This window comes from Ruditapes philippinarum, unplaced genomic scaffold, assembly GCF_026571515.1.
Source record: "Ruditapes philippinarum isolate M1 unplaced genomic scaffold, ASM2657151v2 ctg5345_1_1_1_1, whole genome shotgun sequence".
NCBI lineage: Eukaryota > Metazoa > Mollusca > Bivalvia > Venerida > Veneridae > Ruditapes > Ruditapes philippinarum.
Window position 1 is genome coordinate 1 of NW_026862857.1, and position 61,630 is coordinate 61,630.

The following is a 61,630-nucleotide window of genomic DNA, read 5'->3' on the forward strand; positions in this document are numbered from 1 at the left end:
TGAACGCGATGGTTATCCACAGCGCTTGTACGAAGATTGTGCGGCGTCTTTACCGCGCTTATACTGCGTGTGCACGGCACTTTTACGAAACTTTACGATTTCAGCCACAAAGGCGCACTTGAAGCGCAAAGACCGCTGTAGAAGCGCAGTCCGAACGTAGACAATCGCCAATTAAAACGCCATGGAAGCTCCGTAGCATCGCCATGATATAGCCGCGAGGACGCCGTGAAGACGCCGTGAACTCTTCATGTCATAAAAAATGTCATATTTTTAATGCGATCTCGCGGCGCTTTGTTAAATTTAACAACGCCTTGCAAACGCAGTGAAAGTGCAGGTCTAGTGTGACTTAACCACAAATCAAAAGTTCTTTACAGAAATTACGTTTTTATTCAAATTAAGGTGCAACATTTGAAAATATTTAACTTTTTATAGGTAAGATATATCTGAATAAATCATTTTCCATCAAAAAGCTTCTTCCGCTTAAAACATTCTTTGAAAACAAAGGAACACTAATAAACCATATTAATTGTTTTTGATTGCTTTTTCCCCTCTTTACGATGATATAGTAGAGACCTTACTTAAACGACAGACTTCCTTGTCACGTGCAAACTAACAACTGCTTAATAGTCGCGTTATAATGAGTTAACAAGACAACTAGTGACCTTGATATATTGCTATATAAAGCTTTGGAACAGCACTGATTTGTCGAATCAAATAAGTATTTGATAACGAATATATTTGTGTGCCTGCAAAATTCTTGTTCGTTACGATAGAATTTTAAGATATTTAATTAACAATCAATTTTGTGCAAATTTAAGATGTGTCTTTTGAAGTTAACGAGCGCTGGTATAATTTCGTTGTTTGTCTTTAATCTATGTACGCTTTCTCTTGGATTAAAGCCTCGTGACCATGGAAGACTCGGTATGTGTGGCATGCAACAAGCAATCTACCCGGGCAATTTGATGCAATGCAATGTCAATAACGGACAATTTCTTGACTATCGTGACATCAGAAACTGGTCTGGAAAGGAGAATAGTAAAAAGTATTCAGTACGAATTTACTGCGCTGGTGGTACAGTTTATTTGCCTTGGCCCTTTAAAGCCAGGAATGTCGTTAGTCTAGAAATATATAACTGCAAAGTTCTTGGATTTCTGTCGGAGATGACAAATGAGTTGAATATTGCCGACGAACTTAAAACTCTGATATTGTCTGACGTGTCTGTGGAAATCCCCCTTCGTAAGATGCTTCAGCTTGGGGACCGAATGAATAAAGTTTCTAGAAGCGCCGACTGTGGTCAATTAACTTTAGAGAAATTAGTTTTTAAAGATATACATTACGAATTAAAAATGACCCCAGAAGAGAGGGACGGTGTTAAACAAAACAGTTTCCTGGGAAACATGAAACACAGCCATTCTCAGCAAACACATCCTTGCGTTTATAAAAGTTTGAAATACCTTGACGAAAGTGGAAGCAGGAAGAGCGGACAATATCATTTAAAACTGATTCCGGAATATTCCAAATTTCCATCTCTTGAAGTTTACAATATGTCTCGAAATGAGGTAGGTCACGTGCCAAGCGCGTTCAGAAATCTTCATTCAGGAAAGTTTCCAGCGCTACGGCACATTGACTTCTCTAATAATTTTCTAAGGGCATTTGAGTTTGACCTTCCGACTGACCCTAAAAAGTGCAAACTAGAAATCATAGATCTTCATAACAATCAAATAAGATCCGTATCTCCAGTCATTACACACAAGCTGAAAGATATGGGCAAAATTTTAGTAGACCTGAGGCAAAACCCAATGAAATGTGGCTGCCATCTGGCGATATTCAAGCAGTATTTAGAAAGACTGTATCGCAACACTAGTGATATTGAATATAAGCAGATATTAACAGATATTGCATGTCTTACTGATTCTACTCGTCATGGAAAACGGAAAAATGTCAGCATTCTAAAGGCAACGTTTGATAAAAAATGCAAAAGATGAACACCGTGATGTTTTATTCGGAGTAAAATATCTCCTGATTTTAAATATTGTCGCCAAAATTCACTCTGTAAGGGGAAGCGTGAAAATTCACCCAGATGAGGGTAATTTGAAGTATACGTACTCGTACGTAGAACGCATAACATTGTTGTGAGGCTTGATAAATATACACATATTATATGACTACGCTACTCATACTTAATTTGACAGTCTACAATGTTTTGTTTTTATTGAGCGAAAAGATTTGTTTTTATTGAGGGAAGAGATTTGTTTTTATTGAGCGAAAAGATTTGTTTTTATTGAGCGAAAAGATTTTGTTTTTATTGAGCAAAAAGATTTGTTCTGCATTAAGCAAAATAAATTTATACATTGAGTAGAAAGATTGAGCAGAAATTTGTGTTTTATATTAGACAATAAGATTGTTTTATATTGAGTAGAAATAGTTTTTTAATATTGAATTGAAAGATTTGTTTTATTTTGAACCGAAATATTTGTTATAATTATATTGAATACATTGAGCAAAATGTTTTGTTAATATTGAAAAAAAAATGTTTTATTGAGCAAAAATGTTTGTTTTGAACTTAGCAAAACACAGGATTATAACATATTAAGCAGAATTAATTGTTTAATAATAAGCACAACATGAGAAATATTTTTAAATTTAGAAAAAATATCAGTAAATAATTGTATTATATGAAGCAGAAATGTCAGGAATAATTGTTTTACATTGAGCCAAAATAATATCACGAATAATTGTTTAACATTGAGTAGAATATCGGACATAATTGTTTTATATTGAGCAGAAATATCAAGAATAATTGTTTTATATTGAGCCGAAACATCAGAAATTGTTGTTTTATATTGAGCAGAAATATCAGAAATAATTGTTTTATATTGAACAGATGTATCAGAAATAAATGTTTTATATTGAGCAGAAATATATAGAATAATTGTTTTATATTGAGCAGAAAATTCAAGAATAAAATTGTTTTATATTGAGCAAATATATCAGAAAAAAATGTTTATATTGAGCAAAAATATCAAAAATACTTGTTTTATATTGAGCAGATATATCAGAAATAGTTGTTTTTTATTGAGCAGAAATATCAAGAATAATTGTTTCATGTTGAGCAGAAAAATATTGTTCTATATGTATTGGGCAGAATATAAAGATGTGTTTCTAGTGGAGAAGACATGTATTATGTTAAACAGTTATATTTAGCAAAAAGATATGGTTTCTATAAGAAGAAATATTTGTTTTTTTTTATTTAGCTAAAAAAGATCTAACAAAAGATAACACTAACATGTGAAATTAGCCGTTTCCGTCGATATGAACTGCCTTTTTATATCGAGGAAGAAGTTATGGTCGGTCTGAAGCAACAAACTGTGTCATGGAATGTTTTTTTCTCTCAAATTTAAAGGAACTCCACTGAGGCCCAAAAGCCTACAAACACAAATTTTTATATTTCTTTAACTCAGAACAGCTGGAGCAATAAAAACAGAAAGATATACATGTATAATTATCATGTAAAAGATAGTTAAGAAATTTACTCAGAAATTATTACAAATCGTACTTTTGTGCTATTTTTCGCCCGATTCGAGTGACGCTTTTCCATTTTGGGTAGTTTTCACAATAAGAATAATCAAAAACCGTTCAGTGGAGTCCCTTTAAACAGGCGTAAGAATAGTGTAAGTATGTTTTATAAGTAAAATTTTAACGTAAACTTTACATATGACAAATGCACAATGAAAAACATATGCATGTTTTTTTGAATTTGAGTTACATACAGACCTTTGTTTTCTCTACTCTAATGTTAGTTTAAAATTGCGTAATTAAATGCAGCGAATGTTTACAGTTTTGAATCCATGCATATGTGAATTATGACAAGAAATGGCCACTAGCCGATTTATTTTAACTATGCTCAATACCACACAATGCCAGAGAGAAATATCAGAAATTATAATGCATTAATTAGCTTTTTTTTCTGGCATGTGTTCAAAACCAATTAAAAAGAGGCATTTAGAACCTGTTTTCGCCTCCTTATATTCCATATGCAAATTATTAAAGATTACATTACGATTTATCTTGATAGGCAATTAAGTTCATTAAATGACAAAGGCTGATAGGTTAAAGAGCCCGTTAACTTCCCCATTTAACATTTTCTTTAATCAAATGCTAAAGTTGACGTATATATGTGATATAGCAAATTAAATCTGTCAAATGTAACAACCTTGTTACGACATAATTGACAGAGATAGTCATAAACGATATTATATGTTACAAGGTACACAGTTTTGAAAAAAAACATCAAGAAGCGCCACAATGCGACGAAAACCAGGTTTTCAATCACCAAGTATTGATATGACAGGAATTAGGAATGAAAAATGGCGGTGAAGTAAAACTGATGCTGCTATTTGTACCAACACAGAAAGTTGGTTTCAGTAGTTCAAAATAAAAATATAACAGATACCTAAGTAGCAATACCAGGCTTTATTTTTATGAAAGCTACACACATGCCAAGTTAAGTATCAATACGTCAAAGTGTACTGAAGTTATTGAGTAGAAGCTGATATTGTAAGCAAATGACATTGACTTTGATTCCAGATATATGGGTAGAATCCAAAGCTGCATCTTAATATAAGCCACCCACACAGAAAGGTTGTTGTTAATAGGCCAAAGCAAACTCAAGTTATTGAGCGGAAACTGAATTTCTATTTTTGACAACAATGACATTGACCTTGATCACAGACATCTTGATACCAATCCCAAGCAGCTTCTTGATATAAGCTACCAATTGTCAATAGGTCTAAGTAAACTCAAGTTATTAAGTGGAAACTAAATTTCTAAGTTTTAGCAACAAGTGACATTGGCCTTGATCACAGACACCTTGGTAGCAATCCAAGCTGCCTCTGATAAAAGCTACAATATACCAAGTTTGGTGTCAATAGGCCAAAGCAAACTCAAGTTATTTGAGAAGAAATGAATTTCTTTTTTAAGTAACAGTAACATTGACATTAATTACAGACACCTGGGTGGCAATTTAGCTTAAGCTGCCTCTTGATATAAGCTACCTACACACCAAGTTTGCGGTTCAATAGGCCTAAGCAAAATAAGTTATTAAGCGGAAACCAAAAGTTGACACCCAAAAGCCCGCCGACTTCGGCAATACAATAACCGATGTTCGTTGAAAACCTGGTTTAAAAAACAAATTAAAATGTGAGCAAAATATGCTTGCGATTTTTTTGTATCCAAATTTACAATCGTTAATTAAATAAAAATTACCTTACAATAATAATCCCAATAAATAATAACATAAATGACTTATCTGATTCAAATGTTTTCTATCGTGGGCCCCAAATATTTCCATTTTTACTCATTGAGAAACAGTTGTCATTGTTTGAACCCGAATTAAAATGTTTTTAAACGAAATTAAATTTCCTTGTATCCATACAGGTAAATTTATAATATATTAAATAATACAGCCATTGAATTTTACAGTTGTTAAGTCAAAATTACTGTTAAAACTTCCATTTTAAATTACTGTTTCCAAATTTCCTCAAACCAAATGGCATTATACAATATGTATAAGAATAAAGTTGTAGTCAATCCGTAAGGCCAATTTTAAAAATGTAACTTACAAAATGTATATATTAAATATTTACAAATATATTAATATACATTAATAAATATATGTAGACCAAAAAAAAAGGTCCCATTTTCTTTTTAATATAAACACATTAAAAAGCAAAATGCGCCCCCCCCTCCCCCCTTCCCCCTCCGGAAAATTTTCCGCATTTTTCTTTTACCAAATTTTTGCCCCAAACATCAAGATATATTTTTGAAGTATAAGAATTTTAATTCGGATCAAAAAATTTTTATTTAATTTTAGCAACTTTATCATTTTTTTTGTTGGGGGTTTACGTTTTCCCTTTTTGAAAAACTATATAAAAAATTTTAGTACCGAAAAAATTTTTTAAAAATCAGCAGGGGAAAATTTTGAAAGGAAAAATTAAACAATAATTTTCTGTGTTCCATTTTGTCAATATACTGTATTTTAACAGATATATCATGTATTTCCATAACCCGGGGATCGATTTTTAAAATTTTTTTAAATTAAAATATTTAAACATCTACTGTTAATGTTAAGATTATATAAATTAAACAGATATTGATTTTTAGCTGGTCTAAAGAGAAATCAATGTAATTTATCAGCAAGCTCGTTACCGCCCAATGGGCGTTTTCAATATTCGTAAAATTCAGTCATATGGTTAGGATAAGGAACCAAACGTACAGATTAGAGAAATTTAAAAAAAACAAACTACAATTTGATTTGAGCAGTAGTAACAGGAGGAGTTAACTGAAGAAACTAGGTAGTCTGTAGTTAAACTCCCTTATATTTGAGCTGTACCTGGCCAGAATTTAGTTTCTCTCGTGTAAGTTATCTCGTGCAAAGCTAAAATATTAAACGTGAAACTGTCGGATAGTGATTTGATGAACAAACCGTAAAATAAAGACAGAATAATGATAATAAAATCGTATAGATGTATAAAAACAATGTAATATACATGTATTTGTATCATAGTTTGGGACCTTTCTGTTGAAAAAGTGTCAGAGTTAAATCGTATACATATGTATACATGCACAGTGCGGTAACTGGAGTGCAGGTATCAGTTACCCGCACTCCAGACCATGCCCTTGATTGGCTCATTTTTGCTGGGTTTACATATTCTGACGGCAGAGAAAGAAAAAGCGGCAGAATATCATATTCAGATGCTCGATCATTGGTTACATTTTTCCCGGGGATTAAAATTGTGACAACAGGGAACGTGTTTTTATGTTTGACTAGTAATAGAAAGAGCACCGAAACACGAGGGCTATCTGATTTGTACGAGGGGGCGTAGCCCCGAGTATAAATCAGATTGCCGAGTGTTTTGGTGTTCTTTCTCTTTTGTATTCATAGTCAAACATAAAAACACGTTCCCTGTTGTCACAATTTTAAACCCGGGAAAAAGTAACCAATGATCGAGCATCTGAATATGATATTTCTGTCGCTTTCTCTTTCTCTGCCTCACAATATGTAAACCCCAGCAAAATGAGCCAATCAACGGCATGATCTGGAGTGCGGGTAACTGATACCTGCACTCCAGTTACCGCACTGTGCATGTATATGTATACGATTTAACTCTGACAATTTTTCAACAGAAAGGTCCCCAAACTATGATACAATAATACAAAACACTCGGCAATCTGATTTATACTCGGGGGCTACGCCCCCTCGTACAAATCAGATAGCCTCGTGTTTCGGTGCTCTTTCTATTACATATAACAATTCCACTGTTAGAATGGTCCGCTAAAATATCAATGAAACATTTAGGTAAGAACAGTTTTCAGAAAATGATCAAATACGCATATCAGACATTGACAGCGTGATTTTTGACATATCTATATCAGGAAAATAAATTATCTAATGTTATAGATAATTTTCCCTGTTTAGATAATTAAATAAAAAAAGATCGTGCGTATCTAGGCCTAAATAACTTATCTTATCAACAACATTTTTTGTTTATTCTGCCAGTGCAGTGTGTTTAAAATAATTCAATTTATATACGTGACGTGACAGTTTGTAGATACTTCATTTCGTACATGCCAAACATTATGTACATGTAAGCCGTTGATTCCTTCAGCAAGACATTTAACACTCGTTGCATGGTAAGTGAGTCTGTCCTAAAAATCCGAATATAATAAATTAAATTATAAATGTAACCATTACGAATCAATATAACTTGAGGCAACACAGAGTCTACTTGTAAGCAGTGGCAAGTAAAAGCAAATTTTGCATTTTCATTCTCTCACCAAAATGTTGAAGATCTACTTTATTTGAAAAAATAAAATCACGATTTGAAACGTCACTAAAATTTATTTCAAGGTCATAATAACACATTAATGTCTAGGAATTTTCTCAAGAAAGGTCTGTGTACATACAAATCAATACCCCGGCCAGGCCACAACCCCCCCAAAAATGAATTTACTTGAAGCTTCACGCCAGAAAAATCAGAGATGTACATGTAGATCTATGTCTCTGGAAAAAATCAATGTATATAACTTCTTAACTTACTTGACATTTAGCGAATATTGTAACTGAAATCCACAATGACACCTAGCAGGGACAAAAAAGAGGAAATTTTCCGCTTGAGCTTTTTCCCCTATTATTTTGGCGCCAACAACGATTGGAGATAATGAATGGTCCCGCTCTTATTTATGTTTTGGCGCCATAACGGATGATCCCCATTTTTTTTGGCGACAACAACGATTTGGATATACATGTACATGTGTAATGAATGATCCCCCATTATTTCGGCGCCAACAACGATGTTGACATACGAAATGATCACCTAATATTTTGGCGCCAATAACGATTTTGATATCTATAAGTAATGATCCCCTATTATTATGGTTCCAACAATGATTTGGCCATACGTAATGACCCCCACCCCATTATTTTGGCATCAGCAATCATCTTGGCACCAACCCGTCAACGCAGAGACAGATTAATTGGAGGTTAAAACCCAGAAATGCTAATTGATAATTAACTAATCTAGTTTTTCAAGATCACTGGTAATATTTAGATTATATTCTAATTAGTAATTGATCTTGACCTAATCATTTTTGATTTGAGTTATTTTTCACATAATTATATAATAATCATTCTGGAAAAAAAACGGAGTGTGCAAACGATCTGGCCTCGGGATTATAAAACTTTTTTCTGAGTTCTGACTCAGATCTCCGGATTTTCATTGGTCAGTGTACATTTTGTGGCATTTTCTGACCAACCAAATACCTAAGATTTGAGTTTGAGCTTAGATAATTTCTTTATAACCTTGGACCCTGGACCTGCATCAACTTGCAGTCCCGTCATGTCAAAAAACCTCAAAACCTCAATCGAGTCTCTTTAAATCAAATACAAAACTCATAATAACTGCATGAAAATATACAAGTTCTACGGTTACAGTAGTCTAGAATTTAAAAGAAAATGCTGTTTTCTCAAATCAGGAATCATTTCCAAAAATAATTTTAACTACTTTCGTTTATAAATCACTTGTAGTGATCTTTGAGAAACTTTATAGAAAACAAAATGATATTAAACTTACGATAATTGGCTCTTAAAAGTTAAATATGATAATAAAATATTAGTTATAATCCTAATTGTAATAATTAAACGTTCTTCATTTTAAATTCCACGTAAATTATGCCGATATAAATATCTGAGTATAATCTCCGCATTATTATAAATGAACAGCGTCAAGGGAAGAAGCATGGACGCTTTACATTTTATTGTAAGTTATTTTATAATATTATTTTACATGTGATATATCTTAGAATATTTCTTGTAAATGAATTTTGCAAACAAAGTTTCAATTTAAGGATATATCTCTATCTAGAGTACATTAACACTTATTCAACTGCTATTAAATTACACTATTGGTAAAAAGTTTCAGGAATTTGGAATTGTATATTAACGATAATATCCAAAAAATACCCCCTATATATACTATAAATAAATACGTGACACTTTATTTATAGTATATACATGTAAAGGAGTATTTTTTTTTTATATTACCGTTAAACGTTAAGTCAAGTTCCCGTGACTCATGGTTAACTTACACGTGCAAAGGTGTTTTTATAGATAAGAAATATGAGTGTAGGAAAAAAGTCCCCCCCCCCTCCCCTGGACAAAAGCCATACTGTCCAAAAATGACAATGAGGACAAAAGTAAAAGTGCTCCCATAAAAGTGACAGGGAGGCAAAAGACCTGACAGGGAGGCAAAAGCCCGCCTGTGAAAATAACAGGGGGGGGGGGGGGGGAGCAAAGCCCTCCACAGCAAATACATATATGTAACTATGTTTGATGAAAACCTTGTTTTTCTTTTCAATGCACTCACTGGTTTGGGGCGCAAATGTCCATAGATTCTATACCTAATTTACATTTTATTTTCTATCTTAAACTCCATCTTCTATTTTAAAATTATCTTAAGACTATTATTTACTGCTTTATTTATCATGTTCATTTTGCTTAAACTACCCCCCCCCCCATTGCAATTTTCAGAAAATGTCCTATTATCAATATGAGGATGGTATGACTTTTATACATAGATGTGAATTAAATTGGCCATGATGATCTAAACATTTTTGAAAAATGAAAACTTACTGAGATGATAAACTTAAAATCTTGTCAGTGATCTTATAATGAAAATAGTATCATTGCATATGTAATATAATAGATCTACTTCAGTTTATCATTGTGCATAAGCATGTCTACTTCCTCTTATGCAAAAAAGTACAAGTATATAATAAAAAGGTACAGTGATAAGACATACATGTAGTTAAAGTGATACGTAATAGTTATAGTATATGAAACGAGTTAGTTACGAGGGTATAACACTGGCTGGGGCGACATCTCGGGATGCTTTTGCTAAAAAAATGTCGAGACCGTTAGGCCGAGACGATTTTTTTGCAGAAATATCCCGAGATGTCACCCCAGCCAGTGTTATTACCCCGTAACTAACGAGTTTTCATATACTATTACTGTTTTATCGCAATGGCATGTTTTCTTTTTTGTATAGAAACAAATAAATAAATTAATCGTTAGCTACATTACAGTTATTTATCATAAGGCAGTTTTTCAAGTTGTTTTTCGCTGCCGCAAAAAAAAATATACAAAAGACATCCAATATAAGAGGCGGATTGTATACTGTTACCCAAGATTGATTTAAGATTAAAGGGCTTTTTTCATTTCATTAATTATCTTTGTTTATATTTTTTCATTGTATTTATATATTTATTTTATTTTATTTTATTGATTTCATTTTTTATTATCTTATGGGTTTTTTTTTTTTGCTACTGGGAATGGTCGTTACCACTGCCCCATTGGAGCCTCTATGAAAAAACTGTATTGATATATACAAGGTGCGAAAAAAACTAGACCGATATATAAGTTTTTTTTCCTATATGAATCAATGAAAAAACTGTACTGTTATATATCAATACAGTTTTGAAATGCTCATTGAAGTGTACTGAGTATAATGGGTTGGAAAGAACAAAGGAAAAGCTCACAGCCATGCGATAAATGTATGTTTAAGAGCTTGCATATCAATTTCAAGACAGGGTACACAATGAAAGGTACAGGTTTGCAAGACAATGTACGTAACATGATTTCATTTATATAATTATAGTGTGAGGACATGATAGTATCTTATAAAGTTTGTATATTTTGAATAAATTTAGTAACATAATATATAAAAGCCAGATGTATTTTAGTTAACATAGAGAAAAATCTCATTTTTCAGATTATTAAGTTAAACAAAGTGATTATATTACTGAAGGAGAACAATTCATTCAACTAGACATCATGGGTATGTAAAATGTTTTTGTTTCTGTAGTGTTTTATACTGACATGTATACATAAAGTAATCTGGTTTAGCCTCGGTCTCACTAACTCCCGGCAGAGCCTAGGACCATCCCGGTAAGTTACCGGGATGATCCGGGACGATCCGGGGTGAAATAATTGTTGCGGTCACACTCATCCCGGCAGCACTACGGTAGTTCCCAACTTACCACCCAGGATGTGCTCCGGATCATCCAGGCAGAGCCCAGGTGAAGCTACGGTTCATGCCGGTGCTTCACCGGTTGTTCCCGGATGATGCCGGAAGAGCCCCGGTTGACCCAGGCAGAGCCCCGGTCGATCCAGGCAGAGCCCCGGCAGAGCCCAGGAAGATCCAGGCAGAGCCCCGGCAGAACCCCGGGTAACATTGATACATTATTTTTATTTAATATAATATCTATTGTTCCAGAATAGTAATTCATGATGATTTTCTGAAAAATTCATATGCCATACTGGATAGAAGGGAAATGGGAAGGGTTTTAGAGCAAACAAGTGCAATTATCGCAAATTGTCGTTATTCTTTTGAAATGATCCGGGCTTTGCCGGGGCTCTACCGGGATCAACCATAGCTCTACCTTTATCCTCCGGGGCTCTGCCTGTAGTTACAGGGGCGCTGCCGGCATATACCGGGGCTCTACCGTAGCTCTACCGGCTATATCATACCCCGGATCATCCCCAGTTTGTGCCTGCAGAGCTACGGTGCTTCCTCGGTATAACCCCGGTCTTTCCCGGCAGAGCTAAGGATGAAGCCGGCAAAGCTGTACCTTCCCGGATCATCCCGGACCACCCTGGTAATATTAAATATTTTATTCCATCCGGGGTCGAATGCCAGATGTTCCCGGATCATCCCGGATGTTGCTGGCAGAGTTACGGATGTTCCCAGGTTGTTCCCGGTCATACCCCGATCGTTCCCGGATCACCCCAGACGTCTACCGGGGCTCTGCCTGGGCTCTGCCGGGATGTAAGTGAGACTGTAGCTTTACCTTGTCTTTTTAAAAATTATTGAGTTACAGATAGTCATATGGGATATACATGTATATACATGTATTATACAATGAAGATTTCCTGCTCTGATCACTTTCTTTCTTTCATTTATATTAAATCATTGGCAGTGACATTTAAGTGGCCTTATATAAAATTATAAAATAATAAATATGTTTGTCACAAGATATGTATAATAATAAAAAATTGTGACTGAGGAAAAAGAAGTTAGAAATAGCTCCTGCTATGACTATGTAAAAGTGATGATGTCACAATAAAGTTAAAAATAAGTTCAATATATAAAGTCAATAAGCACAAAGAAAACTCTACGGCAATTGTGGTGTGGTGGTTAGCATACAGGACCGACAATCCAAAGACTTGTGCCCTTGATTCTAGTTCCGGCTGCAGCGTGCCAATTTTGTGTGTGATTTTTCAGTGTCTCAATATATATACATAATTGATGTAGTCCCCTATAAATACATGATAATGTGTTGAAGTAATTCACATTGAGGCATAAGGAAGGTCAGAGGGGGCGGGGACATAACTTAAGTCTATCTCGGCCTAGCCAGAGCCCTTATAGTTATACATGTACTTACTAAGTGTTTACTGTGCAATTTGTTTATTTAATCATTTAATTAATTTGATAATTATATTATTCTAAAATGAAATTCGAAACATACAAGAATAGGAGTTCCATTACAATTGCTCTGGGCAGATAGGGTAAGGAAATGTAATGATGTCAAGATTGTTTTTGAAGCTGAAATATATGTTGCATGATGCATATATTGTAAATATATTTATATAATGTCATATCTGAGTAGGTAATTTTATCCATAATTGATTGAACTATCTATTGCAATGTAAAATTAAATACAAATTTTTTTTATTTACATAATCTGTTTTGGTGTATTCACACATTGATTTCTTAAAACTGCAGAAATTTATTGAACAACTATAGACCAGGTACATGTATGTATACCTTGAAATCAATATACCCATACTGTATAACATATGATCGTGGTTTTCGAAAAATTGAAGTGACAGTTTGCCAAAAAATATTGCTCTATATAGATTAAAGAAAGATAAAAATGTAAATTGTTAATAAATAAATGGGAAGGTTTATGATTTAATGTACAATATAATGTTCTTAACAGTCCATTGTTCAGCAAATCATATGTCATTGGGTAAAATTTATACATATACCTGCAATAAACTTCAACAAAGTTATAATAGACCTGTGTAGATAAAAAAAAAAAATAAAAAATAAAAATGAAAGTAAATTTATTCATGTGATCATGAACCGCTTTCTGAATGCCTGAAATAAAAACTTTTAACCTATAGCTCTTCAGCGCTTCTTATGTAAAATTCTTCCAAGTATAATTTCCAATAACCGTAAATTATACCATACCCAGACTATGGTATAATTTTCAGTTTTGAAGATCGAAGGAGTAAGTGTTTCTGGGCGGAGCTATAGGTTAAAAACAGATACACCATTGGTGCGTTGACGATAATCTGGGTTTGCGTAAATTATACCATAATCACGTGACCTTTCTTATGCAACCTCACTCGACTTCGTCTTGTGAGGTTAAGGCATAAGAAAGGTCACGTGATTATGGTATAATTTACGCAAACCCAGAAATCGTCAACGCAGCAATGGTATATCTATTACGTACACTTTTTGGTAAATATTTAGTTCATATGGAAATAAGAAAATATATGAAATCGGGGTGGGCATGGGAGGGGTGTCCCCTTCCATAGACTGAGAAATTTTGAAATGTGAGGTTGAAAATGGTGTTATTTCCTTGACTTTCTAGTGCTGTTTATGGTACCTTTTGGATGGTTTAACATCACATTGTATTTTGTATAGGTTAGTGTTTGCAGAGTTTTTTTAAAAATAGAATTGCCCTCAGGTTGCAGCCCTGAAGCCCGGGCCTGAATCCGCCACTGTACGGTTTGTGAGTTTACTGAACTCTGCAAAAAGTCCAGTGACTAAGTAAAGCTTTGTGTGGTTTCATTGTGGTTTCAGTTTTTTGTTTTTTTTCTGGTCCTTCAGGATCATTGATGCCAGCACTATTGAGTGTTGAGAATTGAGTACCGCTCATAAGGTGCAAGTGGGTGTGAGGGATGTTGCACATATTCATTATCCCTAATGTACAGGCACAATCAAACCGAGTCTGCAATTCTCTTGTAATTTAGGTGTTACTTTTGACGGCAGTGTCGGCGTTGGTGTCGGCGTCAACATCAGCATCCCCTTAAGCTTGTCCAGAGCATAAGTCAGTCATTATAAGTCGGATTGACTTCAAACTTGGTATGCATGCTTCTCATAATGACCTGAAGTGCAGTGCACAAGAACCGGTACTCTGCATTTCTTATTTTTTGAGTTATTGCCCTTTGTTAATTTTCATACTTTATTTTTGTGCAGGCCATTTCTCCTAATGTATAAAAGCTATAGACTTGAAACTAAATAGGATGATAGATCTCATTAAGAAGAAGTGCAGTGCACAAGAACCGGTACTCTGCATTTCTTATTTTTTGAGTTATTGCCCTTTGTTAATTTTCATACTTTATTTTTGTCCAGGCCATTTGTCGTAAAGTATAAAAGCTATGGACTTGAAACTTCCTAGGATGATAGATCTCATTAAGAAAAAGTGCAGTGCACAAGAACCGGAACTCTGCATTTCTTATTTTTTTGAGGTATTGCCCTTTGTTAATTTTCATACTTTATTTTTGTCCAGGCCATTTCTCCCTAAGTATAAAAGCTATGGATGAAACTTCATAAAATGATAGATCTCATTGAGAAGAAGTGCAGTGCACAAAAAAACGGTACTCTGCAATTTTCATTTTTTGAGTTATTGCCCTTTGTTAATTTCATATTTCATTTTTGTCCTGGCCATTTCTCCTAAACTATATTGTTCACAATGCGATACATCCAACTTGCGGAGTTCTAGTTGTGATTTATGCTTTCAAGGGATCACTTTGTTGCCAGATTTTTATACTTCACAACAGCAGGTTTCAAGTGCTGTGTGGCAGCTGGAAGAAGTTGCCCTGTACTTCACTTCAGTGTTGTTATATTTTTCTGATCCTTCTGGATCATTGATGCCAGCACTATTGAGTGTTGGGAATTGAGTACCTCTCAATCGGTGCTAGGGGGTGTGAGGGATGTTGCACGTATTCATTATCCCTCATGTACAGACTCAATCAAATTGAGTCTGCAATTCTCTTGTAATTTAGTTGTGATTTATGCTTCCGAGGGATCACTTTGTTTCCAGATTTCAATATACATGTATGTTGGTCACTAGATTGACTAGAAGTGGACGTTTTGGGGAGAAATTGTAAATTACTATTATTAATTTATATAGTTCATTATTTATGTAAAAGTGTCAAAGTTCAACAGTTAGTATCAGCAGAATTGCGTGCCAATATTTGTGTGCATTATTTGGCAGATAGTGATCCACTTTCATGAAGGTTACTTTTCCATTCCCTCTAGTAAAATGTCATTTACTTTGTTTCGAGATGAAGTGAGCAAATAGACTATAACAATTGATAAATGATGATCATAAATTTGTAAAATCATTTGTTAAAGAAGGTCCTGTTTAAATGTATTTTTGTCAATCTATACTAAATTATATTTTAGGTTCAATTTGTATGAATATTTCAGCGTCTGCAAGTGGTGGCAGTGCCAAGAAGAAAAAGAACATCCGATATTCGGAGATGAAACAGCCACCATTGATCAAACAGCTGAAAGGAATTTTATCTGAATACCCAGATGGTGGTCAAATACTGAAGGTATATTAAATATATTTAATTAAATATTCATATAGCCAAAATTTGATACCAAACTTAAGCCACATATATAATAATTCCACTGCAACTGTAGTGGGTGTCATACACTATTTTCAATCCTCTTTAAGTAAGGTTGTATGTAGATATCTATCTATGAACCCTTTTCAGATGGGTAACCATAACTTGATAATGAATTTATATCAGCATCTACTATGAGTTGGTTGATCATTACTAAAATGAGCCATTTTAGTAAGCATTGTGTCCATGTTTGAAATTACCCATTGTATTCATACCCCCCGGAAACGAAGTTTGGAGGGGGTGTATATAGGAGTCACTCCGTGGTCGGTTGGTTGATCGGTCGGTCGGTCCAGCCGTCCGCTGCATTTCCCTTGTCCGGTGCATAACTTGAAGACTAATGGTTGGAATTCAATACAACTTCATACAATGGTCAAGCATATTGAGAGGAAGTGCAGTGCACAAGAACAATAACTCCATCTTGACTAATTACAGAGTAATTGCCCTTTGTTACTTTTCCTTGTCCAGAACTACTGGTTGGAATTCAAAACAACTTCATACAATGGTCAAGCACAATAAAGGGAAGTGCAGTGCACAAGAACTTTAACTCTATCTAAAGTAATTACAGAGTTATTGCCCTTTGTTACTTTTCCATTGCTTTCTTTTGTCCGGACCATAACTTGAAGACTTATGGTTGGAATTCAATATAACTTCATACAATTTGGTCAAGCAAATTGAGAGGAAGTGCAGTGCACAAGAACCATAACTCAATCTTGACTAATTACAGAGTTATTGCCCTTTGTTACTTTTCCTTGTCCGGAGCATAGCTTGAAAACTACTGTTTGGAATTCATAACAACTTCATACAATGGTCAAGCTCAATAAGGGGAAGTGTATTGCACAAAAACCATAACTCTATCTAAAGTAATTACAGAGTTTTTGCCCTTTGTTACTTTTCCATTGCTTTTTTTGTCTGGAGCATAACTTGAAGATTAATGGTTGGAATTCATTACAACTTCATACAATGATCAAGCACATTGAGAGGAAGTGCAGTGCACAAGAGCCATAACTCCATCTTGACTAATTACAGAGTTATTGCCGTTTGTTACTTTTCCTTGTCCAGAGCATAACTTGAAAACTACTTGTTGGAATTCAATACAACTTCATACAAACATCAAGCACGTTAAGAGGAAGTGCAGTGCACAAGAACAATAACACCATTTTGACAAATTACAGAGTTATTGGCTTTTGATACTTTTCCTTGTACGGAGCATGGCTTGAAAAGTGCTGGTTGGAATTCAAAACAAATTCATACAATGGTCAAGCACAATAAGAGGAAGTGCTGTGCACAAGAACCATAACTCTGTCCAGAATAATTATAGAGTTAATTGCCCTTTGTTACTTTTCTATTGCCTTTTTCTTGTGCAGAGCATGACTTGAAAATTACTAGTTGGAATTAATAATACTTCATACAATGGTCAATAGCAATGGGAGGAAGTGCAGTGTACAATAACCATAACTCCATCTTCAGTATTTGTAGAGTTATTGCCCTTTGTTCTTTTTCATTGTTAGGTGCATCACTTAGAAACTAATGTTTAGAATTCAATGAAACTTCATTCAATGGTCAAGCGCAATGAGAGGAAGTGCAGTGCTCAAGAAGCATAACTCTTTTTAGACTTATTACAGAGTAATTCAATAAAACTTCATCAATGCTCAACCACATTGAAAGAAAATGCAACATACAAGAACTACAACTATCTTTAATGGCCCACAACCATAACTCTATTTTAGTTCTTTTGCTAGGTATTTAGTAACTTCCTCATTTCAGTCTTGCGGGGTTATTAATTACATTAAGTGATAGTTCTAGTTATCTTTGTTTTGTATCTAATATAATATAAGGATAATAATTTGAAATTGATTTCTTACTTTCTGCTATTTTATTTAATTACATGTAATATCAGATAGGTATTTTTTTTCGATAGGGTTTTACGTCACATTGACTTAGTATAGGTCATATTTTGACGTTCCAGCTTTACTGGTGGAGGAAGACCTCATGCCCTTCCATGCATTATTTCAGGCACGAACAGGCACCTGAGTAGAACCAACGACGTTCCATAATCAGATAGGTATATCAGACAGGTATATCAGGTAATGTAGAGAGTATAAAGTTTAAATTTATTTTTCAGGAGTTGATACAAAATGCAGAGGACGCTGGTGCCAGAGAAGTTAGAATTCTTCATGATAAAAGGAGAATAAACCAAAATACCAGCAGTCAATGTGAGACCACTCCAATTGATACAAAATTCTTTAAGGTAAGAATTTTGGCTTCTCACCCTTTCCCCAAGTTATGAAACTAGCATAAAATTGTGCATTTATTGAATCACTATATTTTTTTATATTGATTAATATAGGAAAACATGTTTAGATTTACTTGTGTAAAACTATAATGTCCAGAGCTTAGATATTAGACATATAGCATTGCTTTCCTAGTGGACCTCTATAAAATAAAACATAATTACAGTGTATGCCCCTGGGGTTGAAATTGGCCAAACCCCTTAATTCACTTAGTTTACAACTTTACATAGTATATTGTATATTGAATTCTTAAAATGTTCTCTCCCAGCCATAGATATATGTCATATGGTCCTCTTGTGGGATTGGGGTCTTTTAGTTATACCCCGCACATCAAAGTTTTACGGGGATATACTGGAATCAGCTTGTCATTCCAGCTGTCTGTGACTTTTTAGCTTACCTGAGCTTGCCCTTTTAGGTTTTTAGGATCGTTGAATTTCAGTCTTTCGTCCGTCATTTGTTTATAAACACTATAGCGGTTACATTTTTGCCTCAATCATCATCAATCTTTGTCAGGATGCTTTTCTAGGTAATAGCTCGAATGAATTGAATATGGATCATTTTGGATGAAAAACTAGGTCACAGGAGCTAAAAAAAGAAAAATCTTGTGGTCACCTTTTTTGGACTCAATCATCATCAAACTTTGTCAGGATGCTTGTTTACTTAATTGCTCGGCTGAGTTCGAACAATGGGTAAATTCTCGGATGAAAAACTGTGACAGGAGCTAAAAATAGAAAATCTCTTTCACAATCCAGTGGCTACTATTTTGATCCAAATATCCTTGAAATTGGTCCGAAAGTTTGTTTCTAGGTCATGTTTGAATATGGGTCACCCAGGGGGTCATTGTTTTTCCCTTTATGTATATAGTTAAAACTTAAAAGAATCTTCTTTTATAAACCCCAAAGAGCTAGAGCTAAGATATTAAGCATGAAACATCTTCTAATGGGTGCCTACCAAGCTTGTTCAAATAAGGGCCCTTGGGTTAAAGTTGGCCCTGCCCCAGGGGTCATTGATTTTCCTTATATGTGTATAGTAAAACTTAAAAAATCTTCTTATAAAAAACCCAAAGAGCTAGAGTTTAGATACTAAGCATGAAATATCTTCTAGTGAGTGTCTACCAAGTTTGTACAAATTAAAGCCCTGGGGTCAAAATTGGCCCCTCCCAGTGGGGGTCATTGTTTTTCCCTCCATGTATATAGTAAAAACTTAAAAAATCTACTTATAAAACCCCAAAAAAGCTAGAGCTTAGATATTTATCATGAAACGTGAGTGATTTCAGGGCCATCATGGCCCTCTTGTTAAATAGATTAGGTGGCCGTGGGGATATGAATCACCTTCAGTGATAGATTTACTTACTTTCAGTTGTTTCAGTTAAATCTCCTGATGACAGTTGTTATTCTGATATGTATGACACAAAAGCACTTTATAAGCTTAATCATTCATGATTTACAATGTCAATCATATCATGTAATCATTTATATCCAATGTAATGAGTTGCACATGAACTTCTATGTATTTTTTACTTTATAGGGCCCAGCACTTTGTGTGTACAATGATGCAGTGTTCTCAGAGAATGACTGGGAAGGTATACAAATGATATATAGCAGTAACAAAGAAGAAGACCCACTGAAAGTGGGACGGTTTGGTCTGGGATTCAAATCTGTCTTTCACATAACAGGTAAAACTTACAAATGTCCCTGTATAATATAGCAATACTTTTTAACCACGTTTTCAACCTAAACTTGTTATTGTAATGCTGAATTTGACGGGCAGGCATCGCTTAATAAATGTAGTTTGCTTAGGCTTATTGACACTGACCTTGGTGTGTAGGTAGCTTATATCAAGTCTCAGACAGCTTGGTATTGCTATTGCTACAGCTGTTTCTAAAAATAGAAATTCAATTCCATGAAATCACTTCAGTTTGCGTTGATCTATTGACACCAAACATGGTGTGTGGGTAGCTTATATCAAGACGCTTTTTAAAAATGCTAACCAATGTGTGTGTGATCAAGGTCAGCATCACTGTTACTAAGAATAGAAATCTTAAGTTTCCTGTCAATAACTTGAGTTTGCTTAAGCCTATTGACACCAAACTTGGTGTGTTGGTAGCAAGTATAATTATCAAGAGGCAACTTGGGATTGCTACCCAGGTGTCTATGATCAAGATCAAGGTCACTGTTAATAAAACATAGATATTCAGTTTCAGCTCAATAACTTGTTTGCTATGGCCTATTGACACCAAACTTGGCATATGGTTAGCTTATATCAAAACACTACTGTGGATAACTACCCAAGTGACTATGATTAAGGTCCAAGTCACTTCATTGTTAAACATAGAAATACAGTTTCTGTTCAATAACTTGAGTTAGTTGTGACCTATTGACAGCAAATTTGGTGTGTGGGTAGCTTATATCAGGACGCAACTTTGGATTGCTATCCAGATGTCTGTGATCAAGGTCAATGTTGTTAAAAAATAGAAATTAAGTCTCAGCATAATAACTTGAGTTTGCATAGACCTATTGACACTAAATTGAGTATGTGGGTAGCTTATATAAAGATGCACTTGGGATTGCTACCCAGGTTCTGTAAACAAATTCAAGGTCACTGTTTCTTAAAGAAGAAATTCAGTTTTCATGCAATATCTTAGAGTTTGCTTTGACCTTCTGACACCATACAGTTGAGTTCACACTAAAGGTTACACAAAGTGCACTAGGAGTGCACTAGATGTGCACTACTAGTGCACTTCAAAGTGCACAAGTAGTGCACTACTAGTGCACTTCATTAGTGCACTTTGTAGTGCACCAGACCTATTATATGTATTAAGTAGTTACCTTTTATTTCAATGAATAGCAATTTGACTTTTACAAAAAGAAAGATAAATATAGATATCTGTATAATAGTTTTATCATAACAATTTTGAAGTTGTGAATATTGGATTTTGTATAATATGGCGTAAAATATTAGAACAATAATTTTTCAAAGTCATTAATTTTACTGATTTTGTACTTTAAAACTTAATTGTTAGAATAAGTATACATATATAAATAATTAAAAGTTTAATGTTGATAAGTGCATAAATAAACAAAATTAATTGATAGTTAATATGATTCTATTAACCAATAACCAATTAGTTATTTTTGATCTTAACTTATGGTTGTTTTAGTTAAAGGTAATGATTTTAAGCATTCATAGCCTTTAATACCTTAAAGAATTAATATGTTTATAATTGGCCTAAATTTTGTCAATTTTATCTCATTTATAATCTCTCTAACCTTCTCAAACTGAGATTTACCTAAGATTAATATAAATGATATATATTATTCTGAAAATAAATATTTATATATAATGGTGGTATATATGAAATGTGGATAAAGTATTGATATGTGTGGATTAAGTATTGATATGTACCTGTGGGACACATAAGTATACTTTAACTGACATGGATATTAACAAAAATATTATAAAATCTTTCAATTCCATTTTTAGCTCACCTGTCACAAAGTGACAGGGTGAGCTTTTGTGATCGCTTTTCGTCCGGCGTCCGTCCGTCGTCCGTTCGTAAACTTTTGCTTTAAATGACATCTCCTCATAAACCACTGAGCCAATTTCATCCAAACTTCACAGGAATGTTCCTTTGGTGGTTACCTTTAAAAATTGTTCAAAGAATTTAATTCCATGCAGAACTCTGGTTGCCATGGCAACCGAAAGAAAAATCTTTAAATATCTTCTTTTAAACAACCCTAAGAGCTAGAGCTTAGATAATTGGCATGAAACATCTTCTAGTGAGTGTCTACCAAGTTTGTTTTCAAATAAAAGCCCTGGGGTCAAAATTGGCCCCGCCCCAGGGGGTCATTGATTTTCCCTATATGCATATTTAGTAAAAAACTTAAAAAATCTTCTTTTAAAGAACCCAAAGAGCTAGAGCTAAGATATTTGGCATGAAACATCTTCTAGTGAGTTGTCTACCAAGTTTGTTCAAATAAAAGCCCTGGGGGTCAAAATTTGCCCCGCCCCGGGGGGGTCATTGATTTTCCCTATATGCATAATAGTAAAAACTTAAAAAAATCTTCTTTTTAAAGAACCGTAAAAGGCAAGAGCTTAGATATTTGGCATGAAACATCTTCTAGTGAGTGTCTACCAAGTTTGTTCAAATAAAAGCCCTGGGGTCAAAATTGCCTCCGCCCAGGGGGTCATTGATTTTCCCTATATACATATAGTAAAAAACTTAAAAAAATCTTCTTTTTAAAGAACCCAAAGAGCTAGAGCTAAGATATTAAGCATGAAACATCTTCTAGTGAGTGTCCCTACCAGTTTGTTCAAATTAAAGCCCTGGGGTCAAAATTTGCTCCGCCCTGGGGGGTCATTTGATTTTCCCTATATGCATATAGTAGAAAACTTAAAAAAATCTTCTTTTTAAAAGACCATAAGAGCTAGAGCTTAGATATTTTGGCATGAAATGTCTTCTTCGTAGTGAATGTCTACCAAGTTTGTTCAAATAAAAGCCCTGGGGTCAAAATTGACCCCGCCCCAGGGGGTCATAGATTTTCCCTATATGCATATAGTAAAAACTTAAAAAAATCTTCTTTTAAAGAACCCAAAGAGCTAGAGCTAAGATATTTAGCATGAAACATCTTCTAATGAGTGTCTACCAAGTTTGTTCAAATAAAAGCCCTGGGTCAAAATTGGCCCCGCCCCGGGGGGTCATTGATTTTCCCTATATGCATATAGTAAAAAACTCAAAAAATCTTCTTTTAAAGAACTCAAAGAGCTATAGCTAAGATATTTTAGCATGAAACATGTTCTAATGGGTGTCTACCAAGTATGTTCAAATAAAAGCCCTGGGGTCAAAACTGGCCCCGCCCGAGGGGGGGGGGTCATTGATTTTCCTTATATGTGTATAGCAAAACTTAAAAAAACCTTCTTTGAAAAAAACCCAAATAGCTAGAGTTTAGATATTAAGCATGAAACATCTTTTTAAGTAAATATCTACAAAGTTTGTTCAAAATAAAAGTCCGGGGGTCAAAACTGGCCCTGCCTAGGGGTGTCATTGTTTTTAACTATATGTGTATAGTAAAAACTTCAAAAATCTTCTTTTAAAAAACCCAATGAGCTAGAACTTAGATGTTTAGCATGAAACATCTTCTTATGGGTGTCTACCAAGTCTGTTCAAATAAACAAATAAAAGCCCTTGGGTAATAATTGGACCGGGGCAGGGGGGGGGGGGCTATATACAGGTGAGCGACCTCAGGGCCATCATGGCCCTCTTGATCATGGCCCTCTTGTTTGAGACAACACTAATTTTTTTCTTTTTTTATGCATTGTAACATAATTATGCAATATGATTATATTTATGAGTTTATTATAAAATGCAAAAATATATCAGTTTTCCTTTCTTGTAATGAAATGTATTTGCACCAATATCCAGAGAATACAGAATTTACATTGCCTACTTCTATTTATCATCTGCCTTTTGTTGTTTACCCTTAGGACTCTCTTATCAGCAGGATACTAAAATACCAATACACAGCATGACTTTTGACACTTTAATCTTCTGTAACTGTTTTCTGCTCATGTATGATATTTTATTAAAAAATAAAAAAACACAAAAAAACAAAAAAAAACAAAACAAAAACAGATCTACATTAAAGTGAAAAGGAAGTTGCAAACGCTTTATAATCATGTATTTACATATTTTCTTTAAAATATCTTATCTTCTAAATGTGTTAAAACTGACAAGGCAAATTTGTCAAATCTATAATAGAAAAAATTAACATTTCCCAGTTCAGTCCAAACCAAAAGATGCTGCAAATTTTAATGCAGAATTGCAAGAAATGTGGATAAATATTGAGGTGACTTTCTAGAATAGTTAACACTGATATTGATTTTAAACCAGTTTTTTATGATAAGATAAGAAAATTCCACTTCAAAGACAATAATGACAATAATATAATATCTAACATGCGTTTATGCCATTATGATTATTTTTTACATTTGATTATACAAAAATTATAGTCATTTATCTATGTCTTACATGTATTTTGCAGTAAAAAAACAGGAAATTTTAAATAAATATTGCATACATCTGCATTTTTGTTAACTTATTTACCCTGAGACCCTCTTATCAGCAGTGTAATGAAAGAGAAATACCAATACACAGCATGGTTTGAGACTTTCCTCTTGTGTAAAAGCATTCCCTTTATACATTAAATTTTTAATATAGAAATCTTGAATAAATTTTATTTATTTCATGGAAAAATTATAATTATTTATATCTTTAAAAAGTATGCAAGCATTTCATGGTTGAAAAACATAATATCACAGTATATTAGGATTGTTTTAAAATCAATGAATTCTCTTTCAATCTTGAACATGAGGAATTGCCTCTTTAAGTTATATATTATAATGCAGAATGGCAAGAAATGTGGATACATGGATAAATATAGAAAATTCCGCTTTAGAGACAATAATATCTAATTTGCATTTATGCCATTATGATTTCTTTTTGTATATTTGATTATACAAAAATGATGGTCATTCATCTATATGACTAACTTGGCGGACAAAAGCACTCCCGTAAAAATGACTTGGCGGACAAAATCCCTCCCGTGAAAATAATAGGGTAGTTCTAGCTCATACACATACTTAGGCGAATTGAAAACTACAAGAAATATATGTAACAATTTTAATATGTTGAGTGCATTGAAAAGAACACAGGTATTCAGCATACATATTTATTTTAGTTAGGGGAGGGCTTTTGTCCGCCTTGTTAATTTCATGGGAGGGCTTTTGTCCGCCCAGTCATTTTCATGGGAGGGCTTTTGTCCGCCCTGTTTTTTTTCACGTGAGGGCTTTTGTCCGCCCTGTTATTTTCAAGGGAGGGCTTTTGTCCGCCCTGTCATTTTCACGGGAGTGCTTTTTTCCACCCTGTCATTTTTTGACGGGAGGGCTTTTGTCCGGGAGGGCTATTGTCCGTTTCCCATAATGAAAACAGTCCCTCTCAGAAAATACCAATACACAGCATGACTTGAGCTTTTCCTCTTCAATAAAAGTATTCCCTTTATACATTAAATTTTTAATATTGAAATCATGAATAAAGTTATAAAATTTATTTATTTTATGGATACTATTTTAATTATCTTTAAAACATATGCAAGCATTACACAGTTGAATACTTAATTATCACAGTATATTGATTGTTTTAAAATCAATGTATTAACCTTTTCCCTTATACGTATAAGCGTGTTTGGATGGCTTTTTGCCCCCCCCCCCTTTTTTGAGGCCTCAAACAGGGAAAAAATGTCCTATTTAGGCCCCAAACACTGTTTTTCGTTTGAGAAAAGTTGTTAAAAAATGACCACTTTTTCGGCGCCTTCCCCCATCCAAATGTTACATCAGGGGGTTGCCAGAAGGGGGATATGCCCCCTTCTGTTTGGGGGGGGGGTTGAATGGGGGCGGCAGTCCCCCTCATCGCCAAGAAAATTTTGGACATGTGACAGGCTAAAATTGGCCTCAGGTCGATCTTAGGGTAACTAGTAACCGACACTGAAAAGCCTTTTACTCTATCTCAATTCATTGAGAAGTTGCAGCACTTGCTGTGTGGCAGCTTTGGATTGCCACTTAGATATCTGGGAGAAAGGTGAATGTCATTTTTTTTACAATATAATTTTTTAAGTTCAGTGCACTTTGACCTATTGATTCCTGTCACATCAAAATTTGGTTGTTGAAAATCTGGTTTCGTGGCATTGTTCACTAATTAAATACTTAAATTATCATCACTTTGTTATTATTTACAGATTTGATTCATACTTGGACAAAAGAACACGTATGAACCAAACAGACTTATTGATATATTTAATATGACCTTTTTTGATGTTGACTGCTGAGATAAAATCTATTAAAATTTGCTTATTATTGATATAACTTTGTAATTAGCTCAGCAGAACCGAAGGTTCATGGTATCAAAGGGGGATAGTCCGTCGTCATGCATCAACAGTCATCTTCTCCTCTGAAACTGCTGGGCAGATTTACCTCAAATTTGGTCTGTAGCATTCTTGTGACAGTCACACCACAATTTGCTCATGTCATTCCAATTGGCCCCTTTTAACAGAGCTAAAGATAGAAAACCATTTAAACACCTTCTACTAAATTATATGATGAATGGTCATCAAACTTTGTCTGTAAGCATTCTGAGGTAGTCTTTTATCAAATTTGCTCAAATTAAGTTTATTGGCCCCTTTTAGGGCTCAGCAGAGCTAAAAATAGAAAAAACTTTGAAGACCTTCTCTTACTAAATTAAATGATGTATGCTCATCAAACTTTGTCTGTAGCATTCATAGATAGTCTTTTATCAAATTTGCTTATAATATTAATTTGATTGGCCCCATTTAGGGGCTGCTAAAGCTAAAAATAGAAAAAAAAACTTTAATTGTCTTCTTATACTTTGTATTTAGCATTATAAGGGAGCCTTTTATCAAGTTTGCTCATATTAAGTTGATTGGCCCCTTTCAGGGGTAAGAAGAGCTAAAAATAGAAAAACCTTTAAACGCTTTCATCTACTAAATTAAATGATGGATGATCACCAAACTTTGTCTGTAGCATTCTTAGGTTAGTAGTCACGTGTTCAACAACTACACATATGACGTCAGACATAAAAAAAAATTAAAGTGTGAAGTATTAAATTGTTCTCGACTTGTTCATTCCACAGTCAGGACATGCATTTTTGTCCTCTCGCAAAAGCTTCTGATTATGTCTGATTTTCTTGAGAAGAAGTTAGATGGATTTATGTGTTCATTTGATAATCCACTTAGAAACATTGAGAGGTTTATCTGAGTCCAGATATGCGCAAGAGCAACATTCTGAGGATTCCATTTCTCCAGCTTTAGGCCTCGTGGGCACTAGTAATCTGCCATTTTTGTGTCGCCTTGAAAAAGACGACATATTGGGGTTACTTTTGTTGGCGGGTGTCGACGTCGTTGTCGGCGTCGTCGTCGGCGTCGCTGTCGGTGTCCCCTTAAGCTTGTCCGGAGCATAAGTCAGTCATTATAAGTTGGATTGACTTCAAACTTGGTATGCATGCTTCTTATAATGACCTGAAGTGCAGTGCACCGGTACTCTGCACTTCTTAATTTTTGAGTTATTGCCGTTTGTTAATTTACATACTTTATTTTTGTCCGGGCCATTCCTCCTAATGTATAAAAGCTATGGACTTGAAACTTCAAAGGATGATAGATCTCATTAAGAAAAAGTGCAGTGCACAAGAACCGGTACTCTGCATTTCTTATTTTTTGAGTTATTGCCCTTTGTTAATTTTCATATTTCATTTTTGTCCTGGCCATTTCTATATTGTTCACAAGGTGACACATCCGACTCGCGGAGTTCTCGTTGTTTTCAGCGACGGGCGCTACTAGTAATCAGCCGGACTTGCAGGCGGAGCTCCAATCGTTGAAGGACAGTTTGAGTAAGGTAAAAATTCCGGCAGAACTGAGATTCAATGACAGTAGACAAGGTATTAAGAGAAGTGACCAGCCGCTATTGAATGTCATTGAAAAATGTGGTCGGTACTGTTAAACTGGCATAAAACTGTTGGGAACTTTGGAAGCTGGCAAGAAACTTTGGATAGCTTATTTCTTATTCATCACGCACAGCTTAAATATCTTCAAGAGGAGTTTGCTGCCTTTTTTTATATGCCCGAAAGAATTTCGGGCATATTATGTTATACACCCTGGCGTCCGTCCGTCTGTCTGTCTGTCCGTACGAACCAAGAGGTACTTGTGTGACTTGGAGAACAATGGGTAACAGTAAATTCTCTTTGATCCTATTCATTCCGTTTTTACTTGTGTGCCTTTTTTAAGCCTTGTGTGACTAAAAGTGGCCAAAATGATCAAAGGATAAGTCACATAAGTACCATTTTGTGAGTCTGTCAGTCTGTCCGTCCGTCCGTTAGCAATTTGGTTTCTGAAGCATAACTTAAGTTCCATTTTGCCCACAATATTCAAACTAAATAGGATGATTGTCCATATTGAGTAGAAGACCCCTATTGATTTTGGGGTCACAAGGTCAAAGGTCAAGGTCAATATCACCTTAAAACTGAAAACAGTTTCCGGAGCATAACTTAAGTTCTGTTTGGCCCACAGTGTTCAAACTTCATAGGATGATTGTTTATATTGGGTAGAAGACTCCTATTGATTTTGGGGTCACAAGATCAAAGGTCAAGGTCATTATTACTTTAAAACTGAAAACAGTTTCCAGAGCATAACATAAGATCTATTTGGTCCACAATATTCAAACTTCATAGGATGATTGTCCATATTGAGTAGAAGACCCCTATTGATTTTTGGGTCACAAGGTCAAAGGTCAAGGTCACTATTTCTTTAAAACTGATAACAGTTTCCGGAGCATTACTTAAGTTCCATGTGGCCCACAATATTCAAACTTCATTAGAGGATTGCTATTTGAAGGAGGTAATACTTTATTTTAATCCCATGTCTTACAAATGCTTCATCCTTTCTAAAAAAACACTTTCGGGCATATAATGCTCCGCCTAGCGGTGCTCTTGTTGTAAATAGTAAATTTGACACGTCAACTGCCAAAATATTCCACAGTCTTCAGAAAAATACTTTAGGTTTTGACCAAACTTCATTGGAAACTCTGCGATCAGCAGCATCGTTAGCTGCAGCTGGATGTTCATCGGGATCTGGTGACGAGCGAGGATGTCGTGGACAGTCATATTCATATGGTCATGGCCGAGGACGAGGTTCGTTTTCAATTAGACTGGATCGTGACATTTTCCAGAGTTTTGCTTATAGGCAATTTCCTAATCGAAGGCAACCAAGGGAGGACAACTCCAACTTGCAAGGTTCGGAGTCGATATAAGAGATTTTTCTCTTTAACATTAAATGCATATTAGTACGCTTCTAAATCATTTAGACGCATGGAAAAATATCGACGTGCCGTCCTACATTTTGAACTGGATATACAATGGAATAGAAATTTAGAGACAAAAAAACTTTTTCGTCATCAGTAAGTGTTAGTTTTGAATTCAATAATAAATTTTAAAGTTGGAAGTACACTTTTCAGACACAAAATATAGCGGCTTATTGACGCTGATTGTATTGAAAAAATGTGAAATAAAACCAATGTGTGTTAAAACCCATTCATTGTGTACCCAAAAATAATCTTGGTTTCATCACAGATTTGCGAAAACTAAACTCTTATTGAACTGTGCCAAAATACAGAAATGCAAACATTAGAGATACTGTTAATTTGATTGAACCTGGAGATTATTTTGTCACAACTGATATAAAAAGATGGCTTGTTTCACATTTCTGTTGCTGTAAACTGTAGATTTTTTTTAGGTAATACATATTACATGTGGAAATTTCTACCTTTTGGTTTGTGTGCTAGCTAGTCTGTATTATTGTATTATTTTGACAAAGTTATCGGCCTTGTTATTGATCTATTGGATTACGTGTCACTGCGTTTGTTGACGATTTTCTGTTGGCTTTAAGTAGGTCAACTGCTACTGATCACGTTGACCAGTTATTACAAACATTGACTGAGTTGGGTTTTATCAATTTTGAAAAATCATAACTTAATCCATCAAAATAAATATATTGGGTATTCTATTTACAGCGCTGTAGGAAATGTAAGAGTTAAGGCGCTTCCTGTTCGTACATCGAAACTGAAGCATAGCATAGGTAAAGCATTACACCTCAAGAATATTATATTTAGGTTTTTAGCGCAAATTTGTGGTCAGTACATATCTGTATCTTTGGTTGTATCTCCTGGCAAACTTTTTCTCAGGAACGCATATCGTTTACTTTCTAAGTGTAAGGGTTGTTGGTCCAATCAGGTTACACTTACACTTGAAGACGTGTTACGAGAACTTAGTTGGTGGTTAGAATCTGTTGATTACTGGAATGAAAAAATAATATGTACAGAAATGGTTCGTCAGATTGTTACGGATGCCAGCCACCGGGGTTGGGGAGCTATTTACAAAAGTCACATTGCTTCGGGCGACTGGAACTTAAGAATGTCTTACCTGTCTTCAAATTAGAGAGAAATATTTGCTATACTAATAGCTTTAAAGGCTTTTTCAAACCTTATTCGGGGAAAGAGTATTCAGATTTTAACAGATAATATATCAGCTGTGGCTTATATAAACCATATGGGGGATCCAAGTCCCTCCCTTACCAAGCTAGCAATGGCAATATGGGCAGAAGCAATAGATCTTGGACTCACAGTCATGTGTGCACATATATCAGGGGTAAACAATCGGGAGTCGAATAACTGGTCAAGGACACGCGACAAACACAATTGGATGTTAAACCGGCATTTGTTTAGATATCTAGACAAATGTTGGGGTCCTCATACCATCGTCCGCTTTGCAAATTGTCAGAACAGTCACTTAGAAAGGTTCAACTGTCGGTACTGGGAACCGTTGTCCGCCGAATAGTGGACGCTCTTTCTCAGGTCAACTGGCAATTAGAAAACAACTTTGTAAACACCCCATTTTGCTTACTTCACAAAGTGTTAGATGTTGTTCAAACACAAAAAGCATATGCAACTGTGATAGCCCCAAAATGGTTAGGTCAGACTTGGTTCCACCGTCTAGTCAAAATGTCCATTTCCCACTATTGAGGTTACCAAACAATTCAAGAGTGTGTCGGTCAATGGGAGTAGTGGAACCCTGGCGCAACATAAAATGGGCTGTGTATGCTTGGAGGATTTATGGAAGCACAAACTTGAACTTAAGGGTTGGTCATAAGAGGTTTCTGATATATTTCAGTTTAGTATTGCTCTAAGTACGCTTCGATAATATAACCACATATTAGAGAATCTGTATGATTTCTACCTGTCTAGACCATGTTCTTTTCCTCCTTCATCCAACAAAGATCTTGCATATTTTTTAATTTTGATAGCATGTCAGTCACAAAGGCCTAACTCAGTATTACGTAGTTCTTCAGCTGCTATTAATTAAAATTGGTCATATATACAAAGTCCAAAGAAAAAAAAACAAACATTGCTGATAGCTATGAGATAAAGATGCTGATTTGTGCTCTTGTTCAGTCAGGTACTTCAAGGCCCATGCAAAGGTCAAAGGTTATGCCTACAAGTAGTTTTCATGATTTGTGTTTGAAATGGGAGGACAACAATACATTAGATATTAAAGCCCTGAGACTTAGAGCCATTACTCTGCTTGCCTTGACAGTTATGTTAAGACCATCTGATATAGTTTCTAATGCTTAGACTGTTGACACAGATGGTGTTAAGAACGTGGCTTTTGCTATTAACCAAGTTGTATTTTCCGATGAAGATGCCTAAATTCAAGTTTTTAGTATCAAGAATGATACTAAACGTACAGGTTTTGAGATTGTATTGCCTGTACCAGTATTGTAAAGGTAGATCCTGTTCAAACCATGCAGGATTACATTGAGAGAACAAAAAGCTATAGGTCTTCTGACAATGCCATTTTCCTTACATTAAGACCCACCCCCTTTTAAGGCTTTAGTGGCTAGTTCCATAGCTAAGGTACTAGAAGAAGCCATAATGCTGGTCTTGGTGGTCAAGATTTTTCAAAAAAGTCTTTTCACCCCACTGGTGCTACTTCTGCCATTGAAAAGAGTATTAATCCAGGAATAGTAAGGAAAGTTGGTCGTTGGAAGGATTCTAAGGTTTTTTTTCTGCTCATTATGTTCATGTTAGAACGCCAGATAATTTCACTGACAATGTTATATTTCATGATTAAGGAATAATGTCATGTAGGTTACTGTGTTTTGTAAAATAAGCACATACATACATTTTTATACCCCCAAAAACGAAGTTTGGCGGGGGGGGGGTTTATAGGAGTCACCCTGTGGTTGGTCGGTCAGTCGGTTGGTTGGTCTGTCAGTCGGTCCAGCGGTCCGTTGCATTTTCCTTGTCCTGAGCAAAACTTGAAGACTAATGGTTGGAATTCAATATAACTTCAAACAAAGCACATTGAGAGGAAGTGCAGTGCACAAGAACCATAACTCCATCTTGACTAATTACAGAGTTATTGCCCTTTGTTACTTTCCCTTGTCCGGAGCATAGCTTGAAAACTACTCGTTGAAACACGTAACAACTTCATACAATTGTCAGGCACAATAAGGGGAAGTGCAGTGCACAAGAACTATAACTCTATTTAAAGTAATATAGAGTTATTGCCCTTTTGTTATTTTTCCATTGCTTTTTTTGTCCCGACTATAACTTGAAAACTAATAGTTGGAATTCAATATAACTTCATACAATGGTCAAGCACATTGAGAGGAAGTGCAGTGCACAAGAACCATAACTCCATTTTGACTAACAACAGAGTTACTGCCCTTTGTTACTTTTCTTTGTCTGGAGCATAACTTGAAAATTAACGGTTTGAATTCATAAAAACTTCATACAATATTCAAACACAATAAGGAGAAGTGCCATGCATAAGAACCATATCTCTATCTTGACTTATTACAGAGTTATTGCCCTTTGTTACTTTTCCATTGCTTTTTTTGTCCGGAGCAAGACTTGAAGACTAATGGTTGGAATTCAATATAACTTCATACAATGGTCAAGCACATTGAGAGGAAGTGCAGTGCACGAGAACCATACCTCCATCCTGACTAATGACATAGTTATTGCATTTTGTTACTTTTCCTTGTCTGGAGCATAACTTGAAATACCGGTTGGAATTCAATACAACTTCATGCAGTTGTCAAGTATATTAAGAGGCAATGCATTGCACAAGAATTATAACTCCATTTTGGCAAATTATAGAGTTATTGCCCTTTGACACTTTTCCTTGTCCGGAACATAACTTTAAACATACTGGTTGGAATTTTAAACAACTTCATACAATGGTCAAGTACAATAAGAGGAAGTGCAGTGCACAAGAACGATAACTCCATTTTGACTAACAACAGAGTTACTGCCCTTTGTTACTTTTCCTTGTCTGGAGCATAACTTGAAAACTAACGGTTTGAATTCAAAACAACTTCATACAATATTCAAACACAATAAGGGGAAGTGCCATGCACAAGAACCATATCTCCATCTTGACTTATTACAGAGTTTTTGCCCTTTGTTACTTTTCCATTGCTTTTTTGTCCGGAGCATAACTTGAAGACTAATGGTTGGAATTCAATATAACTTCATACAATGGTCAAGCACATTGAGAGGAAGTGCAGTGCATGAGAACCATACTCCATCCTGACTAATGACAGAGTTATTGCCTTTTGTTACTTTTCCTTGTCTGGAGCATAACTTGAAATACCGGTTGGAATTCAATACAACTTCATGCAGTTGTCAAGTATATTAAGAGGCAATGCATTGCACAAGAATTATAACTCCATTTTGACAATTATAGAGTTATTGCCCTTTGATACTTTTCCTTGTCCGGAACATAACTTTAAACATACTGGTTTGAATTTAAAACAACTTCATACAATGGTCAAGTACAATAAGAGGAAGAGCAGTGCACAAGAACTATAACTCCATTTTGACTAATTACAGAGTTACTGCCCTTTGTTACGTTTCTTTATCAGGAGCATAACTTGAAAACTACTGGTTGGAATTTAAAACAACTTCATACAATTGTCAAGCACAAGAACTATAACTTTGTCCAGAGTAATTATAGAGTTATTGCCCTTTGTTACTTTTCCATTGCTTTTTTCTTGTCCAGAGCATAATTAACTTGAAAACTACCAATTGGAATTCAAAACTATTTCATACAATGGTCAAGTATATTGAGAGGAAGTACAGTGAACAGACCATAACTCTTTTTTCACTTATTCAAAAGTTTTTGCCCTTTGTTACTTTTTATTGTCCAGTGCATAACTTGAAAAAGTAATGGTTGGAATTCAATGAAACTTTATACAATGGTCAAGGGGCAGTGAGATGAAGTGCAGTGCACAAGAACAATAACTCTATTTGGACTAATTACAGTTATTGCCTTTGTTACTTTCTTTGTCCAGTACATAACTTGAAAACTAGTAGTTGGAATTCAATACAACTTCATACAATGGTCAAGCTCAATGAGAGGAAGTGCAGTGTACAATAGCCATAACTCAATCTCCAGTATTTATAGAGTTATTGCCCTTTGTTCCTTTTCCTTTTCTTTCTGGACTTATTACAGAGTATTTAATAAAACTTCATCAATGGCCAACCACATTGAAATGAAATGCTACATACAAGAACCACAACTATCTTTAATTGCCCACAACCATAGCTCTATTTCAATTCTTTACAAGGAATTCTGTTACTAGTTACATCCTCATTTCCGAAGCAGTCTTGCGGGGGTATTTATCACATTTAGTGAAAGTTCTAGTTTTTTCTGTTCTAAAGTTTAGTTTACAAGTTTTACTCATTTTACAAATAAAACATTGTACATGTTGATGTTGTTGTTTTCACAGTGGCTTATATTTACCAAAATAGTAGTCACGTGATCAACAACTACACATATGACGTTACGCATAAGTGTGACATATTAATTTGTTCTCGACTTGTTCAGGTGCTCTGTGTAATTGGTTGAATGATTATAAGGCCTATAAGATTATTTTATAGATGTGGAATGACATGTGGAGAATATGGCATATGTTAAGTATTAAATCTTTATAAATAAAACACTGTACATGATTATGTTGTTGTTTTCACAGTGACGTATATTTACCAAAATTTACAAAAATGTCTGTTATCAAAGTTGCTAATATTTGATTTGATTGGACCCTTTTAGGGGCCGCTATACCTAAAAATAGAAAAAACGTCTCCTACAGAACCAATGGATGATCACCAAACTTTGTCTGTAGCATTCTTAGGTAGTCTTTTATAAAGTTTGCTCATATTTATTTGATTGGACTCTTTAAGGGGCCGCTAAATCTAAAAATAGGAAAAAAAATCGTCATTCTCTACTGAACCCTTTTAGGGGGCCGCTATACCTAAAAATAGAAAGATATTTAAATGTCTCCTTCTACAGAACTTATTGATGGATGATCTCCAAACTTTGTCTTAAGCATTAATAGGAAGTCTTTTATTAATTTGCTCATATTGAGTGATTGGACTCTTTAAGGGGCCGCTAAATCTTAAAATAGAAAAAAACTTAAATCGTCATTCTCTACTGAACTTATAGCTGGATGATCACCAAACTTTGTCTGCAGCATTCTTAGATAGTCTGTCATGCTTTACTTACCAGATGAACAGAAACAATGAACATTTGTGAAAGGTTCCTATCATTATATGCCCGAAACAATTTCGGGCATATTATTTTATACCCCCTGACATCCGTCCGTTTGTCTGTCCGTTCGTCCGTCTGTCCGCACTCACAGGACAGTCTTTATGTAGCTAGAGGGACAAAAGGTAACTGTTCTTTTTCTTTGATGTCATTCATTCAGTAATGCTTTTATGTGGCTATTTTCTTTTGTGTTGTTTAAAAAGAACAATAGAAAGAACAATAGAGTAGCCACATAATTACTGTCCTGTTGACGCATGATGACAGACGACACACACCGGAGTATCCCCCTTTGATACTAATAGCTCTTCCTGAGCCTTCTAACGGGGATACTCAGGCGTCCGTGGTCTGTCGTCATGCGTCGACAGGACAGTAATTATGTGGCTACTCTATTGTTCGGCTCTGGTGAGCTAATAAAAATAGTTCAAGGGCCATTACTCCGACAAACAACATTGTAACATTGTCCGTCCGTTAGCAATCAGGTTTCCGGAGCATAACTTAAGTTCCATTTGCCCTACAATATTCAAACCTCATAGGATGAGTGTCCATATTGGGTAGAAGACCCCTATAGATTTTGGGGTCACAAAATCAAAGATCAAGGTCACTATTACCTTAAAACTATAAACAGTTTCCAGAGCATAACTTAAGTTTCATTTGGCCAACAGTGTTCAAACTTCATAGGATGATTGTCCATATTAGGCAGAACACCCCTATTGATTTTTGGGTCACAATGTCAAAGGTCAAGGTCACTTTTACCTTTAAACTGAAAACAGTTTCTGGAGCATAACTTTAGTTCCATTTAGCCCACAGCGTTAAACTTCAAAGGATGATTTTCATATTGGGTAGAACAACCCTATTGATTTATGGGTCACAAGTTTAAAGGTCAAGGTCACTATTACTTCAAAAATGAAAACAGTTTCTGGAGCATAACTAAAGGTTCTTTTGGCCCACAATATTCAAACTTCATAGGATGATTGTCCATATTGGGTAGAAGACCCCTATTGTTTTTGGGGTCACAAGGTCAAAGGTCAAGGTCACTATTACTTTAAAACTGAAAACAGTTTCCGGAATGTAACTTAAGTTCCATTTGGTCCACAGTGTTCAAACTTCATAGGATGATTGTCCATATTGGGAAGAACACCTCTATTGATTTTGGGGTCACAAGGTTAAAGGTCGAGGTCACTATTACCTTAAAACTGAAAACAGTTTCCGAAGCATAACTAAAGGTCCATTTGGCCCACAATAATCAAACATTCCAGGAGGACTGCTATTTGAAGGAGATAATACTTTATTAACCAGGTTTTCAACGAAAACCGGGTTATTGTAATGCCAAAGTCGGTGGGCGGGCGGGCGGTCGTCAACTTTTGGTTTCCGCTCAATAAATTGAGTTTGCTTTGGCCTATTGACACCAAACTTGGTGTGTAGGCAGCTTATATCAAGAGGCTACCCAGGTGTCTGTGGTCAAGGTCAAGGTCACTATTACTAAAAATAGAAATTCAGTTTCCGCTCAATAACTTTAGATTGCTTTGGCCTATTGACACTAAACTTGGTGTATGGATAGCTTATATCAAGAGGCAGCTTGGGATTGCTACCAAGGTGTCTGTGATCAAGGTCAAGGTCACTGTTACTAAAAATAGAAATTCAGTTTCCGCTCAATAACTTGAGTTTGCTTAGCCCTATTGACACCAAACTTGATGAATGGGTATCTTTAATAAAGAGGCAGCTTGGGATTGCTACCCAGGTGTCTGTGATCAAGGTTAATTTGTATTTAGTTTTCATGTTATAACTTGAGTTTGCTTTGACCTTTTTACATCAAACTTGCTGAGTGGCAGCTTTGGATTGTCACTTAGATATCTGGGAGCAAGGTCAAGATAATTTGCTTACAATAGAATTTTCAGCTTCTACTCAATAACTACAGTGCAGTTAAACCTATTGAATGTTGTCACATCAAAACTTGGTCGTTGAAAACCTGGTTTTGTCGCATTGCGGCGCTTCTTGTTTAATTCCCATGACTTACAAATGTTTCATCCTCACTAAAAAATCACTTTTAGGCATATAATGCTCCGCCTAGCAGTGCTCTTGTTTTTACTTTAAAGAAATAAACACAATCAGTGTAGGGAAACTTTATAACTAGAAGGGCAATTTAAAATTAAGCTGGACTTTTTTGAAAAATTATTTCTATAGTCACTGAAATACAGTTGTTTCTGGTGAGCGATTCAGGCCCATCATGGCCCTCTTGTTAATTTATGGATTGATTCATTCATGAACAAAAGATCACTTATGTCAAAACTGACATGATCATTATTAAAATTGTGACCTTTACCTTTGAATGACCTTGACCATGAAAGTCGAAATGAAATTTGAATTTATTTCTTATGTCTCATTGGCCTTTTATGTTGCAATGAATTTTGTCGGAGTAATGGTCCTTTAACTATTTTTATTAGGTCATCAGAGCCGAAAGGCTCAAGGTGAGCTATTAGTATCAAAGGGGGATACTTCCGGCGTCCGTCGTCTGTCGTCATGCGTCAACAATCGTCTTCTTCTGTGAAACTGCTGGACAGATTTACCTAAAATTTGGTCTGTAGCATTCTTGTGACAGTCACACTTAAATTTGCTCATGTCATTTTGATTGGCCCCTTTTAGGGGTCAACACAGCTAAAAATAGAAAAAACCTTTAAACGTCTTCAACTACAGAACTTAAAGATGGGTGATCACCAAACTTTGTCTGTAGCATTCTTGGGTAGTCTTTTATCAAATGTGCTCATATTAATTTCATTGGCCCCTTTTAGGGGTCTCTAGGGCTAAAAATAGAATAAACCTGTAGACGTCTTATTCTACAGAACTAATTGATGGATGATCACCGAACTTTGTAGCATTCTTGGGTAGTTTTTTTATCAAGTTTGCTCATATTAATTTGATTGGCCCTTTTTTGGGGCCGTTATAGCTAAAAATAGAAATACCTTAAAACGTCTGCTTCTATAGAACTAATTAATGGACTATCAACAAACATTGTCTGTAGCATTCTTGGGTAGTTCTTTTTATCAAGTTTGCTCATATTAATTTCATTGGCCCCTTGTAGGGGTCTCTAGGGCTAAAAATAGAAAAACCTTTCGATATCTTCTTCTACAGAAGTAATTGATGGATGATCACTAAACTTTGTCTGTAGCATTCTTGGGTAGTCTTTCATAAAGTTTACTCATATTAATTTGATTAGTCCCTTTTAGGGGCAGTTATTGCTAAAAATAGAAATACCTATAAAAGTCTGCTTCTACAGATGATCACCAAACTTTGTCTGTAGCATTCTTGGGTAGTCTTTTATCAAGTTTGCTCAAATTAATTTCATTGGCCCCTTTAAGGGGTCTCTAGGGCTAAAAATAGAAAAAAACCTTTGAGACATCTTCTATAGAACTAATTGATGGATGATCACCAAACTTTGTCTGTAGCATTCTTGTGTAGTTCATTCTTTCAAGTTTACTCATAGTAATTTGATTGACCCCTTTTAGCGGCCACTATAGCTATAAATAGAAATACCTTTAAACGTCTGCTTCTAAAGAACTTATTGATGGATGATCACCAAATTTTGTTTGTAGCATTCTTTGGTAGTCTTTTATCAAATTTGCTCATAATTATTTGATCAAACCCTTTAAGGCACCGCTAAAAATAGAAAAAACCTTTGAACATCATTTCCTACTGAAATAATTGATTGATGATCACAAATTTTTGTTTGTAGCATTCTTACGTAGTCTTTTATCAAGTTTGCTCATATTTATTTGATTAGACCCTTTTAGGGGCCGCTAAAGCTAAAAAAAGAGAAAAAAACCTTTGAACATCATTTCCTACTGAAATAATTAATGGATGATCACCAAACTTTGTCTGTAGCATTCTTATGTAGTCTTTTATCAAGTTTGCTCATATTAATTTGATTGGCCCATATTAGGAGCTACTTTAGCTAAAATGCCTCGGGCCATGGCTTTTCTTCAAATTATAGTTTAATAATGAAAGGAAATAACTTGTGTTGTTATGTTTCTATGTGTACATGCATACATGTGAACTCTCCCAATTTGAGCGGGAGACACCCGCTTTCTCCTGTAAATGTTTTGAATATTTTTCTTAGAATAAGGGGTGTTTAAAAAAATAAAGAATTCTCCCTATTTTTATGCCCCCACAGAGTGGGAGCATATAGCGTTGCACTTGTCCGTCCGAGTGTCAGTCCGTCAGTCCGTCCGTCAGTCCGTCCGTACGTCCCGAAATCTTGTGAACGCAACTCCTCTTAAACCGGATGGCAGATTTTGCTTAAACTTACAGGGATGAACAACCTTAATGTGTAGATGGTAGTAAAGGAAGGAATTTTCGCTGCGACCAAATTTAACAGAATTATGGCCCTTTGTTGATTTTTTCACTAGATACTATGAAGAAATTTTGTGAACGCAACTCCTCTTAAACCGCATGGCAGATTTTGCTCAAACTTACAGGGATGAACAACCTTAATGTGTAGATGGTAGTAAAGGAAGGAATTTTTGCTGCGACCAAATTTAACAGAATTATGGCCCTTTGTTGATTTTTTCACTATATACTATGTAGAAATTTTGTGAATGCAACTCCTCTTAAACCGCATGGCAGATTTTGCTTAAACTTACAGGGATGAACAACCTTAAGGTGAAGATGGTAGTAAAGGAAGGAATTTTTGCTGCGACCAAACTTTACAGAATTATGGCCCTTTGTTGATTTTTTCACTATATACTATATAGAAATTTTGTGAATGCAACTCCTCTTAAACCGGATGGCAGATTTTGCTTAAACTTCCAAGGATGAACAACCTTTATGTGTAGATGGCAGTAAAGGAAGGAATTTTCGCTGCAACCAAATTTAACAGAATTATGGCCCTTTGTTGTTTTTTTCATTATATACTATGTAGAAATTTTGTGATTGCAACTCCTCTTAAACCGGATGGCAGATTTTGCTTAAACTTCCAGGGATTAACAACCTTAATGTGTAGATGGTAGTAAAGGTAGGAATTTTTGCTGCGACCAAGTTTAACAGAATTATGGCCCTTTGTTGATTTTTAGTTTTCAACTTGTGGCACATGTAGTCCAAAAAATATTTGACCCTAAGAGTCATAAGATTGACAGAACAGTGGTGTGTGGGGGCATCCGTGTCCTATGGACACATTTCTAGTTATTTCGAAATTTCTATTTCTATTTTTTGTCAATTAAAAAATCTTTCTCTTTTTGAAGTAAATTTCCCTCTTGAACATTGAAAAGTTCACATGTATGTACATGTTATGCATAAAAAAGATTAAATGTCTTAATGTCATGACCTGTTTGCTTTTCAGAGATCTTGAAGAAATGATTTGAGGTCATGTGCTTTGTACCTTTCTGTTTGTTGGCATTGCATCATTCCATTAATCTTTCGGCAGGTTCATTTTTAGGTAAATCTAGAGAATTTTCCCCAGGAAATGAAATGAGGCCTAAAGAAATATTACATTTGTTTCTCATACCTTACTATCTTGGAAAAAAGCACATTTCAATAAATATTGGGGAACACACTGTTGAATCTGATGTTTCACTGTGTAACAGATAGGTGATTGTTTTGCACTGAGTCTCATTTACAGTATCTGTTGTATTATATGAGAATATAATAATAATATATAGAATAGCCTGATCGATAGACATGTAATTGTCTTTTTATTCTGAACTGGTCTTTTCCAGCTGCGTAACCACTTTCCCTGATCTCAGTTTTTTTCTTGTTGTTTTTCATTCGGTAATATTCAAATTATTTTTCAATAGGGACCCACTCAAACTAATAAGTTAAATGTTAATAAATTTGAATTTATTTCATATATGTAGATATGGCTAAATTTGTTTTTCATCTTATTTTACTTTATAATCATTTGTAACTTAGCATTTTACGTTAAGGAACAAAACTTAAGTTTAAAAGAACTCATGTCAACTTCATTTTCAAAATTATTGATTCACGTATTAATTTTTATCGTGGAAATGAACATCTTCTTCCACCTAAACCGAGACTTACTTTAAGACATCTGAAAAAGGATATTCTAGCTTTTCACTCAAAATTTGTTTTGGTACCAGCGGACAAGGCGGCTAATATTGTATGACGTATCCATTACATTAACGTTTTACATAAGGAACTTAATAGTACTAATGCGTATTAAAAAACTACTGCTTCTCAAAAAGACATTGTTAACAATCATGTCACTAATATTTCCAGTCTAAAAGTCCGAATCGATGAAAAAGAACTAAAACTTCTTATTATGTATTGGATTCCTAAATTACATAAAAAAAACCTTACAAAGCCAGATTCATTGCTAATTCTACATCTAGCACAACAAGTAAACTTTTTATTTTATTAACGTCTTGTTTGACTGCCATTAAAAGACATGTAATTAGGTATTGTGATAAAGTGTACGAAAATACAGGCAAACATTTATTTTGGTCCATTAAGAATTCCGGTGAAATTCTGGATAAATTAAAAATTAAAAACTATCGGGCTTCAACTGTCAGTACATACGATTTTTCTACCCTTTATACTACACTGCCACATAATTTAATTAATGATAAACTTATTTCCCTTATTCAGAAAACCTTTGCACGGGAAAAAGTTACATTTCTTGCATGTAACTCTCAAAAGCCTTCTTTACAAACTGTATTGTTAAACAATATACTATGTGGACCTGTCACGAAGTTTATAGAGCACTCTCTTTTCTTTTAGACAATATTTATGTCAGGTTTGGTAATACCCTATTCAAACAAATCATAGGAATTCCTATGGGTACAAATTGTGCACCCCTGGTCGCCGATTTGTTTTTATATTGCTATGAAAGAGATTTTATGTTGAGTCTCTCTGAAAATAGACAACAAGATGTTATATCAGCATTTAATATCACTTCCAGATACCTTGATGACATTTTTAATTTAGATAATTCTTATTTTGATGAAATGGTGTCTAATATTTATCCTACGGAGCTACAACTTAATAAAACGAATTCTTGAAATTTAACTACATCATTTTTGGATCTTCATATCACTATCAAAAACAATTCGATTCACACGAAAATCTATGATAAAAGAGATGACTTTGATTTTAGTATAGTAAATTATCCTCATTTGGATGGAGACCTACCGCATGCAACATCTTACGGGGTTTATATATATCTCAGTTAATTAGATTCGCTCGAGCTTGTAGCAACGTAAAGGATTTTAACGAGCGAAATATTTTCATTACCGGTAAGCTACTAAAACAGGGCAACCGCTATTATAAATTACGTAAATATTTTACAAAATTTAACAATCGTAACTTTGATTTAATTTCAAAATTCAATAGTGATCTAAAAACACTTCTGCGACAAGGGATTAGCCAGCCTGATTTTTACGGGGATGTTGTTTACAAACTTCGTAAGATCTTGGGTCATTGTAATTTTTCCGTTGTGTTTACTAAAATTATTAAACGTTTTATTAAAAGGGGTTAAGACCCTACTATTTTAGACATACCGCATGCTTAGTGTTCAACCCATTTACAGTTGGACACTATGCTTTCCTCTTTTGATTACATCTGACGCATCAAGTGGAGACTCTATGATGGACAGTTCTTGGACAGTTCTTAAAGCCCTTTGGGACTGAATTGCCTTAATGTTTGATTACATCTGACGCATCAAGTGGGAGACTCTATGATGGACAGTTCTTGGACAGTTCTTAAAGCCCTTTGGGACTGAATTGCCTTAATGTATGTCTTCTGTCTTGCTTCGTCGGGCCCTTGTAGGTGATTTTCTTGTTGCTCTGTCTTTCTTTAAGACATCGAGTACTTTTGTTATGGTCATTGGGTTTACTTTTATATGTTTCTACATGATCATTTTGGTGTGTTACTTATTTAACCTTTTGTAACCATAACAACTGTTAGAATTTCATTTGGCGGGGATTCATTTTATTTACACTGTCTTGTTTATAGGAACATGGTGGGGCTAAGAGCGAGGTTTGGTGCACCATTAACCGGTTTAAACTCCCCAGCATTATTTATTTTGCTGACCGTTCCAAGGCGGCGCCCCTCTATGTTCCTCAGATGTATGTCTATGTTGTTTTATACTGTTATGGTGACACTTTTATGTCTCTTGTTATTTCTCGTCTACGGTAAGTATTTCCCCTTTGTTCCTAGTTTTTATTTATTTTATTTATTCCGCCCCCCCCTTCCCGGGTCTCATGTCTTCTTCCCCTGTGCCTTTTGACTTTATGGGTCTAATATTCAATCATTTATTTGTTTTCTTTTAGTTCCTTATCAGTTACTAATTATTTACTCTTATGTAGTGGTTTGCATGCCCGTGCTCTGCCTTATGCCCTGTCCTATTTTTGTATTTATCAATTTCATGTTCACTGAATATATTTTATCAAAACAACCTTTTGCCTTTTTCCTCTATGTAGTTTAAGTTACAATGTTTCCCATTTCTATTAGAGAGTAAGATCATTAACCTGAAATGTTAACTTTCTTGTCGAGTTGACTAGTATACCTATGTTATCTTAAATAAATATTGACCGGTAGTGTCATCCTGACAAACAGTATAAATGTATATCTAAATACTGAGATTATGTAATTATCTAATTTTTAAGGTCAGTAAAAAAAAAGAAAGATCAAATTAATGGATATCATCAAACTTGGTTCCAATCATTTTTACTTTAAAGAAAAAAAAAACAATGTTGGGAAACCTTATAACTAGAGAGGCAAGTTGAAGTTGACCTGAACTTGTCTTTCTACAAGTTTATTTGAAAAAAATATTTCTATTATCACTGAAAAACAGTTGTTTCTGGTGAGCGATTCAGGGCCATCATGGCCCTCCTGTTTTTTTAAATTTTGTCCGAACTACTTCTCTTATACATGTACCACTAACATACATGCCATAACTTTTAGGCTAATTTCCTTGGCATTTTTTCATTTGGAGGTGGGACATTGATCAGTTCTAAAATTTATGTAGTGGCATACAACCTATATTTCTGGTATTTACAATTTGCCACTTAATTGAAACATAAACAAGACAAAATATTAATAGTGTTTAACAGTTTGTCTATCTTTTATTAAGGCTTTAGAAACTCAGACAGTTCAGAAATTCAATCTGTTACAGAATAGAATAAAGTAGGACAATTAGCCATGTCGTTCGGTTAAATACCTGAGACAATTGCCAAATCATGTAGATTTCATCACCTCATATAAGTGGTAATTTTCACGGTGTTTTAGCACTAATAATTACCTGCTGGCAGATTAAATTTATGCTGGCCATTTGTTAATTCACCTTCGCTCAGGAAGCCACAGGGGGTAAACAATTACTCTTTTATTGGATCAAAATTATTTCCAATAATTTTTAGTTGGAAGACCAATAAAAAGACTAGTGTAACCATTTACTGTATATCTGTATATTGCAATACTGTATGGGGATAATCGTTTGTTATTAGCGTTCTAGAAAAGTTTATAATAACTTGGCAATAAGATTATATAAAAACGAAAATTTTCTGGCTGCAAAGTAGATTATTTTGGATTTTTATTTTGGATTTTTATTTTATCGGGACATAAAACATCTCCCCGACGCCTCCGGACATACACTTTATTTACAGGACATTCATGGCCGTCCAGGACATTATGGCATGTATGCTACTAATGCAATTTCAATGAAACTTTTACAGGATTGATTGGTAGGTCAAAATCTTGCGCATATTTCACACGTTTACCGCTTAAATGATTTTTGGTCCAGTTGTGGCTCTTGAATGAAAAGGGTGTTAATAAATTGTCTGGACTACTCCTTTTATACCACTGATGCAATTTCAATGTGCAATTTCAATGAAACTTAACAGGATTGATTGGTAGTTCAAGGACTTGAAAATACTACACAAATTGTATTGCAATCAAATAAAGTCAAAAACAAGAGTTATTGCCCTTGAATAAAAAAGGTTGTTTGTGTTGCCAGCTATACAGAGGTTTGTCTGGGCTACTCTTCAGAAACTGCTTGTGCATTTTTATGAAAACTTTAGGGGAATGATAAATATCATGTCTAGTTGTGCATCGCGTCAACATTTTTCGGTTCATTGTTTTTTGTCAGAGTTTTGGCCCTTTCATGATATTAATTTTTAAATTTGTCCATTCCTGTTATATGATTAATGCAATTTCAATGGAACTTTAATGGATTAATCGATGGCTCAAATTCGTGTGCAATTTAAACATCTTTGTGTTGAATGATTTTTTTGCAGAGGTATGGCTATCATGAGGCAAACATGTCAACACGGATAGCCCTTGTTTTACAAAAAAAACTTGGTTTAAGGATATGGTTCTTTAAAACAGTCTGTAATTAGTTTGTAGCTTGAAGATCATGGTCAATTTAGGACTTTTAAGGTCTATAGGTTCATAAAGTACATTGATAGTTATATCTATCCTTTCTGCCGTCCATGAATGGATTTTTAAGTATCTAGGTATACGTCTGTGCCACATAAGGAAAACTTGTCACAATTAAAGTCCAGGTCACTAGTTCTAAATATGATGGATATACAATATCAAAATACTACATTGATAGTAACAACTGTGTCTAGTCATATTTTTGTCATTCAATCAGCGATTTAAAAATGAAAAATGGCTAACTGAGAATATGAAAAAATATATTATAATGTTTCAATATAAGTGAAACACTCTTTTTATAGTCACCATGCCTTTAAAGCAGCTGACCTCCAAAAGATAGCAGAAAAACTGCCGTCTTGCTAATATTTCAAAATCCCCCCTCAAAAACATTATAATTATAGTTGAAAGAAATCGAAATGGCGCTTCAAAATGTTCATGTTTTAACATTTTTGCTCTGAAAACAAACAGTTCGCTTTTCCATCAACGGGAAATACTTTCTTTTATTATACCACGGAATTCTTTCATCCGTTTTTTTTCTAGTATCACGTGATCGCCCAGGACAATATCGCAACCTGTGCTCCGGAACGCTCGGAATCCGGGATTTTATCAAACATAAAGGGATACGAATAACTGCTTTTGTTTTTATATTTGTAGTAATTCATGGCAATAAAAATTATAATTGATTAATTATTTCATATATATGAAGACCAATTTATCGATTTAACCTTTAGTTTGAAATGTGATAAGGGCCTACTTAATGACGAAAATTGATAAACGATCCCGGTCATACCGGATACCGGGATTTATCCGGATCACTGTTTTGACACGTGACCGCGTTAAATGAATTAACTTCTCCTATTTATATTGGCTACTGTGATAGTAACGTTGTAGATTATGGATAAGAAAACCCGATATATTAACGCTTTTGTCAACATTCTTTCATGAATTAAGGTGTCAGTAATGATGGATTTATACAATAAACCTAACTAGATCATTATTTACCATTTACTTGAAATTTTATTTCATTTCTTTCATTTTACCATCTGGAGGTCAGTGGCTTTAATGCAAGTCAATGTCATGGTTATTCCCATACTTGACCCTGCTTTGTGGGCATTTGGCTGTTTCAAAAAAACAGTTTTTGATTATTTGTCCCTACTGGTTAACTGGAAGGGACTTTAGGTTACAAATATGATATTTTATTTAATTTTACCCATGAAATATGGTGCTATATCAGTCAAATATATTTCACATTTTTAAAAAATAAATATGAAATATAAATATGAAAGTGGGCGGAGTCAAAACTCATATTTATTTTAAGGGACTTCTTTCGCCGTTTCGTTTGAAAAATCTGATAAATACAAAACAACTTTTTCTTGAATTTTGTTTTGAAAACTATCTAGCATGATAGAAAATGGTCTAAGAAAATTAATCCGAACACCAATATCTTTAATTCAGTAATTAACGCAGTACAGACGTTTAAAGGGCTGTTTACATGACGTCACAATGTAGCGCCAAACAGTGCGTGCTTACGCATAAATTACTGCGCGCTGTACAATTGCAGTTGGTAGCAAGCAAGGGGATTCGTTACCATTTTCTTTGATAATGAAATTAAATAAAAAGGTTAATTTTTCGTTATTCGTGAAATATGGTATATATTTTCACTCAACATGATAAAATGCCACACATTTTCACTCGCCGTACCGGCTCGTGAAAATATGTGGCATTTTATCATGTTTCGTGAAAATATATACCATATTTCACGCAAACGAAAAAATATCCTCTTATTATTTGAAATTGAGAAAGGGAGTAAAATTAAAACTGAAATAGCAAAGATTTTCAAATTCCAAAAAGTACGCTTTCGGATATTGTGTCTAAAATAGAAATAAACGACGTTTTTTTCTTAATCAAATGCTTTTCAAAATGGCGGACGTTGGTAAACAAACAGTTCGTTATATGTAAATCTGTTCTCTATAACAACTCCTAATACAATGAACTAATTCGCTATATGCTTACAAGGAACTCCGGATATAAGGAACAGATTTGAATGTCCTGATGAGTTCGTTATAAGCGGAGTTTACTGTACCATTTTATGGATTTAACCAGCTTCATATATTTTTAGTCCCCTACCGGTTTACCGGAGGGGACCTTAGGTTTACCCTCCATCCGTCTGTCCGTCCGTCAGTCCGTCCGTCCGTCTGTCCGTCCGTCAGTCCGTCCGTCCACAAAACTGGATCCCGCGATAACGCAAAAAGTACTGAAAATATTTTAATGAAACTTGATATATGGATAGATAGCAGTATGGAGATTATGCACGTCTTTTTCTTTTCTTCCTATGTTAAAAATTCTGGTTGCTATGACAACAAATAGACTAAAAATATGGCAAATTTTACACATAAACTGGATCCCGCGATAACACAAAAGTACTGAAAATATTTTTATGAAACTTAATATATGGATAGATGGCAGTATGGAGATTATGCACGTCTTTTTCTTTTTTTCCTATGCTGAAAATTCTGGTTGCTATGGCAACAAATAAACTGAAAATATGGCAAATTTTACACATAACCTGGATCCCGCGATAACGCAGAAAGTACTGAAAATATTTTTATGAAACTTGATATATGAATAGATGGCATTATGGAGATTACGCACGTCTTTTTCTTTTTTTCCTATGCTGAAAATTGTGGTTGCTATGGCAGCAAATAGACTGAATTTCAAGATTTCTGATTCTAGGTTTTAAGTTTTTTCACTATAAGTTCTTTATTTTTTAAGGTATTTTCTTCAAACTTTAAATATAAGTTGCTTGTCATCAACCACATCATATGTGACAAGGTTTACAACTCTAGGACAAAATTTATCAGAATTACCTCCCTTGAACTTAAAATTTTCATGAAAAAAAAAATATTTTTTTTTTATTAACTTCTTTTTTTCTGAATGTATCTACTTCAAACTTCATATAAATGTTTCTTATTATCACTCAACATTTGTTAGAAAGTTCAATACTCTAGCAAGACTATTTCCAGAATTATGCCCCTTTTGAACTTAGACTTTTTTTAAAAAATTGGTAATGTTTACTCCAACTTCTTCAATCATGATAGGATTTTCTTCACACTCCCACATCATAATAATAATTATGACAAGGTTTATAAATCTAGCATCCATATTTCCAGAATAATCTCCTTACACTTTTAATTTTTCCTATTCGTTCTTTTAACTTTCATTTACTTCAAATTCAAATTAGACATTCATTATTCATACCTTCATTACTAATTGTTCTTTGTTACACTCACATCATGTATGACATCTTGCATCTTTATTTCAAGAGTTATCTCCTTTTTATAAATTTTGTTTTAAAAATGTTATATTTTGATAACAGGGATGTTTAAAAAATAACTTTAGAGTGTCCTTCAGTCCGTCTGTCTGTCTGTACATAAAAACTGTTTCCTGTGATCACTTTTAAAGAACTTTTTCAACAAATTTACTTAAAATAGAAACATAAGTGAATGGCCAATGGCCCTTCAGAATGTTGCTGGGGTTCTAACCGGTAGTGGACTTATGGATTGCTTGCAATACTATGATAATTGCTTGTTCACCATGTCTTAAACAATTGATTTTTAATGTTGCTACTTGTTTAGATAACTTCTTAATTCAGGAAACTTCCAAATTCCAAACATTTTAGCTTGTGCCACAAGTGTTTCATTTTCAGAATGTACACTGTAAGCCATCTGCAATATCAACAGCATGCAATTAGGGGCTTCTCTTCTGCAGATAAGTATAGAAAAGTTAATACAAAATAATGCATATATATCTTGTCATTTAATTGAAACCCAAACTGTAAATCATCATGTAAAATTTTTATAAATATTTTTTTTTTCATAATGTAATTTCAGACTTTCCTTGTGTCATAAGTGGTGGTACAGTACTTCTGATAAACCCCCAGAAATCTGGAAAAAAAGTAAATATTTCACTAGACCTGTGTACGCTTGAGGAATATGAGGAAGAGGGACTAGATGCAGAAGCATTTTGGGAAGCCTTAGAGGATACATTTGGTCTTTGTAGACAAACTCTGCCAGAAGATGGCTTTCAAGGTACCATATTTTGGTTCCCACTTCGTGAAAACCCTTCCGTTCTCTCAGAAACTTTGTACAATGAAAGTAAGGTTAAAAATCTATTCGATTCATTTGCATCGGATGCATCAAACATATTACTGTTCCTTAAAGATATTGAGAAAATATCATTGCATACCAGGGATGAAGACAGAAAAATAAGTGAAACTCTCCTATTGGAAATTGAGGACAAAGATGGTGCTGTTAGACGTTCCCGACAAGCTTTTAAGGACCAAATTCAGACTCAAAATATATCACCTGAGTGTCCAGATATACATTCTACAATACACCTTGTAATACACATGTTGCATGGTGATAAAGAAGAGCATCAGGAATGGCTGGTTGTAAACTACTTTGTAAACGAAAGTGCATCAGCTGGTTTCCGAGAATTGATACAAGATAAAAACCTAGGATACAGCCCCTATGTCGGCGTTGCAACATCTCTTACAGAAATTGAAGACGACTTTGAGGGACATGTTTTTTGTTTCTTGCCTTTGCCAAAGGAAGGTGAGCGGCTGACTGGGTTACCTGTGCATGTAAATGGTTTCTTTGCACTCAGCCAAAACCGACACCATATGAAATGGGAGACCGAGGAACAAGAGGGAAAGCCAATAGATGACAAGTCAATTCTTTGGAATAAAGCTCTGATTCAGGAAGCCCTTCCAAAAGCATATGACTTACTTGTCCTGGAAATTATAGAAGTTTCAAAGAATAATTCAAATGATGAAATATCTGTTAAGGCCGTATATAACACATTGCCAACATGTAAATCATCACCAAGAAAGACCCACAAGAGATGGATGGAGTTAGAAAATAAACTTTATGAATATCTTGGTAAAAGAGAAATTTTATATGCAATGCACACAAGGGAATGGATCGACTTGAGAAGAGCATTCTTTGCAACATTTAAGACATTGTCAAGTAATGAAGGTGATGTTGCACTGCAGGAATCTGTTGTAAGATGTTTCAAGAAAATAGGCGTCCAGTATGTTGACATTCCATTTTCCTTGTTTGACACCTTGCAATCACATTTTCCATACATAAAAGATCTCACCCCAGAATCATTAGCTTTGCAACTGAAACAACAACAACACTATAAGGATTTGACACACAAGGACAAAATAAATATCTTAGGCTATTTACTAAGAAATGAAGTCAATCTTCAAGACCTTGAGTTATTACCCCTGGCCTCTGACAAGTGGATTGAATTCAGGAAAGGAAGTCAGCCCATTTATCTTTGTTCTGATGCAGCCGTGAAGATGTTTCCAGGCCAAGAGAATAGAATGGTCATGGAATCTGCAAAACTTGGAGCACAGCTGACAGAATTCATTGAAAAAATATGTAATTCAGGTAAAGTTACCCTTTATTATCCATAGTATATGTTACATAGTTTAAGTTGTTGACTTCAAATCACATCCCTGTTATTGCTGTGGGTTCAAATTCTGTCTGGTACTTCTTTCATGTGAGGAAGCTATCCAGCTATCTTACATAATATTGGTGGTGTTTCTTAGGTGCCAGTTTGTGCCTGAAATGAAGCCTTCCTCCACATTTAAAGCTAGAAAGTCGCCATATGACCTATACTCTGTTGGTGCGACTTCCAACAATGAAAACAGGAAAAAGACAGGTTGAGTTAAACCACCATCCTAGTGAGCACTATATTTAGGATCTGAAATTATAACAATAAAGGTCAGTTGTATGCCTTAAAGGACAGCTGCATGCAAAATGTAAACGAAATTTACGATACTGTTTACGAGTTACTGACACTCGTCTGAATAAAAGCTTGAATATAAGAATTGCTCTATTAGGAAATATAAACAATATTTTCCTAAAACAAATAAAAATATTCACGTAAAAGACTAAAGAAAAAGTATTGTTTCTTTAATATGTATTAAAGAGATACACTTTCCCACAATTTTAAACATTTTTTATGCCCCCACAAAGTGGGAGCATAAAGTGTTGCACTTGTCCGTCCGTACGTCTGTCCGAGCAAACATTTTGGGTTTAGGGGCTATGTAACAGTAAAGAGAACAAAAAAGAACAATAGGTTCATTCCGTGATCAAAGGGTTTATGGGCTAGTAGCCCTTAAGAAAACAAAGAAACTAACAAAGAAAATAGCCCCTAAACCCAAAATGTTGGAACGTCCGTCCGTCTGTCCGTACGCCCCGAAATCTTGTGAACGCAACTCCTCCTCTTAAACCGGATGGCAGATTTTGCTTAAACTTTCAGGGATGAATAACCTTAATGTGTAGATGGCATGAAAGGAAGGAATTTTCGCTGCGACCAAATTTAACAGATTTATGGCCCTTTGTTGATTTTTTCTCTATGTACCATATATAAATTTTGTGAACGCAACTCCTCTTAAACCGGATGGCAGATTTTGCTTAAACTTCCAGGGATGAACAACCTTAATGTGTAGATGCCATGAAAGGAAGGAATTTCCGCTGCGACCAAATTTAAAAGATTTATGGCCCTTTGTTGATTTTTTCTCTATGTACCATATATAAATTTTGTGAACGCAACTCCTCTTAAACCAGATGGCAGATTTTGCTTAAACTTTCAGGGATGAACAACCTTAATGTGTAGATGGAAGTAAAGGAAGGAATTTTTGCTGCCTCCAAATTTAACAGAATTATGTCCCTTTGTTGATTTTTTCACTATATACCATATATATTTGTCATTGGGGGCATCCGTGTCCTTTGGACACAGTTTTAGTTATGCTCCTCGAAAAATTTCGGGCGAGCATATAGTCGGCGCCTTGTCCGTCTATCCGTCTGTCTGAGCAAACATTTTGGGTTTAGGGGCTATATAACAGGAAAGAGAACAAAAGAGAACAAAAGGTTCATTCCGTGATCAAAGGGTTTATGGGCTAGTAGCCTTTAAGAAAACAAAGAAAATAACAAAGAAAATTGCTCTACACCCAAAATGTTGGAACGTCCGTCCGTCCGTCTGTCCGTCCGTTGTCTTCCGGAGCATAACTTGAAAACCCTTGGAGAGAATTTGTTTAAACTTCATACAGTGGTAGAGGGTATTGAGGGGGAGTGCAGTGTCAAAGAACCATAACTATATTTTGCACGGTTTTTGAATTATCTCCCCTTATAGAGAAATGTTGTCCGGGACATAACTCTAAACTATAAGAGATATCAACATGAAACTTTGTAGGTGAATAGATCTCGATGGGTAGATGTGCAGTGCATAAGAACAATAACTCTTGCTGTCCTAATTTTGGAGTTATTGCCCTTTGTTAATTTTAACACTTTGAACTTTGTCCGGAACATAACTCTAAAACTATAAGAGATATCAAGATGAAACATTGTAGGTAGATAGATGAGTAGAAGTGCAGTGCAAAAGAACCATAACTCTGTTAAGCCTCATTTTTGAATTATCTCCCATTTTAGAAAAATCTTGTCCAGGACATAGCTGTAAAACTATAAGAGATATCAACATGAAACTTTGTAGGTAGATATATCTCAATGGATAAATGTGCAGTGCACGCAGTGCACAAGAATCATAACTCTGCCGTGCCTAATTCTGGAGTTATTGCCCTTTGTTTATTTTTATTTTTTGAAGTTGTCCGGGACATAACTCGGAAACCATAACAGATATCAACAAGAAACTGTGTAGGTTGATAGCTCACATTGATTAGAAGTGCAGTGCAAAGAACAGTAACTCTGCCTTGCCTAATTTTGGAATTATTGCACTTTGAACTTTTTCCAGGGACATGACTTTGAAACTACAAGATAGTACTTTCCTTTGTCCAAAACCTATTCAGGGAGCATCACCCGGCTCAAACCGGACTCTTGTTTAATCATTATGTTTCCCAAAGTTTTTGGGAGACATATTGTCTTTCCCTTCGCTGTCCATCCGTCTTCCCGGTTGTCCGTCCGGAAGCGTGTGTCTGCGTTAAGCTTGTCCGGCCTTCACAAGTCAATCTACTGGTGGGATTTCAACCAAACTTTACAGGAGTGATAAATACCATCCCTAGTTGTGCACATCACCAGCATGTTCCGCTTTGCTGCAAAAAATGGCCACCAGAGCTAAAATTAGAAAATTCTTGTCCGGCCTTCACAGATCAAACTTCTGGTGGGATTTCAACCAAACTGTACAGGAGTGTTCAGTACCATACCTAGATGTGCTGCAAAAAATAGCAACCAGAGCTAAATAAAAAAGAAAAAGAAATATCTTGTCCGGCCTTCTAAGGTCAAACATTTGGTGGAATTTCAACCAAAGTTTACAAGAGTGATCAGTACCATCTTTAGTTGTGCACATCCTTAGCAAGTTCCGCTTCACTGCACAAAATGACCACCAGAGCTAAAGTAGAAAACGTTTGTTTAGCCTATAAACACTGGTCAAATAACTGGTGGGATTTCGACCAAATGTTACAGGAGTGATCAGTATCATCTGTAGTTTTGCACATCACTGGCACGTTCAGCTTCACTGCACAAAATGGCCGCCAGGGCTAAAAATAGAAAAATCTTATCCAGCCTTGACAGGCCAAACTACTTGTGGGATTTCAACCAAACTTTACATGGGTGATCAGTACCATCTGTAGTTATGCACATTGCCAGCATGTCCCGCTTCATTGCACAAAAATGCGGCAAGAGCTAAAAATAGAAAAAATTTATTCAGCCTTCACAGGTCAAACTACTGGTAGGATTTCAATGAAACTTTACATGTGTGACCATAAATAGTTTATGTTTTAGTGACAAAAACCCTTCTAGTTTTTCCTGCCTAGTTTAAAAAATCTCTCTGAAAATTGCCAAATTGAGGGGCTGTAAGAACTGTATTGGTTGATCTTGTCAAATGTTTTAGTAGTTTTAAATTTGTTCTCCTGTTGTGTGGCACGTAACTCTAAAAGTACTTGAGCTACAGTCAACACAATCTACAGGATTGTTGATCAACATGTGAAGTTGTGCACCTGGGGCTTTGCTTGTTGATAAATTTAGTTTTGTAAGAGTAATTGCACTTGACTTAGTAAATATTGGCAATTTTCAATTTGAGTTTTGATAGCTTTAAAAGTATTAGACCTGACCTAGAGTCAATAAACTTCACAGGAAGATTGGTCAGCATGTGTAGTTGTGTACCTGGGGGTTTGCTGGTGGATTGATACAGTCTTTGTAGAGTTATTGCCCTTGACTTAGTTTCAACTTTTGTCTCAAGAAACTGAAAGGCATATGACCTAGAAACATGAAATTTTTATCATCTGCAGTAACTGTTGTGCACCTTGGGTTTTACATGTGGATGAATTCTGTTTTGTCAAAATGTTTGCCCTTGACTTGTGTCACACAAAATTCAACAAGTATTTGACAAAGAGTCATGAAACTTCAGAGAATGTGTAGTTACGGATTTTGTTGTGGATTGATTCAGTATTTATAGAGTTATTGGGGTAACCTGTATCCTATGGACACATTTGTAGTTTTTAACTTTGAAAATATTGGGTACCAAATTTTTAAATGAATATAGCATCATTATGTAGTGAAAAAAGACCTATAATGATTAATGTTATCAAGATTAATCACTATTTTCTTTCAAAAAGTGATCGGAATGATAAATAATGTTAAAAAAAAGTAAAATGAAAATTTTATTTACTGGACTGAACCTACAACCCAAAATTTTAAAGCAGTGGATAGAATTTGTAGTCTATTTAAATACTCTTCAGAGTGAAGGTCATGCATTAGGATGGTCATACCTTAATAGCTGTTTTGATGAAAAACTGTTCCGAGCCAGGAGGGTGTCATATCTTTTTAGCTCTCTTGAGCACTAAGTGCTCAAAGGTGAGCTTTGTGAGCACCATGCGTACATCGTGTTGTGAGTCCTCCAAAAAATGGCGTCAGACTCTTTAAACAACAACTCCTCCTATACCAGTAGGCCAATATTGCTGAAACTAAGCAGGAATGTTCTGATGCATGAAGTTCAAAGAACTCCATTTCATGCTAAAATCTGTTTTAAAAACCAGAATAGCTAGTGCTTAGATTTTTTTTGGCATGAAACATCTTACCAAGTTTGTTGAAATAAAACCCCAAGGGTCAAAATTGGCCCAGCCACAGGGGGTCATTGATTTCCCTTATAATTTATATATATATTAAACACTTAAAAATCTCTTGTGACAATCCAAAAGCACTATAGATGAGATATTTGGCATGAAACATCTACAAGTAGATGTCTACCAAGTTTGTCTAGGGTAAAAAATGGCCCGACCCCAGGTAGTCATTGGTTTTTCTTGTATGAATATAGTAAAACTTATAAAAATCCTCTTGTGACAATCAATAAGTACTACAGATTTAATATTTGGCATGAAACATCTTCTAATGGACGCTGCCAAGTTTGTTCAAATAAAAGCCGTAGGGTCAAAATTGGCTGGCCCCAGAGGGTCATTGATTTTCCTTTTATTTATAAAGTAAAATTTAAAAAAATCTTCTTGTGAAAATCCTTAAGCACTATAGATGAGACATTTGGCATGAAACATCTCCTAATTGATGTCTACCAAGTTTGTTAAAATAAATACACAATTGGCCGGTCCCAGAGGGTCAATGATTTTCCTTATATGTATAAACTAAAAATTTAAACAATGTTGTTGTGACAATCCAAAAGTACTTTAGATGAGAATTTTGGCATCAAACATCTTCTAGAAGATGTCAATCAAGTTGGTTCAAATACTGCCCTAGGTTCAAAATTGGCCCTGCCAAGGGGGTCATTCATTTTCCTTTTATATATATAGTAAAAACTTTAAAAAACTCTTCCTGTGACGTTTAAGCCTAGGAACCTCAAAATTGATATGTGGATTGTTCTTGACCAGTAGATAACCCCTATTGATTTTTGGGTCAGGGTCACATTGACCTAGTTGACAAAAACGGTTTTAGGTCAATTACTTGACCACCCATGGGCTGTTTCGTAGGTGCATTGGTTTTTGTAAGTAAATGACTCCTATTGATTTTGGGTCTAGGGGTATAGGTTCAAGGTTATATTGACCTTGAAGGTTTCTGATGGTTTCTGATAAATATCTCAATAGCTGATTGGCTCTTTACCTTCAACACTTTTATTTTGCTTACTGAGACTATGCTAAGAGAAGGCATTAGTCAGCCATTTTGGCCCAAATCAAGATCACACTTAAAGGTCAAATGTTTTAGCCTGCGTTTCATGTTCACTCTATATCTCTCACATTCCAAGAAAATTTGCTGAAGTGGTAAGCTCACTGAGGTACAGTGTTCCGTTGGACAGTCGTGATTTTTAATTTATTCTTTTACCACGATGCACACTGGTACGATGGTGAAAAAGCAATGACATGATGATACGATGGTGAAAACTCGATGATATGATAGTGGAATTGCGATGACACGATAGTACGACACCATGACAGTGGCAAATCTAGTTTGACCACCGGGGGTCACTGTGGTCACTTTAACTGAATAAAGAAAAATAGTTTCTTGAGTCAAGAATTATGTAATCAAATTCCAAATGTAGCAAGCTTATTTGTAGGTCTAGCTTTTGGGATGCATTTTAGACTCTTGGGTTTAAGGTCATTGTAACTGAAAGTGAAAAAGGATTTCCGGTCAATTACTAAAATGATGAGCCAATGAATTGTATATATTGTGTACACTGGACTGGTGTAACATCCTTAAATATTTGTCGATTGGGGTAGGAATCATCTTTAGTGATGGCAGTAGTTTTGTTTTCTTTTGCAAGCAATCCATTATATTTACTTTTAAGCTCACCTGACCACGAAGCTTTGTGAGCACCATGCGTACATCGTGTTGTGAGTCCTCCAAAAAATGGCGTCAGACTCTTTAAACAACAACTCCTCCTATACCAGTAGGCCAATATTGCTGAAACTAAGCAGGAATGTTCTGATGCATGAAGTTCAAAGAACTCCATTTCATGCTAAAATCTGTTTTAAAAACCAGAATAGCTAGTGCTTAGATTTTTTTTGGCATGAAACATCTTACCAAGTTTGTTGAAATAAAACCCCAAGGGTCAAAATTGGCCCAGCCACAGGGGGTCATTGATTTCCCTTATAATTTATATATATATTAAACACTTAAAAATCTCTTGTGACAATCCAAAAGCACTATAGATGAGATATTTGGCATGAAACATCTACAAGTAGATGTCTACCAAGTTTGTCTAGGGTAAAAAATGGCCCGACCCCAGGTAGTCATTGGTTTTTCTTGTATGAATATAGTAAAACTTATAAAAATCCTCTTGTGACAATCAATAAGTACTACAGATTTAATATTTGGCATGAAACATCTTCTAATGGACGCTGCCAAGTTTGTTCAAATAAAAGCCGTAAGGTCAAAATTGGCTGGCCCCAGAGGGTCATTGATTTTCCTTTTATTTATAAAGTAAAAATTTAAAAAAATCTTCTTGTGAAAATCCTTAAGCACTATAGATGAGACATTTGGCATGAAACATCTCCTAATTGATGTCTACCAAGTTTGTTAAAATAAATACACAATTGGCCGGTCCCAGAGGGTCAATGATTTTCCTTATATGTATAAACTAAAAATTTAAACAATGTTGTTGTGACAATCCAAACGTACTTTAGATGAGAATTTTGGCATCAAACATCTTCTAGAAGATGTCAATCAAGTTGGTTCAAATACTGCCCTAGGTTCAAAATTGGCCCTGCCAAGGGGGTCATTCATTTTCCTTTTATATATATAGTAAAAACTTTAAAAAACTCTTCCTGTGACGTTTAAGCCTAGGAACCTCAAAATTGATATGTGGATTGTTCTTGACCAGTAGATAACCCCTATTGATTTTTGGGTCAGGGTCACATTGACCTAGTTGACAAAAACGGTTTTAGGTCAATTACTTGACCACCCATGGGCTGTTTCGTAGGTGCATTGGTTTTTGTAAGTAAATGACTCCTATTGATTTTGGGTCTAGGGGTATAGGTTCAAGGTTATATTGACCTTGAAGGTTTCTGATGGTTTCTGATAAATATCTCAATAGCTGATTGGCTCTTTACCTTCAACACTTTTTTTTTTGCTTACTGAGACTATGCTAAGAGAAGGCATTAGTCAGCCATTTTGGCCCAAAATCAAGATCACACTTAAAGGTCAAATGTTTTAGCCTGCGTTTCATGTTCACTCTATATCTCTCACATTCCAAGAAAATTTGCTGAAGTGGGTAAGCTCACTGAGGTACAGTGTTCCGTTCGGACAGTCGTGATTTTTAATTTATTCTTTTACCACGATGCACACTGGTACGATGGTGAAAAAGCAATGACATGATGATACGATACGATGGTGAAAACTCGATGATATGATAGTGGAATTGCGATGGCACGATAGTACGACACCATGACAGTGGCAAATCTAGTTTGACCACCGGGGGTCACTGTGGTCACTTTAACTGAATAAAGAAAAATAGTTTCTTGAGTCAAGAATTATGTAATCAAATTCCAAATGTAGCAAGCTTATTTGTAGGTCTAGCTTTTGGGATGCATTTTAGACTCTTGGGTTTAAGGTCATTGTAACTGAAAGTGAAAAAGGATTTCCGGTCAATTACTAAAATGATGAGCCAATGAATTGTATATATTGTGTACACTGGACTGGTGTAACATCCTTAAATATTTGTCGATTGGGGTAGGAATCATCTTTAGTGATGGCAGTAGTTTTGTTTTCTTTTGCAAGCAATCCATTATATTTACTTTTAAGCTCACCTGACCACGAAGTGGTCAAGCTGAGGTATAGTGATGGGGCTATGTCAGGAGTGCGTCGTCTTGCGTCGTTCGTCTTCAACAATTGGATTGTTAAAACTCTAGCAGTCACAGTTTGATTGGATCATCATCAAACTTTGTCAGAATGTTTGTCTGAATGAAATACAGGCCAAGTTTGCAGATAGGTTATCTCCGGTCAAAAACTAGGTCACAGGAGCTAAAAAAAGAAAAATCTTGTTAACTGTCTTCTGGCTGCAGTTTTGGTCCAAATGTTTTGGATATTTGTCAAGAAGGTTGTTTTGATGATTTTTAGGTGAAGTTTGAAAATGGGTCATCATGGGTCAAAAAGTAGGTCACAGGAGCTAACAATAGAAAAAAGCTTGTTAACACTGTAGTGGCTGCAGTTTTGATAAAAAATTTCCTGGAAATCTGTGAGGAAGGTCATTTTGATAATTTCTAGGTCAAGTTCAAATATGGGTCATCTCCGGTCAAAAACTAGGTCACAGGAGCACAAAATAGAAAAATCTTGTTAGCACTCTACTGGCTACAGTTTTTACCCAACTATCTTGAATATTGGTCAGGAGGTTGTTTTGATGATTTCTAGGACAAGTATGAATATGGGTCATCTCGGGCAAAACTAGGTCACAAGAGCTAATGATAGAAAAATCTTGTTAACACTCTAGTGGCTGCAGTGTTGATCCAAATATCCTGGAAATTGGTCAGGCAGGTTGTTTTGACGATTTCTAAGTAAAGTTATGACATGGGTTGTCTCCAGTCTAAAGCTAGGTCACAGGAGCTAAAAATAGAAAAATCTTGTCAACACTCTAGTTGCTGCAGTTTTAATCCAAATATCTCGGAAATTTGTCAGGTAGGTTGTTTTGTTGTGTTAACACACTAGAGGTCACATTTTTGACTCAATTTTCATCATACTTGGTCAGGATGCTTGTCTAAGACATTGCTCAATTATGGTTGATGGGTCATCTTGGCTTACTTTTTAGCTCTCCTGAACATGCTCAGGGTGAGCTTTAAGGATCGATGATTGTCCGTCGGCAGTCGTCCGTTCACATTTAGTTGTTAACACTCCAGCGGTATTACTTTTGCCTCAATCATCATCAAACTTGGTCAGGATGCTTATCTAGGTGACAGCTCGGATGAGTTTGAACATGGGTAATCTCGGATGAAGAACTAGGTCACAAGAGCTAAAAATAGAAAAAACCATGTTTACACTCTAGCGGTCACATTTTTGTCTCAATCATCATCAAACTTTGTCAGGATACTTGTCTAGGTGATAGTTCGGATGAGTTTAAACATGGGTCATCTCGGATGAAAAAGTAGGTCACCGGAGCTAAAAATAGAAAAACCTTGTTAACACTCTAGCGGTCACATTTTTGCATCAATCATCATCAAACTTGGTCAAGATGCTTGTCTAGGTAATAGCTGGGATGAGTTCGAACATGGGTCATCCTTGATGAAAAACTAGGTCACCGGAGTTAAAAATAGAAAAGCCTTATTAACACTTTAGCGGTCACATTTTTGCCTCAATCATCATCAAACTTGGTCAGGATGCTTGTGAAGGTGATAGCACAGATGAGTTCGAACATTGGTCATCTCGGATGAAAAAGTAGGTCACCGGAGCTAAAAAAAGAAAAACCTTGTAAACACTAGTGGTCAAATTTTTGTCTCAATCATCACAAACATAC

General features: G+C 35.1%; 2 protein-coding genes across 2 annotated transcripts; both read left to right on the forward strand.

Annotated features, from left to right (window-relative positions):
- The first annotated feature begins 664 nt into the window (after positions 1-664).
- LOC132720402 (uncharacterized) lies at positions 665-3,191 on the forward strand. The gene has a single exon (XM_060704532.1). It carries the CDS (start codon positions 819-821, stop codon positions 1,983-1,985), a length of 1,167 nt encoding a protein of 388 aa, XP_060560515.1. The 5' UTR covers positions 665-818; the 3' UTR covers positions 1,986-3,191.
- An 8,126-nt stretch (positions 3,192-11,317) lies between these two features.
- On the forward strand, positions 11,318-52,021 carry LOC132720403 (sacsin-like). The gene is made up of 5 exons (XM_060704533.1): positions 11,318-11,393; positions 16,062-16,189; positions 18,387-18,512; positions 20,083-20,230; positions 50,053-52,021. The coding sequence occupies exons 1-5, from the start codon at positions 11,390-11,392 to the stop codon at positions 51,642-51,644; spliced, it is 1,998 nt and encodes a 665-aa protein (XP_060560516.1). The 5' UTR covers positions 11,318-11,389; the 3' UTR covers positions 51,645-52,021.
- Positions 52,022-61,630: the final 9,609 nt, after the last annotated feature.

Bases quoted from the DNA above. Each gene is read 5' to 3' on its own strand.
- LOC132720402 (XM_060704532.1), top strand. From the start codon at position 819: ATGTGTCTTTTGAAGTTAACGAGCGCTGGTATAATTTCGTTGTTTGTC.
- LOC132720403 (XM_060704533.1), top strand. The intron at 16,190-18,386 runs GTATATTAAATA...TTTATTTTTCAG, and splicing joins ATGGTGGTCAAATACTGAAG to GAGTTGATACAAAATGCAGA. The intron at 20,231-50,052 runs GTAAAACTTACA...ATGTAATTTCAG, and splicing joins ATCTGTCTTTCACATAACAG to ACTTTCCTTGTGTCATAAGT.